General features: G+C 39.3%; 3 protein-coding genes and 1 long non-coding RNA gene across 6 annotated transcripts; 3 read left to right on the top strand and 1 right to left on the bottom strand.

The window, feature by feature from the left end:
- Window positions 1–460: 460 nt before the first annotated feature.
- Window positions 461–22508, top strand: LOC127631534 (transcription elongation factor SPT5-like). The gene is made up of 30 exons (XM_052109687.1): window positions 461–537; window positions 1418–1539; window positions 3156–3318; window positions 3451–3516; window positions 4424–4435; window positions 4909–4978; window positions 5072–5140; window positions 5305–5370; window positions 5456–5486; window positions 5580–5648; window positions 5855–6106; window positions 6712–6801; window positions 6893–6963; window positions 7049–7154; window positions 7265–7358; window positions 7467–7603; window positions 8400–8555; window positions 8668–8814; window positions 10588–10734; window positions 10852–10977; window positions 11064–11148; window positions 11449–11562; window positions 14353–14455; window positions 16474–16601; window positions 16691–16796; window positions 17474–17632; window positions 17723–17891; window positions 18570–18773; window positions 19124–19219; window positions 22326–22508. Exons 2-30 carry the CDS (start codon window positions 1459–1461, stop codon window positions 22464–22466), a joined length of 3258 nt encoding a protein of 1085 aa, XP_051965647.1. The 5' UTR covers window positions 461–537; window positions 1418–1458; the 3' UTR covers window positions 22467–22508.
- Window positions 22509–22651: 143 nt separating this feature from the next.
- On the bottom strand, window positions 22652–30395 carry rnaset2l (ribonuclease T2, like). The gene is made up of 11 exons (XM_052109684.1): window positions 30356–30395; window positions 28892–28951; window positions 28558–28651; window positions 28214–28271; window positions 27922–27989; window positions 27405–27462; window positions 27254–27321; window positions 24828–24941; window positions 24701–24749; window positions 24530–24604; window positions 22652–23297 (listed from the first exon to the last, which is right to left on the bottom strand). Exons 2-11 carry the CDS (start codon window positions 28899–28901, stop codon window positions 23106–23108), a joined length of 786 nt encoding a protein of 261 aa, XP_051965644.1. The 5' UTR covers window positions 28902–28951; window positions 30356–30395; the 3' UTR covers window positions 22652–23105.
- On the top strand, window positions 30383–32745 carry LOC127631532 (cytochrome c oxidase subunit 7A2, mitochondrial). Of its 2 annotated transcripts, none has more exons than XM_052109685.1 (4): window positions 30383–30504; window positions 31617–31703; window positions 32323–32407; window positions 32593–32745. In XM_052109685.1, the coding sequence occupies exons 1-4, from the start codon at window positions 30490–30492 to the stop codon at window positions 32649–32651; spliced, it is 246 nt and encodes an 81-aa protein (XP_051965645.1). In that variant the 5' UTR covers window positions 30383–30489; the 3' UTR covers window positions 32652–32745. The 2 variants fall into 2 exon arrangements, with proteins under 2 accessions (XP_051965645.1, XP_051965646.1); XM_052109686.1 differs by lacking the exon at window positions 30383–30504 and adding an exon at window positions 31485–31546.
- Window positions 32746–39415: 6670 nt separating this feature from the next.
- Window positions 39416–42452, top strand: LOC127631535 (uncharacterized). Of its 2 annotated transcripts, none has more exons than XR_007968994.1 (3): window positions 39416–39647; window positions 41372–41489; window positions 42265–42452. It is a non-coding gene; the product is annotated as an uncharacterized LOC127631535 (long non-coding RNA). The 2 variants fall into 2 exon arrangements; XR_007968993.1 differs by having other exon boundaries at window positions 39423–39634.
- Window positions 42453–72089: the final 29637 nt, after the last annotated feature.

Below are 72089 nucleotides of genomic sequence, written 5' to 3' on the forward strand. Positions count from 1 at the left end.
ACTGTCACTATTTTCACTTTTATTTTTTAAATGAAAGTGAAAATCAACAGAAATGTTTATACTTGAGTGAAGTAGCCTAGAAATATTCAAAAATGTACTTAAGAACAGTAATAAAGTATGTATACACAGCCAGCTCTGCTTGTTTGCTAGCAAAATAATGTTATTTACACATTCATTCACTTGAACATTCATTTCACAACTGGTGAAGTGATCCTGTCAAAAGCAGGTCTAATTTACTGGCATGAGTGTTTTACAGACAATATCACCAAAGCAAACAAAAGCTAGTGAATAGAAAAGCATAATAATAATATTATTAATATATTACTATATAATAAAGAATACTGTTATAGACTTAGATACACTGACAATCCTGGATTTATGTCGTGGTAGTAAAGGGCATTTATAACTTTTTGTGCAGCTCGGTGTTCCTCCAAAACACTAGATGGCGCTTTAGGTGTTTCGCTTTTCCTGTTGCTTACGGAAGTTTAAGAAAAACATTAGCCATCGCTCCAGGCACAACCAGACAGCTGCAAAAAAGTAAGAATGGGCCATTTACGCGTATTTTACGTATTTTAATTTACTTTTCTGTTGTGTTAAGGAATGACTGTATATGTGAGCAAGCTCGAGCTAATTCCTCATCGGGTGGATTTAGTCTTTCTAGTCTGTGATGTTGCAGCAGTAGCCAGAGGACATCACTATAAACATTTTGAAATACAGGACAACAGCACCGAGCTGAATGAAATAATGATCTTAATCTGTAACCTTTAACACACGAATAGTATAGGTAAAGACGAGTTAACACGATTTGTTTAATGGTGTAAATTGAAATCACTGATCTATATATATATATATATATATATATATATATATATATATATATATATATATATCTCAGAGGTTTAAATCAGCTGTCTATCAGAATACATACACAACAGCACCGAGCTGAATGAAATAATGATCTTAATCTGTAACCTTTAACACACGAATAGTATAGGTAAAGACGAGTTAACACGATTTGTTTAATGGTGTAAATTGAAATCACTGATCTATATATATATATATATATATATATATATATATATATATATATATATATATATATATATCTCAGAGGTTTAAATCAGCTGTCTATCAGAATACATAGCTTTGTTTCGAAACTAGTGAGTGCCTAGCAACACAGCGTTTGTGTGATTTAACGGATCCGCTGAATGATGATAGTGCGTCCATATGACATTCGCATATGACAGTCTCATATTCATCATAGTCTAAATGGTTCGTTTCAGGCTAATAACGTGTATAGTGTGATGTATATAATCCAAACTTGCATCTGTTTATTAAACATATACTATTGTGTCAGTATGAGAATAATTCATGGCAGTATAAGGTTTATAATTGTTTTTTGTGGTTGTGTATCTAGGAGTGTTCCTGTCTGGTTAACACAGAAAGAAGAACAGAGAGATGTCTGACAGTGAGGACAGTGATTTCTCTGATAATCTGAGTGAGAGGAGCAGTGAGGCTGAGGAGGCGGAGGAGAATGAGGTGAGGAACTGACCAGTTTCATCTGGAGTGCAGTGTCTGCCTTATGTTAGAAAAGCACAAGAAGTCAAAAAACATGCCAAACCACTAATATTATAATAGCAAACTTTGTATTTACTTTAAATATATATAGACCATTTCAAGGACTGTAAGCTGGTGATGTAATTGGTCCATGAACATTTCATGCTTGTCAAAACAGAGACCGTTTAGCAGAGAAGGGCCACTTCTATTAAAATGAATGGGAGAAATTGGAACGGTCAACGGATCTGAGTGTAATCGGAGTTCATTATATTATTATAAGTTTATTATACCTGTTGTGACGAAACGACACGCCCCTCCTGTGAATCATCATCACCCGCGGTGACTTCCCCAACGAGGATTGGAGTTCGCGGCCGACTGGCCAGGATGCCGGGCCGCTATTTCCCCTCAAGTGCCAAGACCCAGGGATGCCAGGCCGCTCATTTTAAATAAATGGCTGACACCACACCCACTGTGTCAGTCTCTTGCTTACCCCTCCTAACACTGTATTCTGTTAGATTTTATTACTTATTTAAAATATGTTCTTTTATCGTAATCTTGACCAACCATTTTAGAGATTTTGGTCTTCCCCCACATTCAAGTAGATGGGAGCTGCACTTTTATGATGCTTGTTTACATAGAAAAATATTTGCCCAACCTGCCCAAGACCATTCCAAATACGGCCACTGAGTGGACTGACTTAACTTGAAAAAGAGACTTTGATGAAAGGATCCGGAAATACCTTTGGACATGTCTAATTCCTTTGTTTTCGTTTACATTCTTGAAATGGTCTATACATAGCGTTTTTGCATCATGCTTTTTAAGTAAATTCAACTTATGGTCATTTTATGTCAGCACAATTACAAACCCTTTGTTAGAGATACAAAAATGTATCAGTTCATTCAACTTAAATGACTTTAGGTCAGGCATTACATTTGATTGCCAAAAGAAGTGCACATAAAGCTGCACTTTAGCTCTGCAAATTCACAAATTACATGACTTGCACGGGATACAAGTTGAGCACTTATGGTACAATAATCACCCTAATGGTGACTTTACAGAAAACAGATATTTATAGTCAAAGTTATTTTAATACTAACAATTGCTCAAATCAATGAATTTTTAATAAAAAAGAATGAAATTCCCCCATAAGTTCCTTTTGTTCAAGCACAGGGGGCTTATGGATATCCTCACAACCTCATTTTTGTACTTAAATCTTTGAGTTAGTAGTACTTAAAAGCTTAATTTTATGGATTTGTAAGGTAAAGAAACTCACGATAATATATTTACTTTATGTAACCTTAACCTTAAGTTAACCTTAAAATTTATATTTGCATACAGTAAATGAAAATTAAGCTTATGTCAAGCTAAAAAAATGATAAATATGTACATTACATAGTAGAAGCTGTTTATTTTTATATGTTATGGTTTGGGAGCCAACAAAACGTTTTTCTTCTTTTTTTTTTTTTTTTTTTTTTTTTTTCAATTGCAACCTAATATTTCATATATTTTACAAGACTGTTTGACTGTCTAACTCTCAGTTCTCTGAGACTGAGACTAAACGGTTTCATTATTATGACCGTTTTGGTTTTGTTTTTAAGGATGAGGATGAACAGAGGAGTTTAGCTGGCAGTGACAAGGCTGCTGAGGAGGAGGGAGAAGATTTGGGGGATGAGGAGGAATATGATGAAGAAGAAGAAGAAGAGGACGATGACAGGCCCAGGAAAAAACCCCGGCACGGTGGCTTCATTTTGGACGAAGCCGGTTAGAAAATTCCTTACAGTATCTTGTAAATTTATCCAATATATCTTTGATAGTGACACTTTTTGGTTTTTTTGTTGCATGCCTGACATAATCTAAAATTTATGCTGTGTCTTTTGTTCCCTCTTTGATTAGATGTTGATGACGAGTATGAAGATGAAGATCCATGGGAGGACGGAGCTGAAGACATCTTGGAAAAAGGTGAGCAATTACAAAAGGCGCTTTGTGAACATTAATTTGTGCATGTTTTCGTGTAATTGCTATGCTTAATCTGGATTACTTATTTATTAGATATTTACTGTTCAAATTTCTCATACTTTAGTAGAGGTTGTTATGTACTGTATATTAATATGCATTGTGGCTTAACAAATTTAATTAAAGGGAGGCATTTATTGCTAAAATAATAATGAACTGAATTTAATGGAGTGTAAATCATTGTTGAAATTGATGCAGTTTTTTGAATGTATGCTCTGCGCTCATTGGTTCTTTATTTCTTGTGCATGCCTCCTTCAGTTAACGGTAAACCAACTCCAGATTTCTCTGCTCTTTGTTTGCTGTCTAATTTAATTGGTTCATTCTCAGATCATTGTTTCACATTAAAATCCATGCCCATATTTTGTCTGTGATGTTTAAAGCTGTTTGGCTAATTTGCTTAAATTTCTAACAAGGAGCATGAATGGTTAATACATTTTTATTTTTATTTTTTCTGCATTTAGTTTTTTACATTTTCAGTAAGGGTAAAGTTAATAAAGGCTGCTAATATAAGCTTAAAATGTAAAATGCATGTGTCATTGATAGGTTAAAAGGGAACAAAATATGATCATTTGCATGAAAATGCTCTTTTAAACACAAAAGAAAACCTACATCTTTATTTTTTATTTTTTTATAGTATTTGCATCTACTTATTGTATTGCATCAGCTAACAGTGACATGACATCAGCATCACATATCTTCCATCTTAAAATATGTCAAATGTTGTGAAAGCCTGTCCATCAGTAGTAATATTCCTTTTTTTATTTCTGTGTACTCCTATCTGCATTTGCTCTGTGCACTTGACATTTATTTTGGCTCATGTTCCTCTGTGCACATCAACACTGGATTTGAGCAGAGGAGGCTGAAGGTATGTGTTTAAACTTTCTTGTGTGCATAGATATTTTTATGAACCAACCTTCTCTTTTCATAGACTTTAACAAGTTGTGATATTTTTAACCCGGTGTTGTGATTTTTCTATTGTTTATCTTTTAAACTTCATGATCTAACAAATTATAGTCTTAAGTGACAGTTTTGGAGTGTTTTTTTCTTCTTGCTAACCGCATGTCATTTCAAGGCTCAACAATGAGATATTTTCTTCAATAGTAGTTCAAATTTGCTTTGAAGTCTCTCAAATCATTCTTACAATTTCGACAAAACATTATCTATGTCAGCCTGCTAAAGATAATGTTCAATTGCAAGTGATGGTCCCATAATCTGGCCCGAAACTCGCACACATTGACCCTGGGCCATCCTTATTGTTGAGCCATTCATTATTCATTTTATTATCTATGCATTATGTAATTTTATGATTAAATTGTTTGTTAAATTTCCTTCTTTTAGTTTCCAACATTGACCATGTAGTTCTGGACGAGGATCACTCTGGTTCAAGGAGGTTGCAGAATCTCTGGAGGTGTGACAGTAGACATGGCTGAATCTGCACTGAGGAACTAAGCTATGTAGATCTTAAAAATACATATTTTTTTCCCCATCTTGATGCTTTCAGGGACTCACGAGAGGAAGCTCTGGGCGAATACTACATGAGGAAATATGCCAAGTCCTCAGGAGGCGAGCAGTAAGTCCAATCTAGTTCAAGTACTCTTTTTCTTGTCGGAATTCAAAGAATGTTCGTTTAGTGTAGATTTAGGCTCTATGCTTATTCTTTAAAAATAAATGGAACAAACCATTTTTCTTTCTGTTCGTTTAATATTTATTTTATTATTTTTTTATTTACCCCAGTTTCTATGGTGGGTCTGAAGATCTTTCTGATGACATCACCCAGCAACAGTTGCTTCCTGGGGTCAAGTATGTTAAACTTGTATTTATTGATTAGAAAAAGAAACATGGTGAATTGAATATGTATTATCTATTTTGATATGTTCTTTTACAGGGATCCTAATTTGTGGACCGTTAAATGTAAGGTTAGTACTGGAAATATGTAACGTGTTACCCTATGGTGGTGTGATGAGGAGACTATTTGAGCAGGATTTAATTCTTCTCCTGTTTCTCTGTAGATTGGAGAGGAGAGAGCAACCGCCATCGCCCTGATGCGGAAATTCATTGCTTATCAATGCACGGATACAGTAGGTTTTCCAATGTTCCTTATTTCCTTATCTGAGTTCTGCTTGTTTCAATACATTTTTCAAAATTCTGAAATGTAGCTTATTTCTAGGACTAAATGAGATTTACCTGGTCTCATACCTTTGGACCCCACTGTAAACATTTTCAAATGCAAATTTTCATTTACTTGAAGATCTGTGATCTATGTTGTCCATTTTTCTCGATACAGCCACTTCAAATAAAATCTGTGGTGGCCCCGGAGCATGTCAAAGGCTATATCTATGTGGAGGCATATAAACAGACCCATGTCAAGGCTGCGATTGAGGGTGTTGGCAACTTGCGCATGGGCTTCTGGAACCAGCAGATGGTGCCTATTAAAGAGATGACAGATGTCTTGAAAGTGGTTAAGGAAGTGACTAACCTAAAGCCCAAGTCTTGGGTTCGCCTTAAGAGAGGCCTTTATAAAGATGACATTGCCCAGGTGGGTACCCCAAAAGACGAGGTTAAAGGGATAGTTCACAAAAAGCTTTTCAAAAATAGCTTCAGCATAACACTAACAAAGATTTTTAGAAGAATATCTCTGCTCTTTAGGTCCATACAATGCAAGTGAATGATGATCAGACCTTTTGTAGCCTCAAAAATCACATAAAGGAAACATAGAAGAAAGCTATAAGACTCCAGTGGTTAAATCCATATTTTCAGAAGCAATATAATAGATGTGGGTGAGAAACAGATCAAGATTTAAGTCCTTTTTAAAAAATATCTTAAATCTTGATTTGACAACTGGAGTCTTATGGCTTTCTTCTATGTTTCCTTTATGTTAGTGTTCTACTGAAGAAAGAAAGTCATACCCATCTGAGATGACATGAGGATAAGTAAATAATCAGAGAATTTTCATTTTTGGGAGAACTAACCCTTTAAATGCCCCAATGTCATTAAGGAAATGTATTCTGAAAGGGTTGATTTAATATTGCTCGTGTCTTGGGGTTCACTTGAATTACATTGATATTAGGATTTCATTGTGGGTGTAAAAGCAGCGTTATGTGTCTTGCTAATTTTTGTGTTTTGATTATTTGCCTTTGAAAGGTGGACTATGTTGAACCGAGCCAAAACACTATCTCGCTGAAAATGATTCCTCGTATTGATTTGGACCGTATCAAAGCAAGGATGAGCATGGTGGGGTCCAGCACAACAATGATAATCATGATAGAGTTATCAATTGTGATCTTTTAGTGACCTGACCCTGTCTTTATTGTTTGTTTTGCAGAAAGACTGGTTTGCAAAAAGAAAGAAGTTTAAGAGACCTGCTCAGAGGCTTTTTGATGCTGAAAAGATCAGGTAAGAATACATTTGTTTATGATGCTAAAAATCGAAAACCATTGACGCATGTCAGCCTTATTGACATTTGCCCTTTGCTCAACAGATCTATTGGTGGTGAGGTCAGCCATGATGGTGATTTCATGATATTTGAAGGCAACCGCTACAGCCGCAAAGGTTTCCTGTTCAAAAGTTTTGCCATGTCTGCTGTGGTAAGAGCCTTCACACTAATCGATTTAATTATATTAGTTCTAGGACTGTTTATTTTGTCAAACCATTCCTTATTTGTTCACGACCTACACTGTTTCGTCTTCTGCTGTAGATCACAGAAGGGGTCAAACCCACACTGTCAGAGCTGGAGAAGTTTGAGGACCAGCCCGAGGGTATTGACCTGGAAGTGGTCACAGAGACCACAGGTACAACAAGCTTGTCTTTGTCCGTTTTGGCTGATTGCTCAGTCCATAGATCTAAGAATACATTTTTGGAAAACAAATTTGATAAGTATTGGGTTTTTTTTTTCACAGGTAAAGAGCGAGAACATAATCTTCAGTCAGGAGACAATGTGGAGGTGTGTGAGGGAGAATTGATCAACCTTCAGGGAAAAATCCTGAGTGTTGATGGCAACAAGATTACCATCATGCCCAAGCATGAGGACCTCAAGGTGAGCAAATTGGCACAAGTTTCCAGTATTAATACCTTGTCAGTCAGTGTCAGGGGGCAAATAAGTGTATTATGGCACCTCTTATTCTGTTTCTCTGAGTTTAAGCTTCATGTTCATGACTTTACAAAGCCTTAATTTAAAAAAACAGATACATGTTAGTTTGACATGACCATTTCCCATCCTCTCTTGCACCCTTTTGCTACTGTACCTTTAAGACTTCTATATGTAAATGACCTCGGTTATGATTGGCTAACCTCTTCAAAAGTGAAACTAGTTGCCAAAATGCTTAATATTAAACAGGCATTTATATTTATATTGAGAGTTCACCCAAACATAACAAAATCTTTCATAATTGAATTATTCTCTTATTGTTTCCAACCTGTATGACTTTCTTCTGTGAAACACAAAAAGAAATGTTAGGCAGAATGTTGGCCTCATTCACTTTCATAATTTTTATAACATACTGTGACACTGACAGGTGACAAAGGTTGTCATTCTGCCTAACTTATTTTGTATTCCACGAATAAGAAAAAAGTAATGGGATTTGAAACAAGGGGTGAGTAAATAACCAAAATTAAAAAAGATTTGGGTAAACTTTCACTTTTACATCTCTGCCTAATATTTCCTGTGATGACATAACAATGATGAATTTTGACAGTTTTTTAAGCTTTGCTTCCTTGTAAGGAAGTTTGTGTTAGAGAATGTCTACATAGTACAAGTCTTTTGTATTTCACATGAGCAAAGAAAATTAAAGCTCTGCTTGATATCTCATTGTCTTTGCTTTGACTTTGATTAGGACCCTCTTGAGTTTCCAGCTCATGAGTTGAGGAAGTACTTTCGTATGGGCGACCACGTGAAGGTTATCGCAGGGCGTTTTGAAGGTGACACAGGCCTCATAGTCCGAGTGGAGGAGAACTTTGTAATTCTTTTCTCTGATCTCACCATGCATGAGGTAAGTTTCACCAAACAGCTCCATCCATGTAAACCCTGTATAGAAAAACACAATAAACTGCAGTTAGTGTGTGGGTTCTCAACATGTCTGATTGTGTTTCTTTTTGTTCCAGTTGAAGGTCTTGCCACGTGACCTGCAGCTGTGCTCGGAAACTGCCTCAGGTGTAGATGCTGGAGGTCAGCATGAGTGGGGAGAGCTGGTACAGTTAGACCCCCAAACTGTGGGTGTTATTGTCAGGCTGGAGAGAGAAACCTTTCAGGTAAAATCCCAGTGAAACCAGGAAGTTACAGTGTGATCCCATCAGCAGAATCTTATAGTACACAGTCCCTTTAAAGCAAGTAATTTTGTTCTGTGGACATATTGGGAATGCTGAGACTGATTATTATGTTTATGCTTCAGTACCACATGTCAGTAAGATATGACAACAGTGGTTTAATAAATCATGCTGCTTTTTCTCCCATCGGGCTAAAAAAAAACCATTCTGTTCACACTGTGCGCATTCAGGAGCAAAAAGACCCGGTGATGTCTTTACTTTAAGCAGTGTTAAGGCCTCTGCACTCTTCCTATGAAATCAAAGAACGAAGTGGTGTGCTCTCCAGGAGAATCTTTTAGGAAAACTTGGTCCACGTTATCGATAGTTGTGACCTTGAGCTCCACCTTCTTTGAGGCCAACAACTAATTCCCATTCAGTCAGTTAAAATCAGTCAATATGAACACTCCTGCGTGCAGTTATAAGCAAGCTGGTGCAAATTCACTGTGCGATCTTTTGCATTGACACATTTTCCAAGACCATGTAATGAGATTTTTATTTTTAGTTTAATTATTCTGCACAAACACTCTTATGTGCCCATTCACTCTTTTGTTTGAAATGCTGCTTTAATCATGTACCATCTGCAGCCAAAAGCCCAGTAAGTAAGATATGCCTATCATCATACTTTTGTCAGTTTTGTACTGTTAACACTCTTATATACACCCATTTTTGCAGTAGTATCTGTGTCATCATAAAATACAATAACAGTGTAATTGGTGCATATTATGGCCAAGTGTAGCATGTTAGCGCATGAATGCTACAGTTAAACATTACAAATGACATATTATATACTGCATATATATTACTTTAAATCATCAAACTGATTTCGTGAATTCTACTCATAGAATGAAGCATGCAGTCATTAATAACACAATTTAATGCCATATTAGTTGATGTTTTACATGTAGTCTTGAGCGTTCTCATATTGAAATGCTAATCTATATGCCTCCAGCATTGTGGCTGGTGCCTGAATGTTTGCAAACAGTATGTCGTTGCTCAGCTGTTTCAGCAAAATAACTGCTGAAAATGGGTTTTTATATATTTTGTCAGTGATAACAAAGACTAGATGACATAATAAGCATTATGACAATAATTAAAGGATTTTAATTAAAACATACTGTTCAAATGATTTTGTCATTTTGCACATTATTGGCAACTACATTACAAAAGGCTCAGTATACTTTGTTTTTTCACGTACCGGATCGACTCGCACATGGTCAAGCCCTAAGATTTTCAAAGTATACTTTTTTTGACCATAAGCAAATCACACATGTTAGTCACATGCGCACTATGACTGCTTTGTTTTACTTTTTTAGTGCATTCAATACCAGAAGTATGCAGCGAGGACTGTCTGCGTATCGTGCTAATGATATTTATGTCACGCAAACTGTACGCAATCCGATTTTGGAACACGGAATACTAAAATATTATTTGGCTTTAAAATTGTATGCCATTTTATGCAGTCAAATTGACTAGACACAAATGTCCTTTAAATTTTGTCAATATTTTGTGATGTCATACTCATTAATTTTAAAGACCATAATTATGACACATAAAAATCTGTGTTAAGATTAACACTGACAATAAGGCGATTGGCTCTTAACTCTTTTTCCTATAGCTGCCATATTGAGCATTGTGATTTCTCAGATACATTTTTCTATGAGTGGTCCATCTCAATCTTATTGTACCTCTTTGTTCTTTATCAAAATTGCAATTTTTTAGGTTCTGAACATGCACGGGAAAGTTTTAACAGTGCGGCATCAGGCAGTGAACCGACGGAAGGACAACCGCTTTGCTGTTGCTCTTGACTCTGAGCAAAACAACATCCACGTGAAGGATATTGTGAAAGTCATCGATGGACCTCACTCTGTAAATATTAGATAAGCGTGGGAATGTCTGACAACTACAGTTGAAAGTTAATATTTTACTTTGGATTTATGGCATGCACTTCAATCCTCAAATCCATCAGTGTGTTCTGTTTGTCAGGGCCGTGAAGGTGAAATCCGCCATCTCTTCAGAGGCTTTGCATTTCTTCACTGTAAGAAGCTAGTTGAGAATGGAGGCATGTTTGTCTGTAAGACACGCCACCTCGTTCTAGCAGGGGGCTCAAAGGTAGGCCCCGTCTAACTCAATCTGGGGACAAAGCATATTTTTTCCTAACTTCCCTGTCATAAAATGGTCCCCTCTTGTTCCTAAAGCCCAGAGATGTGACCAATTTCACAGTGGGAGGCTTTGCTCCAATGAGTCCACGGATCAGCAGTCCAATACACCCAGGAGGTGGTGGTGAGTTATAACCCGTAATTAATGTGAAATCAAAATTTACCCAATTTACTTTCCTAATAAAGTTCCCTGGTCATCATAATTCCCCATGTTGATCCAGGGTACTGTCGCAAGTAATGGAAGCAATTTGGCAATGATACAAAATGTATTCTATCAGAAATTTTCCAATAATGTGTCTCATTGCCATCTAACATGCAACTTTATATTCTGTCTAGTAGTCAATGTGCACCTCATATGTGACTTCATATCAGGTGAGGTTTTGAGTGTTATCAATTTTGAAGTTGGAACTTGGGTCCTCTCCAGGTCAGCAGCATAGAGGAGGAGGAGGTGGAGGTGGGGGCATGGGTCGGGGCCGTGGACGACGAGACAATGATCTGATTGGCCAGACTGTCCGTATTTCCCAGGGACCATACAAAGGTAGGTGATATTTGGTTGCATTTTGTGTTTGCCCATAATGCAATGAACGTGTACCTCCCAGAAGCTTTTATACCTCGGGTCTGTTGAATGCTTGATTCTGATTGGGTGACGGACGTTCTAAGGCGTGCAATTATTTTTCAAGTACACGCATAGCTATGAAGTAGTTCCAGGTTTTGACCTATAAGGGTTCCATTTCACTTCGCAAATTATTTCAGTTATTTCAAAGTTTGCTGCTGAAAGAGGTATTGGGAGGCCAGCAGTGTGGGTCTGTGCGAGTCCTGATGCCCCAGTAAAGTGACTGGACACTGTACTATAAAAAGGCACCGTCCTTCTGATGAGAGGTACACTGAGGTCCTGACTCTCTGTGTTCATTAAAAATTTCAGGACACTTTTCGAAAAGAGTAGGGGTGTAAAACTGGTGTCCTGGCCATATCCCCCCCATTGGCCCTAATCCATCATGGCTCCTAATAATCCCCATCCAGGCTGTATCACTCTCCTCTGTCCTCTCCACCAATAGCTGGTGTGTGGTGAGCTTACTGGTGCACTATGGCTGCCGTCACATCATCCAGGTGGATGCTGTACACTGGTGGGTGTTGTGGAGAGTCCCCTGTTCACTGTGTAAAGCGCTTTGAGTGTAATGTCAGAAAAAGCATTATATAAATGTAGCATTCATTCATTCAACCAATTAAAAAAAGACATTGGTTAAAGAGGCATTCAGTAGTTCTCTAGCAAGCGTTAGCACACCCAAGGTGTACTTTAGTACTTAAGTACCGATGTTATAGGTGTGTTAGACGCTATACTGCCATCTTTTGATGTGGATCAGCATGATTGTCTCTGCTGCCCCCGCGAGCTTTGTAATATCATTACAGTTATTACCTTTATTAGAGAACTGCTTAGCATAAAATAAATCACAATTATCTAGCAATACAGAATGTTATGGTAAAGGAATGATTAGAATTGTTTTTGATTATTTAATTTAGCATGTCCATAAATACTGTATTTGAAGAAGTGGTTTTACTTCCAAGCAACCAACATCGTGGCTTAAACAAAATCCACAACAATCGCTGTACCAAGTTACTTTGCACTAAACTAATGAAGACATAGATGCTTTTTTGCTTCTTTGGCAGTACAGCTACTGGATCTCCCATGGTCTCTGCTGCTAAAGCACGATAAATAAGTGCAGTTCTGTGCATAAGTAATATTTCAATATTTTGTAATCTTCGCGTGAAGACTTTCCACTCCCCTGCAGCGCTCCGGCAAACATCACAACACCTCGCTGCTTGACACTTCGCTAGTGAACAGACCTCAGCATCCCGTGCTTCTGCAGGGTTTGTGTATCCTTTCAATTGTATATTTTGTATTATAAATATATATGCATTTATATATCTAAAAGAGTCATTTATGTGTTCGCGTCTTTTTAAAGATGTCGTTCCGTAACGTTCCGTTTACGCTACACGATTTTAAGCCCAATTTTTGCTCACCGACAGTTTTGTGGAGATCGCCAGCAAAAGCCAGAAATCGTAGAGCTCGCTACCGTGAACAATGATCATAATGTTGGAATTATTAAAGATGCGATTTGAGGGAAGCGGCAACGCGTCGCAGATGCCAGCGAGATATCTGGTATGTTAAATATCTGGACCCGTCTCCGATTCCAAATCGTGCAATGTGAAATATGTTTTGACTGAATACAACAGCAGCGTTGACCTACAGTCAATGTGAGAGCAAGAAACGGGGCACGGGAAGTTTCAGTGGGAGGAGTCCTGATGTACCTGCAAAAGAACATCAACTAGCAAGGCTGCGGTATCAAGAAAGTCTAATTGGAGAGAAATGGAAAATTCTCTCCAAGTAGGCCCTGTTCAAGCTGGCAACCTGCTGGCATAAGTAGTGGGGAAACTTTCTGTCTCAGTATAAGGACCATCAATCAATGTGTATATGCGGTGTGCACAGCTATTAAAGAAAAAACTAATGATGCATGTAATATCAGGGTTTATATATGATACATTCCTGATATTCAATATTTTGTAGAATCATCTAATCAAAAGCATTGCATCACAACTTCATTATGTCCTGCATATTTTTCCAGCAACTTTTAATGACCAACTTAACTTGATTATCATCTAAAATTTATTTTAGCTTCATAATATAAATTTACATTTTCTGAAAAAGCAGTAAATGTGATCCAATTTCAAATATTTAAACATTTTAAAATGTTCAAAAGCTCATTTTCTGGAAGTGAATGCCGCATTGGACAAATAGTTCTGATAATTTATAGTCTTGAAAAAAGTCTAGAAGCGATCTCTCTCAGTTTTGGAGTTTCTCTTTTTCGATCACTCAAAAACAAACACACACACACACACACACAAATGCACTACCTTATTACTCCAGTAAGTGCTCCAGTATAGTAGTGCAAGCCTCGCAATCCTCTATTGCTAGTTCTAAAGTGATGTTTTCGAACTAGCAACGAAGGCTCAGACTGTATCAAATCAAGATGCTGAATACTTTGCCGAACAAAGTAGTTCCTCTCATAAGAGCGTTTTAGGGACAAAAAACATAAAATGTCCTTGAACGATGGCTTGAGGTGTGGTAACCATGGTATAAGCAGAATAATTGATTCTGGCCCTTTGAATAATTTTGAAATAATGCACACCCAAGGTGTAACGTCACTCCACTGCGCGTCTTGAACGCATTATCACCTCGGGTGTGCATTATTTTCAGTAATTCAATGGTCCGTAGTCATTTACTCTATGTAAACAACTAATCCAATTGTCAAACCTTTGCTCATGTCTACAGGCTATATTGGAGTGGTAAAGGATGCCACAGAATCAACAGCAAGGGTAGAGCTCCACTCAACCTGCCAGACCATCTCCGTGGACCGCCAGCGTCTTACAACTGTGTATGTTATCAGTTGGCCTGCACATAATTTGTGCCTGCAGATTTCTACAAAATGTTATCACTTTGGACATTTCCCCTCCATCCTCCATTTCTGTTTATTAAATGTTTTGGGAATAGTGGCCCGGCTTTTAGCTACCAATAAAGCCCAAAGTATACTGCGGTTTTGACATGAATGCTTATCGGATACGTACTGTCGAAGCCATACAGTGTTAACTCCTTTTACTGTGTGTGCGCGCATTCACAGGTGGTCGGTGTATGCGCGATGTGACTACTATGGTCCTTCAGACTCAAGTTATACAAATGCAGGTCTCTCCTGACCTCTTTACACATGCATTCTAGACGTGCACATGCACAGTTTTGTTTCCACCCTCGTCTCCTGTTGTTTAGCGATGATTCTATCTTCTAGTGCAAAGGCTCAACTGTGAGTGTTGCCACGTTGTGAACTCACTAATTAGTGCAAATAAATCCCTGTGCTTGCACATTCTGTGCGTTCAAAGTATTTGTGTTTCGAAAAATCTTGCTGCATGCATTCAGTGCTCCAGCTCTCTGCTGATGACTAAATTTGCGTCACGCATCCTTCTCGTTTGTGTCTGACTGAAGTATACTTGGGCTTAAACAAGGAGATGAAGCTGGGAACAAAAACAGTGGATGTGCATGTCAAGAGTGCATGTGTGAGGAGGTCAGGAGATACCTGCATTTGTATAACTCTGGTCTGAAGGAATATAAACACATCTTTATGGGTCTAAACTCCAGAGTAGAAATTGTGCAGGATCTCATAGCAGTCATAGCGCGCATGTGCCAACCACCTGTGTATGCACACACAGACAAATGAAGTACACTTTGAAAGACTGAGTGAACCATAACCAGATGCTAAGCATTTGCATCAAAATATAATTTAGGTTTAAAGGAATAGTCTGTGTTCAATACAAGTTGAGCTCAAACTACAGCATATGTGGCATAATGTTTCCACAAAAATTGATTTCAACTTGTTCCTCTTCAAAGCAAAATCGAGGTTATAGTGAAGCACATACAAAGTGAATGGGGGCCCATTTGTGAATGCTAAAATAATCTGTTTTAAAAGTATAGCCACAAGATGTAAACAATATGAGTTTAAACATGATTTTTAGTTTGATAAAATCACTCAAAACCTTTTCTGTGGAAAATTATAGCCAATTTGACCACTTTGTTACCATGATGTAATGTCTGAAAACCCTAAAATGATTGTAAAAATTAAGCTTTACAACTCAAATAACACACAGGTTTTAACAAAGTATAAAGCTAGTGCTTTTATACAATTTTAAGCATCATATTTCTGTTTCAACCCTCTAAAAATTGGCCACATTCACTTAAGTTGTAGGTGCCTCACTGTAACCTCAATCTTTGCTTTTTTTAAAAGAAAAGGAGGAATGAAAATTTTTTGTGGTAATCAATATTACGCCACAAATGCTGTCGATTGAGCTTAACTTGTATTGAACCCAGAACATTCCTGTAAGTGTGTAGTATGCTCAGCTGCATTTTAAATCTATTTGGCAGATTTTCCCCCACAATTAGCTAAGAAAATGTAAATAAATGGGTGCAAATTCCATGTGGGCTTATCACTCTCAAGTTTTGTTTATCAGTTCCATCTCATTTCACTGTAGTGAGCCCATGCTGGTTTGTGCTTGCTTGACATATTTTTCATGATTTTACATGAGGCAAAACGCTAACGGCATGAACTATGACAAATTAAATGTCAACCGTAGGAGTAATATATATGAGCTCTCTGACTTCACAGAGTAATTTAACGCTACAAGATTCATGGAACATTTTTGCATGTTAGTGCAGCACACCTCATCAACATAGATTATATGTATGTATTGGATTTAGGATGTAGGCTCTGTAAGATCTCTGTCCTTTTGAAAAGGTTTTGGGCATATCTGTTGATCTAGGTTTCATGCCTTGACTGCCTTGTAAATAGTTTTCTCTTGAATATGCTGAAGACCAAATTTTTTATACATGTCTTTTTGCTTTATGAATCAGAGGCGCCAAGCGACATGGAGGAATGACTTCCACCCATGGACGAACCCCGATGTATGGCTCTCAGACACCCATGTATGGAACTGGTTCACGTACCCCTATGTATGGTAGCCAAACACCTCTCCATGAAGGTAAGAAAAATTATCTAAGACCTTAGTGTATCTGAAATGTTATTTGCCTGCTGTTATTTCTTTTTTAACCTGTCTTTCATCCTTTACAGGAAACCGCACTCCTCATTATGGCTCACAGACTCCATTACATGATGGGAGTAGGACGCCAGGTCAAAGCGGTGCATGGGACCCCAGCAATCCAAACACACCATCGCGGTAAGAAGCTGTGAGATATAGGCTCAGTTCAAAAACCTAGTGAGCTGCATTGCTGTCTAATGCTTACATAAGCAGCTGCCTTCTAAGATGGCATGCTGCATGAAATAAAGATTTAGAGGTGTCCGATCTGGAATGCCTAACAAAGGTAGCATACAAACGTGCATCATACAAATAGGTCTTCTTACATGAAGCAGACAAAATGCTAAACTCAGAATTGACTCTCAATAGATAGACATTAGCCTGTTGCTAAGCTAAACATGTGTTACTCTAATAAGCATAAATATACATAGTACACAACAAAATTGGGTAAAATAGTCAATATTTAGTCTTTTTTTTTTTTTAGCACAATTTTTTTTTTATCAAGACTTTGCATTGAATAAATTATATGTATATTTATTAAAAAAGAAAAAGAAACATTTCTCACTTCTGTCATGTTGTATTTTTAATGGATGATATATGCAGTGCTGCAATAGAGTTTGACCAAAACATGATAACTTAGAATGCAGAATAAATATGATGCCATCTTTGCATCAGGGCTGCCTTTAAAATGCTGTTTTAGTAGGCAGCCCACTAGGTTTTGGAACAGTGTGATACACACACTCTCACACACACACACACACACTTGAATTACCATGTACCTTTTTTTGACAAATTAACCAATTTTTGCTAATTTCTAGGGCTGATGATGATTTTGAGTTTGGCTATGATGAAGAGCCCTCTCCATCTCCTCAAGGCTACGGTGGCACGCCCAACCCTCAGACTCCTGGCTACCCAGAAGTGCCCTCCCCACAGGTCAACCCACAGTACAACCCTCAGACTCCTGGGACCCCTGCCATGTGAGATCATTCATATGCTCATGCCTGTCTCATTCTATTACCCTGCTTGAGAGTACCTTTAACTCATCTGAGTCTATGTTTGCACCTCAGGTACAACACCGATCAGTATTCCCCATACGCAGCACCCTCTCCGCAGGGATCCTACCAGCCCAGTCCCAGCCCACAGAGTTATCAACAAGTGGCCCCAAGCCCAGTCGGATACCAAAACACACACTCTCCCGCCAGTTACCACCCAACCCCCTCACCCATGGCCTACCAGGTATACATCCAGTTACTGAATTGAATTGTAATGAATGAGCCCCCCCCATACAAAGACTGAAATAAATGCAGGATTCCCCACGGTCATGAAAACCTGAATATATCAGGAAGTTCAGAAAGTAAGACTTCTAGGCTTGGAAAAGTCTAAAAGACATGGACATTTCTATGGTTAATTTTTTGTTTTTTTTTGGAGATGCTCCGATCAAAAATATTTAATCAGTTAGAAATTGCTGTTTGTGAGCTCATCTTCAAAAAAAAAAAAATCCTTATACTGTAATCACAAATATAAAGTCATGGATATTCATTGGTAACAACTAGGGATGCACCGATCCGATATCTGGATTGGTATCAGCTCCGATACTGAAGCTTTTAGATGGATCGTGTATCTGTCCGACGAGCCTGATCCAAATTCGATGCTATGTGTTTGTCATGTTTGTTAGAGTCAAGCTCAAAAAACTCGTGGCTATTTTTAGTCTTCACGCATTGCGCAATATTTGAGCGCTACTCACGAACAACATCTCCGATGTAGATGCTCAATAGTTCGGTTCACTTATGATATGCATTTAGAATGGCAGAAACAGACACACTTACAGGACTTCCTGGAGAGTTCAGAATGTCAAAATAAAAGCGTGAGGGTTTAAAAGGTGCAATTAAATTACATTATACTTGTGTTTTCCAGGCCAGTCCGAGCCCCAGCCCGGTAGGATACAGTCCAATGACTCCTGGAGCTCCATCTCCAGGAGGCTACAACCCTCACACCCCTGGATCTAACATCGATCAGGCCTCTAATGACTGGGTCACCACAGACATCATGGTGCGTGTCAAAGACACATTCCTGGATGGAGGCGTCATAAACCAGACCGGTGTCATCCGCAGCGTCACTGTAAGTCAAGTTTCGATAACTTCATTTGTTTTTTATGTGGAAATTTGTATCTGAAATTTGCTAGACTATTTTGCATGTCAAGATGTTGGGCAGTAGATGTACTATGACTAGCTGCTTGTTTATTTTGCAAGAATCTGCATATTCTTTAATGTTGCACAGAAATGCTTTGGGGATGGGTTTCAATTAAAAAAAACATATTGTAGGTCTTGGGACATGCTAAAGTTTGCCCATCCATGTCTTTATGATTCAGACGCTCTTAGACTTGATTGTTAGGTTACGGTGGAACATTGTACTTTGACCTTAAACGTTCTTCTGCATCGTAGAATAAATATTTGGCTTTTTTCACACAGGGGGGAATGTGCTCTGTTTTTCTTCAAGACACAGAGAAGGTGGTTAGCATTTCAAGTGAACACCTGGAGCCTGTAACGCCAACCAAAAACAACAAGGTACAGCTAGACTTGTGTGACCAGATGGGCTTTATTCAGTTGTATATATTAATGATTAACATTAACATGGAAAACCTGAAAATATCAGTAATAGGCTGGAAGTTGCTCTTTGCAGTCTTTTTGTTTTTTCCTCATGGAAAGTCATACATTGGTTAAAAGGTCTGGCAAGCCTATATATATATATGTAAGGAATAATTGACGATGGGCCGTTGAATTATTAGAAAAATAATGCACACCCGGGGTGGTAATGCGGTCACGACGCGAAGCGGAGTAACTGTAGTATCCGCTTATACTACAGTTACCACACCTCGAAACATTGTTCAGATGATGTGATTCTAGACATTTGTCAAGTTTTTGTCATTAAAACGCTCTTGTATGTAGGACTAATTTCTTACGCATCTAATCCCATGCCTCCGTTGCTAATTCCAAAACGTCATTTTAGAGTTAGTAACGGAGGTTTGAGCCACTGACAGCAGACTAATGCAGTTATTAGTGTAGTTATTAGAGAGACAGAGGTTGCAATAATGAGACAGAAAATCATGATGCGTCATATTATTTAATTTATTTATTAATTCATACGTTATAATTCATTACGTTAATTCGAACAAATTTATTTATTAAAATTAAACTGCACGTTAAACACATTGACAGTCCAAGCTGTTGTTTTTTGGTGTTTTCTTCATGTTTTTCAGCCCTCGAGTCGGTCTAGCTGTTCTTAGCTGATTGTTTTATGTCTTTTGTTGTTGCCGGCTGCCTTTGATGTCCTCTTCCGTTTATTTGTTTTTTCATCTGAGCTATCCAATACTGCGGTCACCCAGTTGTTAAAATGTTTATGTTCACCATAAATATTAAAATTTACTTCGGAAAATCAAAATAGTCTGTCATTTTTTTCCTCTTGAAGTTGAAGTGGATTTGTCGCTGTCACTTCTTGTTATGAATTGTATCCTATTTTCCGTTATTACAGTTGACTACGGCAGTGATATGGAACTGTAATGCGGTCAAGACCTGCCTGGAACTACTTTAGCCGTGCGTTTCCCTGAAAATAATTGCACACCTTAGAACGTTCTCAACCAATCAGAATCAAGCATTCAACAGCCCTGTAGTATAAATATATATGAAAGAGAGAGATACAGATAGGGAGGGAGCACCAAAATGCACGGTCATTGCCAGAAATTGATAAATCAAGCAGGCACTTGATTACAATGTACGGTCTAACATTTAAAACAAATATATATATTATAATTATATATATATATATATATATATATATATATATATATAATTATATTTTTCATAATCAGGTAGGTGTTTCTCAGCCAATTACAGAATTGTGTAATTGTGTAGTGTTGCTCAGTGTCATGTAGGGCTGAAACAAATTGTCTACAAAAATGTTTGATATCATTTAACGCAACATGGATCACATTAAACTCTAATGATGACATGCGAGAGGAGCATCGCAATTTGCACCTTATTGAGGAAAAAAAACGCTCAAAGTCCAGATGCACTCTAACCTTTCCAAACAGCTTCAGGTGATGTAGATCACAAGGTAAGAGGGAAATATAATACAGAAATGCTAAATATGTAAATACAGTGTCGTCGTGAAATAAATTCTTTAAAACCAAAAGAAACTTGAACTGCAGTTTCTTTTAGCTTAATGTCACTCATTATGAGTGTTTTATCAAGTGTGTATATAGAAAACAATAAAATATATTTAAAAAAAATAATAAAGACTGCATGCAACATATTTTGCTGAATAATGATGGTACACTCTTCATTGAAGAAAAATACATTTTACTTCCTGCATACTTTTTTTTTTATAAATATGGAAAAATCACTGTAGTTATGTGGTTTTTTTTTAATATCTAAAAATATAATAAGTCACTCAAGATGTTTCAAAAACTAGAATGACTTCCATCACTGGAACACAAGGATGAGGGAGTTTGAGAGGATCCTGATGGACATTTAACTCCAAAAACACATATAAAAGCACCATAAAAGTCGTCCATATTTGCTGTGCTCCAAATATTAAGTCTTCTGAAGCTGGATCAGTCTTCTTAATTCAGTGAAAATCTTCCCCTTGACCAGTTTGTATGTGGCACGTGACTACGGCATTATTTTTGAATGCATTTGAAACCATATAGAGAAGACGAATAAGAAATCGCACACATACTGCATTGGTTCTTAGATTTATTGCAACCACAGCACATTTGAACCGGGCCATAGCAAGGAATTCTGGGCCCGACTGTATATTCCTGGGGACCCCTTACCTATTAAATAAATAGAGTTTCAGGGGCTGGGTAGCTGACAACCACCCCTGGAGTCGTGTGTTTGAATCCAGGGCGTGCTGAGTGACTCCAGCCAGGTCTCCTAAGCAACCAAATTGAATCGGTTGCTAGGGAGGGTAAAGTCACATGGGGTAACCTCCACATGGTCGCGATTAGTGGTTCTTGCTCTCAATGAACTTGCTCTCTAGTGGTTCTTTTCTCCCCAATTTCTTCCAAATTGGGGAGAAAAGGGGATAAAAATAATAATAATAAAAATAAATATTTTCAAATTTGTTGTGGTCCATCTGTACCTTTGGGCCCCTAGAATCATTACAACCTTTCACCACACTACCTACAGCGCTTAATTTGAATGAGTGAAAGTGAACAAGATTTGAGAATTAGGTCAATTTTCTGTACCCCCTTGCAATACCTTTAGGGGGCATGCCCCACACTTTAAAAATCACTGCCATAGGCTAAACAGCACATTCTAATCAGACGCAATGAGAACGAGACTCGTGATAAAAATTTTTTATAATTTTTGTCATAAACAACCACAACGTAGATTGCTTGGTTCTTTCTCTGCCGCAGCGTGCCATGTAGCTCTGCAAATTGTGGGCTGTCATTGGTCTATAATGCTGCTCCTTATTAAACCATATCCGTATCTGTACATTAAACATGTTCTTATTGGCTGTGATTGTTCCGCATCATGCAGCAGTTTCGCATTCAGAATTAACAAATTGCTCATCACAGTAATCTTATCGTACTGCATCTGGTTAGGACACATGCATATCACTAAGGATAAAAGCTTCTGCATAATGAAAGAATGTGAATGTGCTCCTCAGGTGAAGGTGATTCTGGGAGAGGACAGAGAGGCCACAGGTGTCCTGCTCAGTATTGATGGTGAAGACGGCATTGTTAGAATGGAGTTGGACGAGCAACTGAAGATTCTCAATCTTCGCTTCCTTGGGAAATTGGAAGTGTAAAGAACCACACATCAGTTTCAAACAGTTTTTTTTTTTTTTTTTGACCATCATCTAAATCATGAAGAATAGCTGTCCTTTACAACATACTACTATTTTTTTTTTTAAGTGGAAGCAGTTTTTAGTGCGGTCTATTTTCTGTTCATTTTGTGCTGTAGAAACGTATTTTTTGGCAAATTGATTCCATGTCAAATAAAATGTGAACTGTGAGTTCCAAAAATACATCCATCCAGAGATATTAGCTGTTCATTTTAAACCTTTACTGCCTGCCAACATTTCATGATTCAGCTCAAGCTGAGACAACTTTATCTCCCCAGTGCTTCTAAAATGTTTTCAACATCACTGCCCATGACATTGTGCACCTTGAATTAATAAATTGGTGTATATTCTGAGTTCATTAAAAGTCTTAAAATCCATTTAGCCCACCTGATTTGCATAATTATTTATATATATTTTTTCTTTACATGTTTACTGGGCGGAGGGGGGGGCTGAATTATTTAGGAATTACACAGTTTCTTTATTAAAATATGTCCAGGCCTAAAAAAGTTCAAAGAGGTTATTCAGACATTATAAGTGAAAACAGTAAAAGTCTGGCTTTAGCTTGTCTGGCTTTAGCTTGTCTAGAATGGTTTAAGGCTCCTCTTAGTTACAGGGCTCTTTGGGATGCTCATAGTTTATGGGGAAGTAAAAGATGGTTGTGTTCTTTGGACAGGGGTGTCCTGAACTGCTGATCCATGTCATGGTATTGAACTTTTGCCCCTCTTCTTGTTTATGGCATCCAAGTGTTTGGTTCCTATAGAGACTGAACTTCAGCTGGATCCATGCTTCACGACCCTAAAAATGCAAAAATAATAAAATGTCATTTTTAGTAATGCTTTTGGGTTTACAATGGATTGGAATTTACTGATGCATAAGAAAGAATTTATTGATACTGACAGGGTTCCCAATGTCATGGAAATACCAGGGAATTTTTAAATTGTGATTTCCATACCTGGAAATGTAATGGAAATTAATAAACTCTTCAAAGCTGTGGAAAAAAAATCATGGAAGTTTTTATAGTTAATATATTTGTATATGTCATGCTCTGGATTAAAAACACATGGTGAAGAGTTTAATATATATCATGTTATTAAGAATACCTGACCAATTCAACACAACGATGTGCCACTAGTCCACGGCCATTTTAGAATGCACACAGTGTGTTCATATGGATTAAATAAAAAAATTAATGTTTTCAGTTGAACTGTTTATCAAACAGTGTGTTTTTTTTTTGTTTTTGTTTTTTTTTACAAATGTGGGATTGTGATTTTGGTGCCATTTTCTGAATGTAAGGCTAAATGTTTGGACATAGAAATTAGCTTTCAAGTCATGGAAAAGTAATGGAAGATCATTGGTTGAAAAGAGTTTGAACCTTGTACTGAAAAATCTATAGAACTGCTACTAATATCTTGTAAAAGGTGTAATTTAAAATCGATTCAGTTTGGCTGTTCTCTGACAACATGATCATACGGGGAAAATCGCAGTTCGTTTCGAATGTTTTTCCACTTTAAGTCGGACCCAATGTGGCGAACTCCAGGCACCATTCAGCGAATGTTTGTGCCTCGAATAATCACCCACACTGTGCATTCTTATGTTGCATTTTGATATCTGGGTAGTGAAAAGTGAAGTAGCGTGGTAAGGGTTAGGTTTTGGTGGAGTACATTATTGTAACTACTCGCATGTTTCTGAAAATCGGACCTTTAACGTCCAATCAATTGAAAGAAGTGAAAGAACACACTCAATACGGTTAGGAGTAATGTAATTACTACTCAAATATTTCTGACAATTAGATGCACTTTTCATGTCATATCCATTTAAAGACAGAAGTTGTGCTTGTGCAGTGCACTGAACGAAGGTGCATATACACACAACTGTAGTTCAAGCCTTGGTCACTGGGGGCAGTTTGTAAATTCGAAAAGCACATACCTATTTTAGCAAACAAAACATTTCACTTCCTGATGCCGATTTTCCATGAGATCAGTTTCTCTGAATTGTACCATCTATCATATCAGCAATGCTTCTCTCACCTTCGTATCTGTCACACACTGCAAATCAAAGTTGTGTCCAAAGAATGGGGTCAGGACGCCACTTATTTCATCATACTAGAGATCACATAAGGGAACAATTGATGAAGTGTTGCATCATAAATGTTATTAAACGTGAGCCATCATGATTCATGGCTAATGCAGTAAACTTGCCTTATACGACACATCGCAGGAGGTTTTGATTCCAGCGTTTTCCAAGATGCTTCAAAAATGAGAAATGAGAGAAATGAATGTGCTCATAATAATTTGATATCATGGTAAACGCACTGATAACACCCACCTATCAATGTCAAAGAGTTTCCGAAGCTTGATTGCTGCCTGGAAATAATAGACTGGCGAGCCCATGGTCTCCTCGCAGCCTGCACAGGTCCCATGTTTAATCCATTCTTCTGTCCTGCCAAACCAAATAATTCGACAGAGAGTTGTGCCAGGGCCAGTCTCTCAAACACACTAGAGGTCAATGCAATTATTTTTCTATCCTTTGATAATTGCCACTTGCAATATATGTAGACTTCCCCATGAGTCGCCTATAAAAACATCATCTAAGTGCGTTAAAATGTTAGTTCAACACAGGTTTTTACCCATTACACCGATTTCACGTTGCATGTAAACACCTTTACTGCCGTTCTTAATGGCGTCTCTTCACAGTTTGTTGTCAAAAGTATAACTTGATTATTTCAAATCGCACATAAGAGGTGGGTTTCTTGCTTTGTCTGATTTTTTAAATAAGCTGATTTTTGGGAGTTATCAGCGTATTGGTGTGCATGTAAACTGGCTCAATAAAGGAGATGTTCGGTGGAATTCCATGAACTAACAACCTCGGTCACAATTCGCTTTCATTGCTTCTTTTTTCCATACAATGAAGGTGAATGGTCACTGAGGCTGACATTCTGCCTAACAACTTTGTGTTAAATGCAAGAATGCAATACAGGTGTAGAACAACATGAGAGTGAGTAAATTATTACAGACGTTTCATTTTGGGGTGAACTATCTTTTAATGTAAATGCCTTTTCTTTAGGTTGCAAGAAAACTGCAATTACGAGCAGGGATTAAAAACTAAAAAATTTTCAGGTCAGTTCATTCTGAGCAAAAACTGTATTATTTGTTTGTTCAGGTTCAAGGGATTTGCAGTCTTTTTCCAAATGATAACCGGTTAGAACAAAAATAAAAGAACGGTTAATAACATTCTTTTTCAAATGACAGTCCTCTGTGCTAAGGAGTGGGTGAAATACCAGTTGTAGTGTTGCCAGATCTCACAAGATAAATTAAGCAACCAAAATAAAAAATAAACAGGAAAAATAGCAATTAAATATTTCTTGTGTGGTGGCTTTATCAGCATTGAAATCATAAGAAATGTAGTTAATTAACAGTTAAGTATCATTTTAACTGTTCTCAGTCAAAACCTGGCAGCATCAGTATTCAGTGTTGGGAGTAACAGAATACATGTAACGGGATTACGTATTTAAAATACAAAATATAAGTAACTGTATTCCACTACAGTTACAATTTAAATACTTGGTAATTAGAATACAGTTACAATCAAAAATGTTTGCATTTTATTGTCATTTGTTTAATTTAATATTTAGTCCTTTCAGATGGAAAACATTTAAACATATAAATGATGTGATCCAAAGGGCATTTGAACAGCAGTGAAACACTTTCTTATGTTGTGTCTACATTCATACAAGCAGAGAGAGAAATAAGTTTGAAGTAAGTTTGGAGCAGAAATAGAATTAACCTTGTGTAAATTGTCGGCTTTACGCTAAGTCAAAACGTTATTTCTAGCCATTTTACATGCACATGTTACCTGACACGATCATATTTAGTTTTTTTTATTAAGATAATTCACATTAGATCATAATTTCTTTTTTTCTAGTAAGACCTTTGATTTTAGTGAAAAAATCTTATTTTTGATAGTAATTTTTGTATTGTTTTCCTGTAAAAATATAAAAAAATCAGTTTGATTTATCTTGTTTTAGAAGCAACACTGTATAAGATATTTAGGTTTTTCAGAGAATGTATTTTTAATGTGTATTGTGTCTCACTGTACTGGCAGAGGTTTTATAGACAAGTGAAGAAAATCTACCAGGGCTGAAGAAGTAATTCAAAGTATTTATAATCCGTTACTGACCTTGAGTAATCTAACGGAATAAATTACAAATTACATTTTACAGCATGTAATCTGTAGTGGATTACATTTCAAAAGTAACCCTCACAACCCTGTGATTATTAATGCATCAAATCTAACAGATAAGTTAAGACTTAGAAACAAATGAGAACTTTACTTTTCTTTTATGTTTTCCTTGTATCTGGACTTACCGTGCATATATATAGTAATTATACAGTTGTTAAAAAGTTCTTCATTCACAGAATATGACATACGGGCAATTAGGCAAATAAACGTGTCGTGCAGCGGTATCCATCAGGATCAAAGCGCATGTTTAATTTTTTCAGGCAATATGAAGTGGTGTAGTTCCAAAAATTTACATTGATAAACCCTTTGACCTTTGATTTCATTAAAAAAAAAAATCCAAACTAAATTAAACGGTTATAACTGGTTACCAGCATTTAAAAATGCCATGGAACAATTGAATATCACTTTGTTCCTGTTTTCGGTTACTTTCTGCAAAAAAAAATAGTTAGTTTTCGTTTTCCATTTTCTTTGACTGAGAGTGAGACTGCTGGTTACTGAAAGTTCATGTTTACCAGAAGAGGAAGTATTTCTGTCCTTTCAGTAGTGATGGCCACAGCTGAGAGAGCTCAGGCTCAATTTCCTGCACATAAACGTAAACATTTTAAATGATATTCCACTTTCTTAATGGGTTCCAAAAAAAGCAGCGGACTGAGACATCCTTACCTGAAGATGAGAATGAAATATCGGCCAGCAGTCGCAGCAGTGACCAGTATGCATAGGCCTAAGAGTCATTAGAATTTAGACATAAAATAATGGTAACACTTTACAATAAGGATGTATTTGTTAATAGTTACTGCAGTAGTTAACATGAATTAACAATGAATGATACTTTAACAGCATTTATTGATGATATAAATTATATACAAACTTTTAATGCTAATAATATATATATATATATATATATATATATATACACACACACATACCTGTATATATGCATGTATGTGTCATTTACCAAGAAACAAGAAATTAAAAATGATTGTTAGTTCATTAATGAATAGAACATTATTGTAAAGTGCAATGTTAGAAATAGAAAAAAAAATTTAGAAATAGAGAAAAATATTTTCCATCGCATGTTCATCGTAGACATAATGTTCCTGTGGACTGTTTTTATTTTTTCTCCCACTTAGAATTTTACTGCACATCAACAGCGAGTGGGAAGAGTCAATGTTTATCTCACCATAGGCCATGAATGGTCCAGTTTTGAATATTCTGTGGTATTTTGCAAATGCTTTTATTGCTAAGGCTCTATAGGAGGATGGGAAAAGATGAATCAATATGTTAAGTAAAAATGATGGTATGTGCATTATTTCATGTATTAGATTTCACTTAAAACATCACCACAGAGAGTGCTAATATTTGTACAGATTGCAATGGTAGAAATAATCCTTCACAGACTTTAACTACAATATTGCTATCATAGGAGTCTTATATAAACATTAACGGCACTTTGTAATATATTAAAGACGTACTATGCAGAAACTCCCAGGCCACTGAAGTGTGAGAAGCATACAAGTCCAGTTGCACGAGCTGAAAATGAAAATGTGGAATGAAGATGATGCACTTTTGTTTCTCCCTTTGCTCTTTTTTCCTGTTAAGTGTTAATATGTAGCACATGATGCACAGCAATAATTATGAGTGTATCAGAATCACAGAAGAGCATTGCACTTTGAGGTAAAAGTAATGAATTCCTGTGCATTTACAGTATTGAACTATTTGATAGCTAAATTACTGCTATCCCGTTACAGTGATGTTTACTAAATGTCTGTAAATATATTAAGATATTATACAATTTTAATAATTCAGTAAATCTTACTGTCTTGTCACCGTCTCAGAACAGAGGCCTTGATCATCCGTGAGGACCCAACCAGTGAACAGAGCAGTGGTGCATGCCCAAAGCACGTGTTTATCTAAAAACATGCAGGTCAGTCCATGTTTGTCAATAGTATCAATGAGGTACATTTAGCTTAAACATTTGTGCACATCAGAATTTAATTGCAAGCACAACACAACAGCATTTTCATATCAGGCTAAAATGAGGACTTTGTTTATATGTGTTTTCTATTCATATTAAAGAACAAGTGGTCAAATCAAAGCTTCAGAATTTCATAAGTCATATGTTATAGTGGTTACACAGCTTTTGTACTTACAATATATCATGATGATCCTGCAGTTCTGAGAGCCTGTTTCAAAGTGTCAGTCTCAGTTGCCTTTACCCACGTCCAATGGCCAAATAATGCAGAAATGAAACAAACCACAAAAACGTGGAACTTCTATGTTTGGATGCCAGTCAAAGAGAGAAGTGATACTGCACTGCATTATGATTGTTTATGTACCAGTGCTTGTAGATATCACTCCATAATATACAAACTGTTAGATATGAGCTAAAATGAATCTGTTGAATAAAGAGTTGTATTATTTGTAGGCTGATGGATTATATACTATAGTGCAAACTTTTATAAAAGAAAGAGACATATAGAGAAAGATTTTGAGCAAGACTAAATGCATTTTTATGTTATCTCACGTTTAATTTTTATTCAGATAAATGCTGATGCAGTGCTACTTGAAGCCAATATCTAGCAAATGAAAACAAATAGCCAATCTGTATATGGTCAAACAGGAATTAATTATTTTCTGTAGAGATCAACATTGATATAAATGGTTCTGATTAAATAGTATTGAATCTGGAACTTTCCTTTAAGGGGAGGCATTAAAGGTAAACAGGTTTAAATAGTTATTTTCCTTTGATAAAAATTTTTTTTTTTAATGCACACAATTAGTGGTGAGTGGTGCGTGTCTCGCGGAGGGTAGCATGAGCCTCCACATGCTGTGAGTCTCCGTGGTGTCATGCACAGTGAGCCACGTGATAAGATGTGTGGATTGACTGTCTCAGAAATGGAGGCAACTGGAACTTGTCCTCCGCCACCCAGATTGAGGTGAGTAACCGCGCCACCACAATGACCTACAAGGTAGTGGGAATTGGGCATTCCAAATTGGGGAGAAAAGGGAATAAAAAAATGTAAATAAAAAAAAACTAGGAAAGTGCGCAGAGCACACCATCCAATCCTTGCATGGTGTCAAGTGACTCCCCCAATTTTCTAATGTTAAAATACTCACTGTTTCAAAAGTAAAGCCACAAGACATAAAGGATATGCATGTAAACATGATTTAAGTGATAAAATCACTTACTTTTTAAGTTTTTAAAGTTGTCAATTTTACAACTTCATTACCATGACAATGCAATGTCAACAAACCCTAAAATGACGGTAAAAATTACGATTTAAACAGCTTTACAGCTTAAATAATACACAAGTTTTAACAGAAGAATTATTGCAAGTGCTTTTATAAAATTATAAGCTAAATTATTACGTTTCTGTTTTTAATCCCTCCAAACATTGGCCCCGTTCACTTCCATAGTAAGTGCCTCAATGTAACCTTGATTTTTGGTTTTATAGAAAGGAGGGACGAGCCAAAATACATGTTTATGGTTATCAACATTATGACACAAATGCTGCCAATTGAGCTTAACTTGTACAGAACATTCCTTTAAATACATGAAAAGTATATGACAAGTATTACAGCTACTATTCTTGTTCAGTGTTGTATTGAATCACCTTCAATTCTCGAGTTGTCTTTCCCCACCTGACCATACTTGGCTCTAATTCAAAAGCTCTGCAATATGTGTGTGTCCTTGTAAAGGCCCTGGATAGACAAGTATCAACAGGCTAAGCAGAAAGCAGCGTTGGACATGAGACATTTACTGGTAAATACTGCTGTTCTTGTATATACTTACATAACACAACAGCTGTAGACCTCTGAGCATGAAGAATCAACTTTTATAACAATTGTGAAACAGGAACTTTTCTGCAAAATGATAGTCTGACCATTGTACTGCATGCATTGCTTGGATAAACCTGGTCATTTTATGTTAGTCTCTTTTATGATATAGACAGATTTGACATTTTATTACTTTAAAGTTCAAAAACATTGTCAGTATCAGTGGTCGCAAGGCTGATAACCTTAAAGGACCTTTAAAGAAAAGAGGTCATCTGATACTGTAAACAGATTGTGTGTTTGCCCTTTTAGAAAAACTAAAAGATATCACTTCTAGTACTCCACATGGGATCAGGAAGAGATATGTTTGCTTTTAAGTTTAGTTTGAAATGTCCTCATATGAAACAGACACATGTTTTTTCACTTGAAAGACTAAGGAGTTCAGTCACCGTCACAATCTACATTTAGAATAAATGCACGCACACACGCACACGCGCGCGCGCACGCACGCACACACACACACACACACACACACACACACACACACACACACACACACACACACACACACACACACACAGTGGTGAAGTAGAAATGGGGTGGGATCTTCTCTGCCCAACCCACCATCTGTATTACACTGATTGGTCCGTTGTAGGTGATGGGAAGCAGCAATTGGCTAACATAACAACCCACATGTTCCAGTTTAGTTGACCTTGGGAACCATTGCATGTTTAATTCTGTTCACATTACTGAATTGTTTAACAATAGAGAACAGAATATCTGTAGGTAACTTTTAGAACTATAATAAATTAGTTTAAGTACATGTCCTGTGTGAAGGATCGGCTCTTCACAATCATAAACAAAAAGCCTTGTAGAAGTGATTAAATAAAGGGGGAAAAGGGATTACGGGGGGGGGGGGGGTCTAAGCTTTGTGGTGTGGAGTTGCTTAATTCTACAGTGAAGGCAAATGTTTCATTACGTTTTAATATCTGGCCAAGGAGTGAATGGGGGCACCTCTAATAATTTAAATGGTAAATGTCTTATGAAAGTGTGTTTGGGTACAAATTTTGGGCCTTTATATTTCTCTTTAATTGTATCCAGAGTCTTCCCCGGCTAGCCTCAAGGGCTTTCAACACAACAGCCCGGCAAATGAAAAACAAGGTGCCGGAGAGACAGAAGGTTTTCCAGGTAAGATGAATTTCACACTGAGATAAAATACACTCTCATACATGGATGAAGTGTCAAATAACTGACATTTATACTCAGATGTTATAATATTATTTCATTTGTATGCATCTTGGGATAAGTGCATGAACATTTTATGATTTTTAAGCAAACAATATGTTAGAATTTAGCAGTCTACTCCTAGTGATATCAAACAGTGACACATTCCATAAATATGGCACATTTTGGTGTCCCATTACATTTTTAAAGCATTAGAGGAATAGACATATAATGTGATTTAAACTAGCAATTTGCTTGCTAGATTAATTTAATGTTAGAAAAAAGCTTAGCTAACATTTAAGTTTTCATAGCCAATTTGTGCCTCAAAATTTAATAAAAAAAATAAAAAAAAGGGAAAAGGAATGGGACACCAACATGTACCATATTCATTGAATGAGGCAGAAAGGCCATTATAACTGTAAATAAATAAAGATTTTTAATAAAGGGGAAAAAACAACTAATTATGGTCTTTATAGCTGGTGTAGGACTAAAAGGGTTGTTGCAAGTGTTTATATTAGGTCAGGGTGTGCATTAAGGCAAAAATGTTCTTATGCAATTTGAACACATTTATCTACACTTGCAGGAGGACAATGGTCTACCTGTCCACATTAAAGGGGGGACCACAGATGTACTTCTCTACCGTTTAACCATGACCATCACAGTTACAGGTACTCCTGGTGATACTGATGTGTAATAAATGGACCACAGTGCTTCAAATGTATTATTATTATTATTTATGAATAGTTCAGGCCATATAATTAAATTGCACTGAAGTGTTTAGCAGTTTAGGCAAACTGGGAGTTTGTATTTGCCTTTTCTTGTTTTCAGTCTTTTTCTTTCTGGTTCTGTATAGGGACTGCCTTTTCCTGTTACTGGTTGCTGATGGCCTGTCTGCCCAAGGGTAAAGCATAATAAGGACACGTGAAGAACCTTTATGCTGTGTGATTCTGTACAAATACATTTATGTCAAATACCTTGATGTATTAAACGAATATAATACTTCCAACCACTGACTCTTTCCATAAAAATAAAAAAAATCAATTCTAGTGTCAGCCAGGCCAAGTGTTAATACGCCACCTAGTGGCCACAGCCTAATGCTGCTTAACTTTTCACTTTCCTGAATGGGCTATATGCACGCATAACTTCCGCGTTTGACGCAAGGATGCTCTTGCGTTTCCGGTTGGGGAGATTTAAAGCGGAGGTAAACGGGATTATGGCAGAGTCTTCAAAATTTTCTCGTTGTTTGCTTGAGTTGCCAAAATTTAGTATTAATCATGTGCGAACAATTGTACGAATGTGCAGTACAACGCCACAGAGCAAGCTTGATAAAGGTTTCAAGTTTTATGTTTCGTCTTATCTCTGCAATTATGAAGGTAAGTTCAGATAGCCTGAACTAGTACGTTATGGCTAACATTGTGCTATTATTTTTACATTCCGGCCAGCAGCAGACTAATCACGCTAATATAAATGTTTGGCATGTAATGTGTTTGTAATTTTGTTTGTAAAAGTGTCAGGTAAAATCAGGGCCACAAATGAGATCTCAGTGAAAGCTCAGTGTTACCGCTCTATGAGGAAAGCAGAGACTCCACACCAACTAAGAGTAGGACTGGTTTTGAAAGTGACGTTCAAAGTTCTTTTGAACATGTTCTAAGTTTTTACTTTTCTAACGTTACCACTGTTCATTTTGGATAACCACAGATGTTATCTTAGCTAGTATGGATGTTTATGGTACAAAATGAATAATAATAAAAAATGTAATGCAGTTCTATCAACGACAGATGAATAGCACTGCGTTATTGCAAATTCTAGCTGAAACAGTGGTAATGGAGATACACTGCTGCAAAGTTTGTTTCCTATTCGCACATACAGACTTTTTGTCAGTAGCTTTCCAACAGTGGATGCAAACGAGTTAATATCATTGACAATGAGCTACAAAAAAAATATTTTTTGTATGTAAAAAAAAAAAAGAAAGAAAAAAAAGACTACAAGAGGAAAGAGTTGTAGGTGATAGTCATACTTGTTTATAAAAATAATTTACTCATTAATCATTATGCATACACCATTTTTATTTAAAATATAGCAAAAAAAGCATAAACAAAATGAGAGGTTGCTGTTTTGTGACTAATGTTCCTTTATTGTATAGTCAAAGAGTATAGAATCCCACATCAGTTCTCGGCATAGCAGCGCTCTACGATCGGCGGAAGTAATCAAGCATCCTTAAATTTCACCGGAAATACGTCATGCACCGCCGTGCATAGAGCCCATTTAAAGGTGCATTCACTCATATTTCCATCGTTAAAACTTTACAAAGAAACAGAAGCTTTGACACGCTTCTGTCGAAGATAGTACAAAACAGTACTTTTAATATTTTGTCAATTTATTTTTTTTTTTTTACATCATTTTTAAATATCCGTGGCATTTAAAGGTGATAAGCAAGCATAAGTGCAGAAAGTGAGGTAGCCTTTCATTAAAGGAATAGTTCACACAAAAATTGAAATTCTGTCATAATTTACTCACACATGCAATCACAGATGTGAATTACTTTCTTTCTTCTGCTGAACACAAATTAAGATTTGTAGAAGAATATTTCAGCTCTGTTGGTCCATACAATGCAAGTGAATGGTGACCAAAACTTTAAAGCTGCAAAAAGCACATAAAGACAGCATAAAAGTTATCCATATGACTTTGGTGGTTTAATCCATGTCTTCTGAAGTGATCCAATCAGTTTTGGGTGAGAACAAACCAAAATATAACTCCTTTTCCTCTGTACATCTTACCTTTAAAGTCTCTACACACGATCATGATTTCAAGTTGGTTCAGTTTCCTAGTACATGTTATTTAGCTTGAAATAATAATCGTCAAGGAGACTGCTGTCAAGATTTATAGTGAAAAAAGAAGTTATATTTAGGTCTGTTCTCATCCAAAACTGAAATTAGATTGCTTCAGAGAACATGGATTAAACCACTGGAAGTATGGATTACTTTCATGCTGCCTTTATGTGCTTTTTGGAGCTTCATAGTTTTGGTTCACTTGCATTGAATGGACCTTCTGAGCTGAGATAATCTTTTAAAAATCGATGTTTGTATTCAGTAGAAGAAATGTCATATCTAGAGATGGCATGATGGGGAGTATATGAGAGAATTAAAATTTTTGGTGAACCATCCTTTTAACAGCAAATAAAAAATTACACACCTTAAAGCAGTTTACTCAAAATGCTTGCTTGAAACACTGTGGACACTGAATATTGGGAGATACCTTACGAAACTTCTCAAAAGATATGGCTTCATCTCGGTCTAGATCCGCTTCCTGTATTGTGTGGTCTACTATGCTCTGCAGCTGCTTTTCTGTCACCTGGCTCAGAGAACTTGTAAATCAGTCTTAGTTGTCAGTCAATTTTCACATTAGTACAAATGATGTAGTGAGATCCAGCCATGCTGCACTCATTATTAAACTATCTTTGGATATTTTTTTCTTTTGGATGCAGTGAAGCCAAACTAATAAGACAATGCACTAATGAAATAATAACACAATGCACTAAATCAGGGGTTCCCAAACTTTGTAGGCTAAACCCCTATGATCTACAGTATATTTATATTGTGCACATGTTTACTTGTGAATTATTGGTAAAAGTAATTTTTCTTATTGCATTTTAGTTAACCTTTTAAGAGTATTTTTTTTTTATTTCTATATTCATATTTAATATTCAGAATTAGCCTTTCTTTCAAAATCTCACAAATCCCCTGCAGTTCCCTCACTTACCCCTACCTGAACCCAGTTTTGGAAAAAATGCACAAAATATAAACAATATAAACTTAACATGTAAACAAGAAAAACATTCTACAGACTACTGACCTTTAGAAGCTCATCTTTGGAAATCTTGCCATCCTGGTCATACAGCTGGAATGCAACTACAGGAAGGAATCAGAGAAGGATGACTCTCCTGACATATACAAGATAATACAAAAAATATTTGGTTTCATGCATCACTCTGTCTGCAGTCTCTTCTCAATATTTCACAACCATTTATTCATTTGGTAAGTAGCAGTGTATTAAGCAGGATAGTGTATTGTGAGTCAGTCATTATTGCAAAACAAACCCCATCTGGATCAAAGCTGACAGTATATTATACCTAATGTAGCATCATCCATTCTTTTACTTAGTGTATGGTGTTATATCCCTCTTCTGGTTTAAATAGCAATTCTATAAACATACATTTGAGTTTGCTGCTCCTGCTATTGACGGGTTCTGGAGAATTTGGCTCTTTGAGTCTGTTCTTGTCAACAGGACAGAAATGGGCAAGGATCCTCACAAAAAGTGTGGAAATCCACTGTGGCCTTTGTGAGAGTGAAACAGAAAATGAAATAGAACTTTATTAAAATGGTCTGATCTTCTTTGATATTCAGTCTTCCTCTGCAGCAACGCGCCAAAACTCACATAACATGGGGACAAGAATGCACCTATTATTCTGTCTCATATGGGATTCATTCCCAACTCCTTTATGGCTCAGAAATCTTGGGGATTTTGTGGTAAAGAGACAGATCAAGGGAAAAAAATGACAAAGACATAAATAAACTCAGCATAAAAGAAACAACCCTTTTTCAGGACACTGTATTTTAAAGATAATTTTGTAAAGATTCAAATAACTTTACAGATCTTTATTGTAAAGGGTTTAAACAATGTTTTCCATGCTTGTTCAATGAACCATAAACAATTAATGAACATGCACCTGTGGAACAGTCATTAAGACACTAACAGCTTACAGACGGTAGGCAATTAAGGTCACAGTTATAAAAACTTAGGACACTAAAGAGACCTTTCTACTGACTCTGAAAAACACCAAAAGAAAGATGCCCAGTGTCCCTGCTCATCTGCGTGTATGCGTCTTTGGCATGCTGCATGGAGGCATGAGGACTGCAGATGTGGCCAGGGCAATAATTTGCAATGTCCATATTGTGAGATGCCTAAGACAGCACTACAGGGAGACAGAAAGGACATTTGATCATCCTCGCAGTGGCAGACCACGTGTAACAGCACATGCATAGGATCGGTACATCCTGATATAACACCTGCGGGACAGGTGCAGGATGGCAACAACAACTGCCCGAGTTATATCAGGAATGCACAATTCCTCCATCAGTCCTCAGACTGTCTGCAATAGGCTGAGAGAGGCTGGACTGAGGGCTTGTAGGCCTGTTGTAAGACAGGTCCTTATCAGACATCACCGGCTACATCATCACCCATGGGCACAAACACACCTTCGCTGGACCGGCAAAAAGTGCTCTTCACTGATGAGTCATGGTTTTGTCTCACCAGGGGTGATGGTCGGATTAGCGTTTATCATTGAAGGAATGAGCGTTACACCAAGGACTGTACTCTGGAGTGGGATCGATTTGGTGGTGGAGGGTCCATCATGGTCTGGGGCGGAGTGTCACAGCATCATCGGACTGAGCTTGTTGTCATTGCAGGCGATCTCAATGCTGTATGTTACAGGGAAGACATCCTCCTCCCTCATGTGGTACCCTTCCTGCAGGCTCATCTTGACATAAACCTCCAGCATGACAATGCCACCAGCCATACTGCTTGTTCTGTGCGTGATTTCCTGCAAGAAAGGACCTGTTGGATCTGAGGGTGAGGGCTCATTCCCCCAGAAATGTCCAGGAACTTGCAAGTGCCTTGGTGGAAGAGTGGGGTAACATCTCACAGCAAGAACTGGCAAATCTGGTGCAGTTCATGAGGAGTGTCATTGCTAACCCAATATTCAATCCCGTTATGTGGCATTCAACCCAGTTATTTCATTGTTTTATCACAAAATGGAAATTTGATGAAATTGCACTTGTGGGCTCCATTAAAAGGAACAACTGACTTTGTTATTGAAGTAATTGAACTTGATATAATGTAGCTAATACAATTACATTATTATGGATATTATTTTTGAACAAATGTAATTATTTTGATATTTTAACCAGTAATTTCATTGGGGGAAAATATGTACTTTTTATATACGTTAAAAAATATATTCAAACAATTAAACACATTTCAGAAACGTGCAGCAATTGTCCACAAAAACCACTAATAAATTATGGTCTGAGATAGGCAAAAACACGTTTTGAACGGCTAACAGCATGCTTTCTCTTATTAAATGCTGAGAATTAACAGTTTAAGTTAAGATATGAAAGGCCTGGCACCGCAATCGCAGAATCACTGGACAAACAAACATGAAAACAAACAAGGCCGTAAGAAGACTAATGTTTAAATGTTACAGGCCGTTTGTAGTATCAACTCCTCGACGTACGGGATTTTTAATAGGGCGGTGTTCGTCGAACCCATTTCAAATACTTTTAAGAATCACGTCTGTCTATCCCATGTATACAGAACTGAAAACACAAAAGCATGAAAAATGAACCTTCAGGAACCACACCATTGAATCCAGTTTTTAAAATTGATGTGCGTTCTCTGTGTTTGATCAGCGCAAACTGCTCTTGAATCTGCACGCTCACTCACAATAAACACGCTTTGTCCGTGATTTCAACTCCCACTGCACATGGCGCTTGTTATGTATAGCCCTAGGCGAGAGAGAGAGAGAGATTTGTTCATTATAATCGTTCTTGACTAATGATATCATTTGGGCTATCATGTTAACGTTGGATAGGCTAAATGCGGCGTTAAATACATTTTACAATAGGCTACTATAATAATCATAATGTATTAATTTTTTCCAAATAATTGTCGCACAATCACACATACAAGTTTAACAGAGTTTTTTATTTATTAGTACTGTAGGAAAAACATGCAGTATAAATTATGTCAACGTCTTTTTTCGCAATGAGTGTTTCAAACACTGGATGGCGCCAAAGTCTTTCCGACATCAGCCATTCACTGACCCACTATCTCTGCGATTTTTACAGTAACAATTAAGACAACAGCAATGTTGGAGAAAGATATTGTTGTCATTGTTGCTAAGAGTTAATGTGACTAGTTTCATTCGCAGTAATCCACATCACACCTATAAATCCATAAGACTTCAGTTTACTGACATAAATAAACAAAGACATGTTTGTTATGTGTGACTGCTGGTCTCTGTGCTTGGCTGTTCAATCTTCTGAGCTGTTCAGGTTGTTTTTCAAAAACCTGAAAGACTATTACGTTTCAAGCCATGCGTTCCCTCATAAATGTCCTATGAGTTTTCATAATGGCAGTTTTAGATTTATGAGTGAAATAAGGCCTGTGGTTAAAATTAATTGAAGAAAATGTGACCTTTTGTTCTCAAACACAAATTGCACACAGTTATAGCACAAACTGTTTTTTTAAATGCATGTTGCTAACACAATTCTAATTAGGGACTACAACAACCATCAGCATTTGAGCTACTTTCTTGACGAAATGAACAACTTTTGTAGTCCTTTTTTAGCGACAGGTTAACAACATGCATTTTCTAAGGACACCCGGATATAAAATCCACGATTGAGGAACTAGGTGTTCTAAAACATCTTGGAAGTCTATAGGCAACGGTAATACAGTATTGTGTATATGACTTACTAAATTGGACACAAAAAAGACAAAATTGCTTAAACCCACAGCATACTTTCAGTAGATGCTCTTTGCAGCCATCTTGCTTTCTGAACTCCGGGTCCTCTGCGTTCGTCCGAGTTTCCGAGTAGGAATTCCGACATCGGGGGCCGTTCCATTTGTCAGTTCCGGTCTCAGAACTCGGAAAATAACTCTTGCGCTCCGACTTCTCGGACAAATGGAACGTACGACAACTTCCTACAATGAAAAGTGCAATGGAACAACATTTGAAGTCAGAATTCCAACTTGGAAACTCGTGTGGAAATGTTTAAATTCCGATTTTGCCGAGATGCAGGTGCATGAGTTCACACAAACATGTCAGCACCCAGGTAGATATACTAAGTAAGGGATAAACATTCACTTTTATATGTAATATCGATGATAAATAATTAAAAGTTCCTACATTACATGATATTAAAGCTTGTTTAACAAACACCCGTAGTTTATCTGTTGGGTTGCTAGTAGACATCTCTGGATAAAAATCAAAACACCTGCTAAGCTAACAGGAGCATTGCAGTTTTGTTTCCTTACTTGTATCAGAGATGTAAAGTAGGAATATCCCACATCTGACTTGAATGGAATGCAGTATTAATATAATAATGAATATTTATTTATAAAAAAAATTGGAATGCAGCATTAGCCTTCCAGGTTTGCCAACAAACTGATGCCACTGAATTTGTGAGCTCACAGTGAGAAATGTTGCTATAAAACTAGATATATGGATTTGATTTTAATACCCCTATGAATATAGTTTTTTACTTCTCAATCTCTTAATCTAACTTCATATATTTTTTTATTTTATTTATTTGTATTGTTAATTTTACTGATTTTCTTGCAATTATTTTTATTGTTATTTTGTATTTGATTATTGTGTGATTTGATACTAAATACAGCATAAAAAAAACATTGTTGCTATAAAACTGATCCAAAACATGTCAGGCATGTACAAGATAAGGTCAACTTTTAACGGTAATATAACCATTCTGTCGCCCTTAGCAGAAAAGTGCACACTATCATGTTTCTAAAAAAAACCTATATCCACATACTAATATATACACAAGAAATGGCATGTGTGGACAAGCAGTTTGTGTGGAGACAATGCTACCTTGTTGTTTCAGTATAAAGACACTCATCTCAAACTGACGAAAAGACTGTATGTAGAATTTAGCAAGTTAAATAACATTTAAATAAAACAAAAATACAGCTTCGGACATTTGAAATCTTTTTATACCAGTGATCACAATTAGAGAATAAAATTAAAATCAGGTGAGTCAGGGTGCCCTGTGTGGTGAAAAGATCATATTCACTATCTAACAAGACGTCTAGGGGGAAAAAAGGCATAGAATTTTTCAAGACACAAAAAGAATAAACAAACAACAATCAGAAATTATGGCAATCATGTACAAAATCATGGCATCAAAAGCAAATAATTTTTGAAATACAAATCAAATTTCAAAAGGGAAGCTTTTCCCAGTGGAAAGTTGCACTAACAGTTTTGAAGCCCAGTATTTACACTACTTGGCAGCAAAGGATATGAGAGACCACACGTTCCAATTTTCACTAGGAATTTGTCTAATAATGAGTTTTGACATGTGCTGTTGTTTTTAACAAAACAAGGCTTGTGAGTTTGTGAAGGAATGAATTTAACTCTGTAGATGATATGACTGCATTGTTCACTTGCTATAGTCTTTTGCCCATTTAATAAAACTTAATCCAGAAGAGAATTTGTGACAATGCAAATATGTGAACCTGATAAGTTTTATATAAATTTATACAGATCTTTTCACACATTAGAGAAACACTTTGTGATCTGGAATTTTATGTTGTGGGTAATTATAAACAAATCCACATGTGCGACTGACAGACCGACTATTACTTTTACTCATTTTGCATCTAGTTGCATCAAGAGTAGATAAAATTACTACTGGGGGAATTTTATGTTAATAAGTCATTGCAAGGACACATGTTTGGGATAAAATGCAAACTGACCAGTTTGTGCTTGGGATATTACACTACATGGAGATGTGGGGACTTTCATGTTGTATTTTGCATACTTTCATGGCAAGGATACATGAACACGAGCAGGACGTCAAGAGCTGTGAAGTAAACAAAACTAAACCAAGACCTACAGCTATGAAACAATCTTCTGGCTAAACCTGTTTTAACCTACAGTGGCCCCAAAAGGTATTTGGACACTTTTGTCACATTTTCATTGCACTAGAAACAAAATATCAAACCAAATGGCATCTGCAAACAAATTATGCTTCAGCTCAGCCATTTTTGTAATAACTTTTAATGAACTAGTATTCCAATGGTCATTTTTAATGGATGCATATAGTCAGTTCCCCTCATATATACACTTTTTGTGAATTGTTTGCTTGAAATGTGTGTTTGTGCAATATGTCTTTAGAAATGACTCTTGAGGTGCTTATTTGGTATTGTTATATAATCAAAGACATGTATAACTGTGGCTTAAAAGTGTGGCCTCCAAATAATGTCTGAAGCCAATGCATGTATACTTATTGTCACTTGTGCATCATATTTTGAAAAGTTAACTAGAGTTAAGATTACAAAAGAATCTTGAAGTATTTTGAAAAGGTGACGGTTGCTAATTTACCAAAAAAAATCCTCTGCTTATACATACAAATGTGGAAAATAAAAGTTTGATTGACAGCCAATTGGAATGTTTGAACATACAGCTGCACAACTAACCTTCTATTCTAATTAATAGAATATACAGTATAGTATATTGCTATTCTTCTGTAATGTACTCAAGTCTTGTGCAATTCTGAATCTTTTTGCCTGTCTGCCTCTACCAAAGAAATGTAAGCACAGCGTGGTTCTAGCGGGGAGACAAGCAGCTGTACATTATCGCACCATTAGCTGGGTAATTCCCAGCCAATCACATGTAAGCCATGCTTTATAAGTCTGCTCACAATCTATCACATTGCTGTTTCAGTGTGTTAACACGGTAACCTCCACCACTCCACCACCACCAGTTGAGTCCCGTCCTGCATGGGGGTAGGCTCCTCGCCCCTGCCTCTTATCTCCGGCAGGATAAGACAGTTCCGAGTACAAGTCCTTTGGACCGCCAGACTAGAGACATTTCATTTCTGTTTTATATTCATCAAATAAATGTCATCTTAAATCTCACTCCAGTCTGTGAGTCTTCCTGATAGAAGTTTCATTCTTATGTGGATGTAAACAAATGAAAACATGGGAACACTTAAATAGGCCAGTGCATTCCGAAGGTCTGCTTATCACCACGACTGTTTATTACAGATAGGAATCTGAAAGCAACATAACCTTTTAAAGTCTCAGCCTTGGTTTAGATTAATACTGATTTTCTGAGGGCGTACTGATCTATTTCAAACAAAATCACTGTCTGTAATATTCATTGTGTGTGAAACATTTTGTTTTCCTTTTCAGTTTGTCACACAGCAGTGAGTCATTATAGCAACAATCAGGAATGTCCCAGGAAGATTGTTTATTCAATGGGTACCTTAGTGGAAACAGGTGAGCTGACTAAGTGCTAAAGATTCTTGTGTAGTTCAACTACTAAAACAATATTTGAGCAATAAGCAAATACTTTGGCTCACGTAATTAATCATGGCTGACTTGCGAATACGCATATTTGCAATGGCATCATTACTATGCTAAGCTAAGGAGCCCATGACTGTAAAGGTAAACACAGTGCAAGTCAGTATACACACTTCCTTAACTGTTATCCCTGGCACTGGTTTAGCCAGATAGGTGTGAGTCATAATAGTTAAAAAGGCATAATAAAAAAATCACTTCTTTGTATGACTCTGAATTTTAGTTATTTGTCCTATGCAAACACAGAGCAGTCCTTGCAATGGCTCAAAGAAATGACTACAATGGTCTTGCTGACCTTCATCCTGCTATGTTGACACATGCAAACTATGAAATTAAACCCTAATTCTACTTTTACAAAGAATCTGGCCATGTTTGGAATTAGGAGAAAGCCGCTGACAGTTTACCTGATCAAAAACTTACTTTTCTTCCATTGAGTTTATTTCCTGTAATCCACACCTCTTACGGTTTTTACCACTAGCTTGGAAATGAAACTAGTTAGGATGATTGATAGATGGTAAACATGACATCTTGTGTTCACACCACAAAGGACATTATCGTAATATAATACATATTATGCCAATAAATACAGAAACAGGCGAGTAAGAAAATACCTGTTTCTCATCAAACTCCTACATCCCATTATTCCTATTTTATTCAAGTCAATTATCAACACTGTCACACAGGTGGGAAGAATGCAACTATGAAATGGTTAAGATGGTGAAAGTGAAAGCATGCTAGATGTAGGCACTGGGCCAACAGGGAAAGGACATATTTCCTGTTTGTTTAGACTGTTTGGACCATTTTCACTCAGTTTTATATGCTGAAAAATGCATAAACCTTGTCCTTGGTGTGTTGGAATGCTGAAATTATGTTGAATTATGTCATAGCAACTGTTTTAGTTTTCTTTGGATATTCCAGGCTCTGCCAAAAACAAGGGTAACATTGTCATAACCTTTGTATATGTTGGAAATTTTAGATCTCATTCAGTGAATGCCACATTTGAGGGGAATTTGCGGTGTAGAATGTAACCTGCCGAGTCATAATGACAAATAACATAGATATCAGGGTATCACCTGGGTATTTTTATAATGTCTTGTGAGTCAGTCACTTTTAGTCTATAGTCATGGAAAGTATTGCAGACTCAAATGGAGGCAAAAGACGCAATGCTATTAGAAATAGCAATGAAAATATGAGATTATTGTAAATGACTAAATTCAAGTATGACATTCTGAATGGTGGAAGCATAGTTTCCTTGAACTTGTTAGCTGTCAGCTTGCTCACATATGAAATATCAAGCCTGTCGGCTCATATGGTGTTAAATGATCGGCCCTTTGACGTTTTGAAGTCCAGGTACACATTATGAGTCAGGTCACTAGCCATTTAAGCCATTTGGCCAAGCAGGCCAAGTCACACCTGTCTATCATACACTCGGGGCGCATGGCTCTTCAGAGCAGCAGCAGTACACAAGTCTCAGCAGAAGTTCTGCTTGGTTGGGTGGTTGTGTAATGCTGTGTTGGGGCAAATGTACATTACTTATGTCTAATTGTGCAGCAGCATGTCAGTGACCCCGTTTACACCTAGCATTAAGATGTGTCTCATGTGATCTGATCACATATGATCAGGGAAGACACATCGATGTGATTTCATGACGACATACATCAGTCACTATGTCTGTGTGTTACTGCATGATATTAAAGCCCAACAAAGTCAGAAAAGATAAAGTGCAAAAATAAAAAGCAGCCCGCTATTTCTCCCAGATGCAGCTGAAATTTAATCAAAGCACAAACTCAACATTTCGAGCAAATGTTTTAGTGGAGTACCTGAGCTTCAGATGTCTGCTTGTCATCTGTGTCCCTACATGTTGATATCAGACACACTGAAGAACATCTGTGTAGTTCTCGTGCTTGTGCATATCTCCGCTTTTTCAAAATTTCAGCACATCGGTTGATTGACAGGTGAGGGGTGGTGCTTTACTGATTAGAGTTTACATCTCAAATGTGATGTTACATGTTTTTTTTTTACCACATTTGTCTGTGTTTTTTGTTTTCTGATCTCAAAACTTTCAGACTCTGTTTAGACGTGTATTTAGACTTGTGATCGGATCACAGACTAGGTATGTCTGTGTATGTTCTAGCAGTAGCAGTAGCAAGTCTCTATACTTGTTCTGCAGCAGTAGCGTAGCAGATTTAGTCTTCTAAGACCAATATCCTATTAATATGTCATACCTACATTAACATGCTAATTCTTTCAGAGAGACTTCAGGACTGAGCTGTAAATAATTTACCTATGTGCATCATTAACTGTTTGTACCTTTTGTGCATTTGCCATTTTACACACATATTTCTACAGCAGTTCATGTTAATACCAACCTGCAGACAGGACAGACATTTCAACCTGTTACATAAATATATTTTTGCAATGTTAACAGGGTCATTTGGCCTTGATAGAACTAGGATGCTTTGTTTTGTAAGCTCTACTATTCTTTACAATGATAGTGATGAAGGCAGTGAGAGGACAGTCCACTGAGATTGTGCAGAGAGGTAATAAAGAGCATTCTGGGCCACTGGAGGCTGATGGAGGCAAGATTAGAAATGGCAGACCCAACAAGCAGAAAGGGCACAAAGACTGGCCCAAAACCCTTCCATTTTTCCTTTGGACTTTTGCCAGGATCTCTTTCAATTCACTGTACTGCCTGACTCTTTGGAACTTCTAATTCAGTTTCTTTGTAAAAATAAATAAATGATTCACTTCTACATGTCACATGGTGCATAGGCAGTGAAATTATTTTCCTGCAAGTCAGCTCCAGTAAAAGCAAATTGTGCATTTGAAAAACAGTACTAACATAGTAGAAACAACAAAAAAAAAGAGTAAAGCTTAAAGAAATGATAAAATGTATAAAATTTATAAATGGGAAGAATACAAATATTTATGTCTATATACTTAAAGGAAATATACAGTAAAGGTGAATAGTTGCAATGGGCAAATATTTCATAGTTGTGTAGAGTTGGTTCTAACACTTTGTTTGGAAAATAGTTTGAATTATGTGTTTGTATGTCAAGTGTTAAGTTCTCTATAAGGTACCCAGTCCTTCCAACGCTCCATGGTATTGGTATATGGTTTAAAATGGCAATTACAATAGTCAAGGTTTGTATGGTGGCAAGAAGCAGCAATAGGCAGATGCTTAGCTTAGGCACAGACTGACTGCTGAGATTGCATCCTCTGAGAAATCCTGAACTTTCTGTTGTTACGAGTGACATTATTTGGAAAATGGCAACATATGAAATCTGACACCATAAGATATTCCAACGAGCCAAAGAAATATATGCATAATAACTTTTACATGCATTTTAGTGAATTCAGCCCCAGATCTTTATAGTTGAGTTACCACTCAAATAGTAGCCCAACCCAAAAATCAAATATCCAGTGTAGGTTTGCTGACCTACACTGTAAAAATGAAAATATTCTTCAGACACCACTTATAGTTCAGCCACACTGGCCGAACCCTTTGGAGAAGTTGAACCTTGTCATAAAAGGCAGTTCTTTGAGTTACTTACAAGATTCCTGCAAGAACTCTAAGGACTGTCAATGGTTCCTCCATACCTGATGTTTTGTGACACTTTAAATATATATTGAAGTTCCTTGTCTACACAACTAGGGGTTCAACAAATGTGGTTTTGCAGAGGTAGCAATCTGAAGAACCTCAAGCTTGAGGAGCCTCAAGTATCCTATTTTTTCAATTTCACAGTGAATGACCTAAGTACAGGCTACAGATAATAAACTATAGACTAAAGCAACAGCAAGTGAAAATGTGAAACTTGTAAGACAGAATTGATTTTTTGTAGTGTGGAGTTGTTAAAAGCACAACAGTAAAATTTGTTCTACAATGCAATTAGAAAAAGACTAAAATGAAGCACAGTTCAAAAAAGGCCAAAAAATATTCTTGATACATGGTGGTGTGAAGAGTGCCTTGGAACAATGGAAAACAACCAGCATTTAATTACCACATGCCTAAAAGAAAGACTTACAACTCATTAGTGTAGAACAGGTCGACAGGAGTCTCCTAAGCTGGCAGCTGACAGCACTTACCAGAGGTTCAAATTGCTGAAATTACTGAAGGACTGTCTTGTGCACCCTGACTCCTGCCTCCCGCCTCCCTTTTCATGTGACTGTATGACTATGAACAAAGTCAAAACTGAGCAAGGACTGTTTGCCTTTAAAAGGAAACAAAGATGTTTATGTATTCATTCTGATATTGGATATTTTTTTAGACATCACACGACAATACCATTGTTAAAGATTGAAAAAGTGGAATAAGCAGAGCCCTGGCATATCCTTCTGAAAGATTTGGGAAATATGATGTATGTGTGTATATATATATATATATATATATATATGGGCTGCCAATCGATTACAATTTTTAATCAAATTAATTGCATGGTGTCCCAATTAATTAATCGCAATTTATCACATTTACAAATATATGCTGAGAAAGCCCCACATATAAAAATAATGAAATATATAATAATGAAATAATGATACATAGTTATCTTTAAACATTTAAAAAATTATATATATGCATTACATTCTTGTGGCAGAAGAGTTCATCATTGATAAGACGATACAAAAATTGGCTTTAGAATACAATGTATTGTTTACTACCATATTATTGATCATAAGTCAATCATTGGCATACAGTTCACAGCAATCCATTTCACAAGTGAATCTGTCAATCAGTTCGAGATTTATTATGAGGGCTTGTTTAAGGTCCCGTCAATTTACACCTACGTCAGACATGCTTGTGTAGTGTCTCGTGTGCGTTGCATCATAAACAACATTTTTAGGTCACTGTGTCAAGTTAAATACACATCTTGAGATCCCTTAGTTCAGATTTGCGCTCCATCAAGTGTTTTGAACGCAAGAATGTTACGCATGTTTGTGTTGTTCTGTCTGCTGATGGGTTGATTTCTTCACTGTATAAACTGTGTGTTGCTCACAGAGCTGAAGTTTCACTTACTGCTCTCTGGAGTTATCAGGTGGTACAACAAGCTTGCATTTCTTAGGAAGGAATCTTCCTCATTACGGTCCGGGGGCGATTAATTGCGTACATTTTTTTAACGCATTATTTTTGATCATACACTCACCTAAAGGATTATTAGGAACACCATACTGATACTGTGTTTGACCCCCTTTCGCCTTCAGAACTGCCTTAATTCTATGTGGCATTGATTCAACAAGGTGCTGAAAGCATTCTTTAGAAATGTTGGCCCATATTGATAGGATAGCATCTTGGAGATTTGTGGGATGCACATCCAGGGCACGAAGCTCCCGTTCCACCACATCCCAAAGATGCTCTATTGGGTTGAGATCTGGTGACTGTGGGGGCCATTTTAGTACAGTGAACTCATTGTCATGTTCAAGAAACCAATTTGAAATGATTCAAGCTTTGTGACATGGTGCATTATCCTGCTGGAAGTAGCCATCAGAGGATGGGTACATGGTGGCCATAAAGGGATGGACATGGTCAGAAACAATGCATTTAAACGATGCTCATTTGGCACTAAGGGGACTAAAGTGTGCCAAGAAAACATCCCCCACACATTACACCACCATCACCAGCCTGCACAGTGGTAGCAAGGCATGATGGATCCATGTTCTCATTCTGTTTACGCCAAATTCTGACTCTACCATCTGAATGTCTCAACAGAAATCGAGACTCATCAGACCAGGCAACATTTTTCCAGTCTTCAACTGTCCAATTTTGGTGAGCTCTTGCAAATTGTAGCCTCTTCTTCCTATTTGTAGTGGAGATGAGTGGTACCCGGTGGGGTCTTCTGCTGTTGTAGCCCATCCGCCTCAAGGTTGTGCGTGTTGTGGCTTCACAAATGCTTTGCTGCATACCTCGGTTGTAACGAGTGTTTATTTCAGGCAAAGTTGCTCTTCTATCAGCTTGAATCAGTCGGCCCATTCTCCTCTGACCTCTAGCATCAACAAGGCATTTTCGCCCACAGGACTGCGCATACTGGATGTTTTTCCCTTTTCACACCATTCTTTGTAAACCCTAGAAATGGTTGTGCGTGAAAATCCCAGTAACTGAGCAGATTGTGAAATACTCAGACCGGCCCGTCTGGCACCAACAACCATGCCACGCTCAAAATTGCTTAAATCACCTTTCTTTCCCATTCTGACATTCAGTTTGGAGTTCAGGAGATTGTCTTGACCAGGACCACACCCCTAAATGCATTGAAGCAACTGCCATGTGATTGGTTGATTAGATAATTGCATTAATGAGAAATTGAACAGGTGTTCCTAATAATCCTTTAGGTGAGTGTGAGTATATTATATATATATATATATATATATATATATATTTAGATGATTCACATTTAGACAGGTGTCAGAACTATATACATTTTTTTAAATAAATGAATTCATTAAAACTTTAATCAAATTAAAATATAACAATTAATTCTCAACATAATATTTTTTTTATCAAATTAAGTGCTTATATACAGAACCTCACAGCACAATTAAAAATACAACACTGGAGTTATATTTAGTCAAATAAAGTGCTGCATAACAGAGCATCACAGATGTTAGATACTGCATAAGTATAATACAATTACCACTGATTTATTAGTAGTAGCAGTTGTATTTCAGTGAACATAAAGTTACATATCTTTACAGTAGTGAGATATTGTGGCTGCGGGGGCATGGTCTAGCATCCGTCGAGGGAGAGGGAGAGCTGTAAGGGTGCATACACCTGAGCCAAATTATGACTGACACCTGTCTCTAATTGTAGTGAGATTGGGGAGAGCGGCATAAAAGCGGTTTGCTCAAATAAGTCAAGGAAGGCTTCAGGGTCATCTTCTGCCCCATCTTCAACAGCGTGGGTGGGGGGCTGCTGTTGTCCGGGGTCGCTGCCGGGGCTTTCTCTTAGGAGAGGCCGGTCCTCTGCCTGAACTCTAAGGTCCTCATGGAAGCGGTGTTCCTGATCTTGGCGGAGTTCAAACAGATCCTGTTGGTGGGTGTGATGCAGATGAAGGACTCCATGGGACATACAGTCTTTAAGTCAGATACCGGGTTTTGGCACCAATGTAAAGGGGTTCACAGGGAAAGCAGGAGGCGAGAACCAGCTTGAAGGTGCAACTCATAATTTAATAGTGAATTAAAGCAAAAGCCAAATAACAGCCAAACATGCAGGACAGCTGCCTGAAGCGCTCTCTCTCTCTCTCTCTCGATCTGGCACTGGCATGGTCCTTTTATGCCGCTCTCCCCAATCTCACTACAATTAGAGACAGGTGTTAGTCATAATTTGGCTCAGGTGTATGCACCCTTACAGCTCTCCCTAGATGGACGCTCAACCACGCCCCTGCTGCCACAGCTACAAATATAATTGTATTATTTAAGCTTATTATAAATATCATAATCATTCATTATTATTCATTATTTTTAATATCTGAGCAGTTCAATGGGTTTTCTGTAGATTGATATCCAGACGGGAAAACGTGTGAACATTTGGATTACATACAAACTACTGTACATATTTAGCCCATTAAATCACAAATTTTGCAGTTAAATAATCGTATTATTTGAGCTTATTATAAATATCATAAACATTCATTCTTATCCATTATTTTGTTAAGTATTATCATGAAATCATTTGGTAAGTATACATGTATCTAAATGTAATACAGTATAACTGGACATCTTAAATATTCCCATAATGTCTTAAGCCTTTTTATTTGCCGTTGCGGATGGAAAGGGGACCTGTAGGGTAATGGGAATATGTTAGCATGAAAATCCCTTCTCCTCTGACCTGTGTATTCACCAAAATCATTGTGAGAATCAGGCAGGGATCAAAAATGTTTCCAATGATCAAACATTTGGGAAAATTGCTTATCAGGTTTCCTGTAGATTGATATCCAGACAGGAAACGTCTATGATTTTTGAACAGAGATATATCTCAGTTTCGCTTTCAATTTAACACGATAAACATCACATGCTAGTCTTATAAGTGTGCATATGTTAGGCTTGTTTTTGGTTTGGTTAAAGCAGCTTGTCTCTTATCTCTTACTAACTGTCACGTACAATAGAGACCTTTATCTGAAACAGATTTCAATCGATCTCCATGGCTATTTTCTGTGTATCTTTCAAAAAGGTACCAGTTTCACAATTGGTGGTGTTGGCAAGGAATGTGTCAAAATGTTATCACGTAGGCCATGGAACACCAAATTATTTAGTCCACATTAACCAACAAATGAGCCTGCTGATGTCTGTAAGCAATGATGTGTTCTTTCATGTGTAATTGGCAGTTTTAGACTAAACAGTTTATGAAGAGACTGTTAGTCAGTGTAGAAACAACACATTTCCAAACTAATAACATTAGTAACTGGCAGAGCAAGGGGGTTACAGTAAACAAGTAGTCTATCTCCACAGCATTTTTTTTCTCTCTGTTATTTTGTTTTTAATGAATGGTTTTGATTAATGAGAATTCATTGTTTGATCAAATGAAAGAGGTCACTTTTTTCATAACAGAAAAGTTGTTCAGATCCTGGCATGCCTTTTTTATTAAATGTTTGTGGAATGCGGAGGTCGGGCGGGTCGTGATGCTACACACCCGGCCCCTAATCAAGCTAATCAAGCCTCTGAGAGGGATAAAGGCCGACTGGTGACGGCAGTGCGACAGAGAGAGAGATTTATGGGCAAATTTTTGCAAAGCACTGATATGGCCTGTCATAGTGCATAGTTCACTGAAAGTCTAGATATTTTGGATTATGCAATCAAGCAATAATATGCCTACAGTGACATAAAACTGCTTTTACTGGTTTCCATCAAGCCTTGGTTTCAGAAAGCCCTAAAATGATATCTAAACACTGCTTATTTAGTCATGCTTTATAGTAAACATCTAGTTTGTGTGTCATGTCTGTGTTGTCAATACTTTTGTATTTTCACTTTCATTACTTCTTTCACAACATTACTGCAGTTAACCTAAATCAATTTTATTTTTGTTTGTACATATTAGGAGGACAAAGCCAAGTGGTGTCTCTTGGGTAGAGAAATATTAGCCGAAATCTCTTGAAATAATATGCTCATAAAATGCAATACAGCAGGTTTAATATCTAAGAGTGAAATCACATAGATATTGAAAACTGAGTTCTAGAATTTTAGAAATTGTACATTTAAAAGTATAAAATTATAGTATAAAATATACAAGGAACGTCTACAAGTTGCAGGTGATATACAGATATCACACATTACCACAAAAATACATATACACATAAAAAATATTTCAACTGCACATTTAAATTTCTCAAAGCTGTTCAGATCTAATATTACACATATTTCTAGGAAAAGACAGTATTATCTAGATCAGGGGTGACCAACCCTGCTCCTGGAGAGCTACCTTCCTTCAGAGTTTAGATCCAACCCTAATCAAACACACCTGAACCAGCTTATCAAGGTCTTTAGGATTACTTGAAAATGACAGGCAGATGTGTTGGAGCTAAACTCTGCAGGAAGGTAGCTCTCCAGGAGCACAGTTGGTCACCCCTGATCTAGATACAGTTCCCATGGTACAAACACTCATTCGAATAGGGATAGAGTTAGGGATAGAGTTAGGGATAGAGTTAGGGATAGAGTTAGGGTTAGAGTTAGGGATAGAGTTAGGGTTAGAGTTAGGGTTAGAGTTAGGGTTAGAGTTAGGGTTAGGCTGACACTGTAAAAAATCTATCTACAGTAGTTTACAACATCCTGAATAATGACCGAAGGAACACTCTTTAATTTTTTGCCTGTCCAGACCTAGAGATCAAAATACAAAAATCAATTAATTTCATGTAACTTCAGTTTTGTTTTTATATCAACATAACATTTAAGCTACTAGTGAGAGAAAACACTTTAAAAAACAAATCGGTTACCTAACGTAACCTCGGTTCTCTCTAGATGAGGGAACGAGTATTGCGTAAGCTAGCTTACGCTACGGGAAAGATTCATCTTTTCTGAGATATTGAAGCCAAAAAATTATCCTTAATTTTGTATCATTTGTCAACGCAGTGCAGCAACTGCAGACCTTGAGCGGGCTAGCTAGCGAGCTCATTGGTTGCTCTGCGGCAACTGCTGCAGCCTATAGACGAACTTGGGCGAACTCGCGTCCAATGAGAGGCATCCGCGCTACTGCATCAAAGCCCGCCAAAATGGGCGTGGCTAGAGTGCATATAAGCATAGTTCAGTGAGGCTGGAACCCTGGTTTTCATCGATTGAAGCGAAAGTCAGCTGCGTGGCGCGAGCACGGCCAGCTACGCAATACTCGTTCCCTCATCTAGAGGGAACCGAGGTTACGTTAGGTAACCGATTAGTTCTCTTCACGAGAGGTTCTCTCGTATTGCGTAAGCTAGCTTACGCTACTGAGAACCCATTGTCAGCGTCGTGCGCTCAAGCATCCACTGCATGAGCCCGGGGTGGGGGGACCGGGGAGCCCTTGTGAGTGGGGAAATAATATTTGGCGGCAAGAGTGCGGGCCAGTGTGTGTGTAATACATAAGCACATAGTGGGAAGGAGCGACAGTGCGGCGGTGCCGGTCTGTGTGGAATGAGTCCCATCAGTGCAGCTCACCAGGGGAGCTGTAGCGTATTAAACCGCTAGTAGTTTTGCCTGCAGGGCGGGCACTTCCAGATTGTAAAATCTGTCAAAGGTGGAGGGGGAATCCCAGCCCGCTGCCACACATATGTCGTGAATTGAAATCCCGCTGGACCATGCCCACGATGAGGCCATGCCTCTAGTGGAGAGAGCCCTAATGCCCAACGGGCATGGCAGGTCTTTGGCGCATATCGCGGCAGCAATAGCGTCCACTATCCATCTAGACAGTGTCTGTTTGGCGGCGAGACCTTTGAGTGCGCCCTCGAACAAAGCGAAAAGCTGCTCAGAGCGTCTGAAAGAGGCGGGCGCGCAGTATACAATCTCAGTGCTCTGACTGGGCAAAGGAGATTGGCGTCGCGTTCGCTATCGGATGCTGGCAGCGCGATAGGGAAATGACCTGTGCTCTGAAAGGAGTACCGATCACCTTGGGAACATAGCCGTGTCTAGGCTTTAAAATGACCTTGGAGTCACTTGGTCCGAACTCAAGACGCATGGCGTGACAGACAGCGCGTGAAGGTCTCCCACACATTTGACTGATGACAGGGCAGTCAGAAAAGCGGTTTTGAGTGAAAGGTATTTCAAATCCACGGATTGAAGCGGTTCGAAAGGGGGCTTTCATAGTTTAGAGAACTATAGAAAGATCCCAGATAGGAACTGATGGAGCGCGGGGGTTCATCCTTCTAGCTCCCTTGAGGAAGCGGATGATCAGCTCGTTTTTCCCAGTGACTGGCCATGCAGGGATTTGGCGAGCGCCGCGGCGGCCGCCACATACACTTTGGCGTGGATGGGGATCTGCCCTTATCCAGCAGCTCTTGTAAAAACACGAGCAGCGACGACACCCCACATGTCCGTGGGTCCAGGTCTCTGTCGGTGCACCATTTTGAAAACACAGACCATTTTGGCGCATAGAGTCTTCTCGTGGAAGGGGCTCTAGCGTGTATGATGGTGTTTATTACCCCTTCTGGCAGAGCGGCGGGTAGTCGTTGATCACCCAGCGTGCAGCCCAGCGCTCTGGATGGGGATGCCAGATCGTGCCGCGAGCTTGAGAGAGGAGATCTGCTCTCACTGGGATGGGCCGCGGCTGTCAGTGACAGCTGTGTAAGCTCCGGGAACCATGTCTGATTCTCCCAGCGGGGCTATGAGGAGCACCGGTGGCCGTTTCCTGATCCTCTGCATTACCTGTGGCAATAGCGAGGCGGGAGGGAAGGCGTAAAGCGGGCGGTTGGGCCAGTCCTGGGCCAGGCGTCCTCGCTTCGAGAAAAATATTGGGCAGTGAGAGTTCTCTTCTGGCGCAAAGAGGTCTATCTCTGCTCTGCGAATATGCGCCATAACTTCTGGACTGTTTGGCGTGCAGGGACCATTCCTCTGGAGGAATATTGTCTCTGGACAGTCTGTCTGGGCCGTCGTTCAGGTGGCCTGGCACGTGTGTCAGCCCTCAGCGGCGCAGGTGGCACTGGGACCAACTTCGGTATGCGTTTAGTCAGATGGAAGAGGTTCCTGGATCTGACACCGCCCTGGCGGTTTAGGTAGGATACCACAGATCTGTTGTCGAGCGGACCAGGGCGTGGTGACCCTGAATGACCGGGAGAAAGCGCTGGCGGCGTACTCGACGGCTATCATTTCCAGACAGTTTATGTGAAGGAGCTTTTCCTGAAATGACCATAGGCCAAAAACCGGAGAGCCCTCGCGAGACGCGCCCCAACCCGTGTTGGGCGCGTCTGTCGAGATGACTTTCGGCGAGATACAGCTCCCATCGTCACTCCCGCTGATACCATTCGGCCACTGTCCAGGGCTGCAGAGCTGAAATAAAGGTCTGAGTCACCTTGATCAGCTGGCGGCCTGTGGCCTAAGCCCGGCGAGGCGCGGTGTTTAGCCAATGCTGAAGCGGGCACATGAGCAGTAAACCCAGCTGAAGTACTGCTGCAGCTGAGGCCATGTAACCTAGCACTCTCTGAAATTTTTTCAGAGGCGTGAGGCTGTTCATCTGAAAGGACGCGGCTAGTCACTGAACACGGCGGCTGTGTAGATAAGCGAGCCGTCATTGCCACGGAGTCTAGTTCTATTCAAGGAAGGAAATTGCCTGACTGGGCTGTAGTGAGCTCTTGGTCCAATTGACTGCAAGACCCAAACTGTTCAGTTGGCTGAGGAGAACTGTTCTGTGAGACAGCAGCTCCGTATGTGACTGTGCCATAATCAGCCAGTCGTCCAAATAGTTCAGAATTCGCAAGCCCTGACTCCGCGGGAGTGCGGCGCCGCATCCATGCGCTCGTGAAAGTACGAGGTGCTAAAGACAGGCGAGCGGAAGGGCGGTGTATTGATAAACCTGGCCGTCGAAGTCGAATCTCAAGAATGGCCTGTGATGGGGATTTATCTGAATCTGAAAGTAGGCATCTTTCAGATTGAGAGAGATAAACCAGTCCCCTGGCGCGTATCGTGAGGAGTTTCCTGATTGTAAGCATTTTGAGCGGTCTTTTTGCAAGCACCTTGTTCAAACCCTTGAGATCTAATATTGGTCTGAGGCCGCCGTCTTTCTTGGGAACAAGAAAATAACGGCTGTAAAACCTCAACTTCAGCTCAAGGCGGCACTTTCTCTATGGCCCTTTTGCACAGAAGGTTTGCTATTTCTGAGCGAAGCATGCAGGCTGCTTCCGTGTTCACAATAGTTTCGAGCTGCGCTCTGAAGCGGGGAGGCGGCGATCGAACTGTAGCAAATAGCCCTGTTTTATTGTGCTTAACACCCATTTGGATATCCCTGGGATAGCTTCCCACGCTTTGAAGCGTAGCAGCTAGAGGGTGAATGGCCAAATCGCCCTGATTGCTGCACACAGCAGCTGAACAGAATGTGTGGCCGCTTACTGTGCTTATGCATGACTGCTCGCAGACAGCAGGGACAGGCTGTTCTGTGAGTGACTTCCGATTGAGGTGAATGAGTCACATCTGTTAAGTGATGCTTGCGAGCATAGTCACGAGCACGGGACTTACATACAGAGAAGTGTTTGCTGGCCGTGTGACAGAGCGGGCAGAGAATGGGCGCCAGCGCACGGATTAGGTGGTGCGTTTATTGACTCTAACACTCGAGCGGGCTGTGTCTGCTTTATGTGAGTGGGCTCTGATAGGAACACGGGAAGTGTAATGCTTGTGTGTAGGGGTGAACACTGGATTGTGGACACATTTTCTACACATAAGGCATGTTTGCTTTTACAAGATTTCTTTGGGTCGCCGTGAAAGCGGCGTTTGAGTCTGAGCAAGCGGGCAGTATCACCGGCTTGTTGACTGCTGAATCCACCACTGTAGTAGCCTGAGAGAGGGGACTGACAGGGGTGAAGCTTTGGCGGTGTTCGGCCGCGCGGGACTGAGCCGTCGTTTTTTCAACAAGGCTAGGAGGACTCGGTTGCTCAGGTTTCAGCGCAACCTTAGACCGAGGCCAGCGAGGCGGCGCGGTCTGCGGCGGCTGTCTGAGCCTGATCGAGGCGGCTGCCCTGTCGGCGCTGAAAGTCTGACTTTGTTGAGCTGGGTGCTGTGAAGAGGCTGCGTGCAGGAGGCTGGTCACGTGGGCGGCCTGCAGAGGAGCTAGAGCGACGCGGCAGGAAGAGGTTCATGGCTTGGGTGGCTTTCTGGACTTCTGAAAAGCAGTCAACAATGCCACTCACCGCGGAGCCGAAGAGACCGGTCGCGCCGTTGGTGCGTTGAGGAACGTGGAGCGCTCTGCTTCTCCCATGTCGGCTAGCGTTAGCCACAGGTGCCTCTCGGTTACAGTCAGTGAGGCCATGCACTTCCCTAGAGCTTGGGCTGCAGCTTTGGTGGCGCGAAGGGCGAGGTCCGTCGCGCTTCTTAGATCTGTAACAGCCTCTGGGTGCCTGCCTTTCTCATCCCACTCCCGAAGAAGGTCCGCTTGGAGGATCTGTAAGGCGGCCATGGAGTGCAGAGCAGATCGCGGCTTGGCGTGGCAGAATAGGCACGGCCAACATAGGCAGAAGTCGCTCTGCAGGCCTTAGGCGGGAGCACTGTCTTAGACCGCCATCTCGCGGAGGCGGGCAAGGTGTGCTGCTACCGAATCCTCGACTGGGGGATGGAGGAGTAGCCCTTCTTGGTGGTGCCATCCACGAGCGAGAGGGGTGGAGATGTGGGAGCGGATCCTGGCGAGAAAGGCGTTCCACGACTTTGAAAGCTCAGTGTGGCGTTCCGGCAGGAAGGGAGCGGCCGGGCGCGGGTGTTGCGTGGCGGCGGCTCTGAAGAAAGCAGCCGTTGAGTCTGTTGGGAGCCTGCTCAGGGGCGGTGACCACTCGAGCCCGAGGCGGTCGGCGGCCTGTGTGAGGGCGTGTTAGTTCCCCGCCGACTCGGCGGGTCCTGCTGGATTCCTGGGCGAGGAGGAGCGTGGGAGCCTGACCACTCCTCGCTGTCGAAGCCATGATGGAACAGCCCTTATCCTCCGCCTCGTCCTCGAGATGGCGCAGTGCAGCGGCTGGGTGGCAACTGCGCATCCCGAGGCGGGGAGGGTGAGAGCGATGCTTTCGAGGAGAGGCTCGGCGAGGCAGTCGCTTCTATCACCGGTTCTGGCAGCCTTTGAGGCGGCACTTTTTCCTGCGTGTGGAGCGGAAGGCGGCGGCGGCCGGTTCTGGCGCCGAGTCGAGCCGCGGGGTCGACATCGAAGCTCCTCGCAGAGGTCGCATCCGCCTTCAGCGGCGAGCTCTGCATGCCCCAGTCCCAGGCAGAGGCGCCAGATGATGTGGTGGTCTCCGGCTGAGAGGCGCGGCATGAAGCGCCAAGTGGTGCGAGGCATCTTAAAAAGACACTCGTTACTCTTTTGTGAAGTTCGTTAAGAACTAGCTTGCTCTAAAAAGGATACGTCGCCGGATGGCGTAGCTCATAGGATGGCTGAAGGTGGCGGAGGCGGCCGGCTTCTTCAAGCACTGTCCAAGCTTGCTAGATGCCCCTCGAGCGGCGGCGTGGCTTCCAGTTCAGAGATGCGAAGAGCTTCGCTGAAGAGATGAAAATCAGGGTTCCAGCCTACGAACTACGCTTATATGCACTCTAGCCACGCCCATTTTGGCGGGCTTTGATGCAATAGCGCAGGACGCCTCTCATTGGGCCGCGAGTTACGCCAAGTTAGATCTATAGGCTGCAGCAGTTGCCGCAGAGCAACCAATGAGCTCGCTAGCTAGCCCGCTCAAGGTCTGCAGTTGCTGCACTGCGTTGACAAATGATACAAAATTAAGGATAATTTTTTGGCTTCAATATCTCAGAAAAGATGAATCTTTCCCGTAGCGCATCATTCAGAAAGGATGAGATACATATTGAATAAAACTTTGAGCAAAACATTTACACGTTTTATTTGTACATAATTCATTAAAAAATAAATCAACGGGGCATCCAACGAGTTGCACGCATTCGACCAGTGTAAAAACAACATTTGTTCACTGACATGGTAAATTGGTTACATAAAGTCCTTCAAAACTATGCTTACTCCAATACTAAAAAGGCTGTTATAACTAATGCTAGTATCTTTTTGAGAACGTAAACTTTATCGTTATAAAGATACTTGTCAAAAATTACATGTAGATCTACATTGTCAAATGATGAATGTTTGAAAAAATAATTATTTACTGCTAAAAAATTTTCCCATTACAAAAAGCTTCACTAGGATGCTGCACTTTAGGAACAATCCTACATGTTTGTGACCAGCTGAAATATGTGTGTAACACGTCAATGAACATTGACCAGAATTTATAGCCTCGGTTGGTGTAATCATTGGATGCACCTGTGACCGGGCTATAAATGGACGAGCCACCAGCGTGTCGTCAGATCCTTTTCTTCAGAGCATTCTCTCTGTGTGTCTCACAAGTCTGTCAGAAACTTTCTTTCCTCTGCTAGGATTTAGAATTTGTTAGGCAGTGCGCAGTGAACCTTTTCTATAACGTCATTATATTCGACTATCGTGGGTGCTGAGGCACGAGGTTATTCAATGATGCCGCTGGATGAAGAGACACTCGCGGGTTATCTCTCGCCAGGTTCGGCATCATCACTCAAGAAACCCGCTCTCCCCACTACGCCATGCAGGTTCCCACTACCTCCATGCTAGTGGAGAGGGCTTATCAAGTGGCTGGTGCTGCGCTGCACACCATGGCCGTGTTACAGGCTTACCAGGCTAATCTATTGAAAAACCTGAGTGCGGGTGCAACACTCGATGAAGAAGCCTTTTCTGAACTTCGTCTCCGTGTGACCAAGCAGACAGACTGTGCTATTGGTCGGTCTATGTCCGCTTTAGTCAGCACGGAGAGGCATTTATGGCTTAACCTTTCGGGCATCAAGGATAAGGACAGAGTTTTCCTACTCAATGCCCCGGTTTCACCTTCTGATCTCTTCGGAGACGCCATGAATATGGTTATATCCAGATTCCAGGAGTCGAAAAGCCACAAGGAAGCCTTCGGGCAGTTTTTTCCTCGCCGCACTCAGGGGGCAGGGCCATCAGCCACCCAGTCCCGCCCCGACTCTGCTAGGAGGGAGGCTCAGAAACAGAGTGTGGCAAGTCGTGCTCCACCTCGTAAAGACTGGGGACAGGCTCGTCGCCCTCAGCAGCCTCCCAAGCAGGACCTCAGTGTCGTGATTTCTAAAAGAAAGAAACCCTGACGGTCTTGTACCCAGCCTTATGGGGGTAGTTCCCCTCGGGATGGGGCGCGTGTACCATCCACTTTGGCCCTCCTGATACCCTCCCGAAACCTCTTCACTCCTTTGGTGTTTCAGGTGACAGAGGCTTCCAACAAAATTTGGGTGTACCGTTGCTTCCTGCCTTAATCCAGGATGCGGAACACTCAACACCCCCTCAACAGGAAGTCTTAAATTAATACCATCTCAGAGTACCTGGCAGCGTGGAAACTTCTGCCAGATACTTCTATGTGGGTCCTAAGAACAGTAGAAAATGGCTACAGAATTAAATTTGCTCGCCTCCCTCTGTGTTTCAATGGCGTGGTCCCCACTACCATAAACCGGAGCAGACATTTCTACTGTGGAAAGAACTGTGAAATCTCTTGGTCTAGGGGCCATAGAACATGTTTCCCTTCCAGAGAAAGAGTCAGTCTATTACAGCGAATACTTCCTGGTTCCAAAGAAGGGTGGGGGGTTGCGTCCGACCTTAGATCTTCAGAGCTTGAACTGCCCAGTCAGGGTGTTCAAGTCCAAGATGCTAACTATCAAGACGATAGTGTCACAAGCCCAACATCACGTTTGGCTATTCACCATCGATCTCATGGACTCATATCTTCATATAGAAATTCCGCCACAGCACAGGAAGTTCCTGAGGTTCGCTTTCGGGGGCGATGCCTTCCAGTATCGGGTTCTTCCATTCGGCCTAGCCCTATTAACCTGCACATTCATGAAATGCATGGATGCAGTACTGGCTCCTTTGTGACTCCGGGGCATCCGCATTCTGAATTACATAGACTGGCTGATCTTAGCGCAGTTCCAAGAACTGGCAGTTCAGCACAGGGATATTGTCTTAGCTCATCTGGTTTGTCCGGGTCTGAGACTCAACGTCAAAGAGCGTTCTCTCTCCCACCCGGGGAATCACCTATCTTGGGGTTATATGGAATTCGATCATGATGCGGGCACAGTTGTCTCCCGCTCGTATCACGTCCAGTCAGAACACCCTGAGCAAACTCAGGCTAGGTCAAGGTTGCACTGTTAATCAGTATCAACAAATACTAGGTCTCATGGCGTCTGCGGTGATCCCTTTGGGCCTTTCTCCATATGAGACCATTTCAGCTGTGGCTAAAAGCCAGGGCCAGTCCCTTGGGCTAATAAGGGTTACACACTGCACACTTCGTTCCCTTTCTATGTGGTTAAGACCCCGGTTTCTTATCTTGGTTCCCACTCTAGGTGCGTCTCGTCATCGCAGACTGCTAATGACAGACGCCTCCCTGACGGGCTGGGTAGCGGTCTTAAGTGGTCATTCAGCTCAAGGGGATTGGAGGGTCATCAGCTCGGTTCTCACAGTAACTGTCTCGAGTTGATGGCTGTATTTCTGGCCCTGAAATACTTCCTCCAGAGGCTGCCATGTCTTGGTGCAGGTGGACAATACAGCGGCAGTCTCTTACATAAACCATCAAGGAGGTCCACGTTCACGTCAGCTGAATCTCTGGCACATCGGATTCTCCTTGGGGCCCAGGGCAAGCTCCTGTCACTCAGGTACAGTTTATATCCCTGGATGCCCGTATGTGGGAGCAGATTTACTGTCCAGACAGAAAATACAGACGGGGGAGTGTAATCTCCACCCCGAGGTAGTGGAACAAATCTGGGTGAGATTTACAGGGCAGAAGAGGATCTGTTCACCTCTATGAACAGCGCAATGTCTCCTCTACTTCTCCCTGAGTCACCCAGCCCCCTGGGTCTGGATGAGATGGCTCATACATGGCCAGGAATGCGTCTGTATGCATTTTCTCCCAGTTTCTCTGCTCCCAGGAGTCTTGGTCAGAGTTCGCCAGCAAGGGTCTTGCCTCTTACTGATAGCGCTGCGCTGGCCGAACAGGGTATGGTTCTCGGATTTAATATCTCTCCTCGATGGCTTGCCTTGGGCGATTCCGAACAGGAAGGACCTTCTTTCTCAAACACAGGGGATAATATTGTGGAACCTTTCATGCTTGGCCCCTGTTGGGTACCAACTGAGGTACACAGGGCTTTGTCCTGAGGTTATCGAGACCATTTTTAGTACTAGGGCTCTCTCCACTTGGAACAAATCTGGTGAGATTTTACAGGGCAGAAGAGGACCTCTTCGCCTCTATGAACAGCGCAATGTCTCCTCTACTTCTCCCGGAGTCACCCACCCTTTTTGTAAAGGGAACGTCTCGGGTTACGTATTGTAACCCTTGTTCTTTGCCGCACTGGGATGCCCCAGGACTGCTCTTCAGAAAAAATATCTGACGACACGCTGGTGGCACGTCCATTTATAGTCCGGTCACAGGTGCATCCAATGATTACACCAACCGAGGCTATAAATTCCGGTCAATGTTCATTGACGTGTTACACACATATTTCAGCTGGTCACAAAATTTCCTTTTTTCATGGAACAAGTGTTACAATACGTAATCCGAGATGTTTTGTGTAATTTCTGATGCTCTCCTGATTCAGTCGAAAAGAGATCACTTTGCTTCTGCTCCTCTCAAGGCTGAAGTGACTCATTTGGAAGGCTGCGTGCTATAGGATGCGTCATTTGAAGGCTGCAGTATACCGTCTGCCTTTAAACAAGCCTCGTTTAAATGAGACGGCCTTCGTAGGACAAACGGAAACAGAACGTAACATGGTTGCTATGACATCATGCCACTCTTTAACAAGCACGAGCGCAAAGTCCCTCTGGAAGGGAATGCATGAGGTACATTTTAGGAGAGTTTTAATGATGTAAAGAGAAAAGAAAATAGATTTTACAGTTGTACTTTTAGTCTAATACTTTATCTTATTAAATATTAATATAATTATACATATTATATACTCTGCAACCATATACTGAGATACTTAAACTTGGGAATTAACATTCCTTGCATTTGAACATCATATTTACGGGCAAATTGGTGATTTTTTTTAGACATTTCCGTTGAAGCAAAGAGTTGTGGGTTGTGAGTACCCACAAAGGATACACCTCATGCCGAATTCCCGTGAAAGAAGGTCATATTCGAAGGCTGCATTCAAAGTGTCCTACTCGCTTTTATGAAACAAGACAGCCTCGATGACGTATGTGGCCGACAAATGCGACCTCCAGAGGATGCAGCCTTCCAAACGAGACACAGCCTTGGAGTCAAGTTCAGGCTCAACGTTCATAGATTGCCAGGTGCATTACCTTACTGTTCTACTTTTTACGTGATTGTATATGTCCAATGGAGAGAAGACATTTACAGGGTTTTGACTTTTTTGATAATAGATCTCTGAATAATACCACAATTTTCCCTTTTAAAAGGATGCATGGTGCATGGTGGAAAATGCAAAAATAATACTGTAAAAACAAAACAAAACATTTTTACAGTTTAGGCTTAAGGCCCCAGTATACTTCTTGTAAAATCAAGGAAAGAACGGGTCATGATGTCATTTAAAATAAAATCTGGACAAAGGGAAGGTGTTTTCGAGTTTGTTGCAGTGGCTTGAAACAGCTTGCCACTGCAAACTTCTGGAAAATCTTTGTGCTGACTGTTAAACACCTTCTTACTGCCGTTGATCCAAGCTAATGGTGGGTGTGACCCAGTGCAAACATTAGATCTGTATGATTGTTCGTGTAAAGTAATTTTTTTCAAAATAAAATTTAAAATAATATTTATTTTTCTTAGATTATGTCTACAGAAGTCTATAAATAAGTCTTTGAGTATATAAACTACAATTAGAGACAGTAATTGATGCATATTATGGGCACACATTAGCACCATTGATGCAGAATGTAAACATGTAAAATGTTACATTACTGCATGTATTATTTTAAATCACTGAGTGGTTAAAACAGCTTATTTTACTGATTTCATGTGGCTTCTTTTCATAGACTGAGGCAGGTAGTCATTAATATCACATTTAAAATGTCACATTAGTTAATGTTACATACAGTCTGTTAAAGGACAGTTTGCATCTTATATTTAAATACTCCCCACCGACATGACAGGTGTCCAAATATTTGTAAATAGTATATTTTAGCTCCGAGCTAAGAATGAAGAACTTCGCCATCAGTGTATTGAGCCTTTAGGCAAACAAACTACACAGATTTAAATCCTTTTCAAAGGCTTCATATGTTGACACTGAAGATACATGACGACATGTCTATATATTCTATATATCATCCTATCCCTAAAAACAACATAAAATATTACTGAGTGCACCTTAAAGTTTAGTCCAGCATCCTTAAGACATCAGGATATTCAGAAATTAAATACGATCAAAGCACACATTTCAAAACATCCTCATCATTAACACATTCTACCCTCTGCTGCTGTTTTTCAGTATGTATCCTGTTTTCGCTCTGTGTACGAGCTAAACAAGAGTGCAGGAAGCTGGTAGATTGTGTGTTTTACTGGTCCACTGTAGTGGGCTTGAATAAGAGGAGTGGGGTAATGGAGAACAGACTACAGGCCTCCCTCTCATTTGGAGATGGCACAAGTCCAACCCAACAGCAGCAGACGCCTGGATCTTTTCTCCAAAAGTACATTCCCTAAATTCTTCCCATTATTTGTGCAAAAATGGGTAACTGCATGGGAGGCTGAGGAACAGGTTCCAGGTGACGGTAATTTGGAGTAATGATCACATTGTATTACAGTGCAAACAATAGAGAGGAGGTGGGTGAGGAATTTGAAAACGAGACTTGACAAAGTATATGAACCCTTGGATTTCAGCATAAAGTGATCATAAAATTTGATCTGATATTAAAATAAGTCACAACAGTAGACAAACACAGTCCAATTAAACAGTTAACATACAAATAATGAAATGTTTATATCTATTGAAACACACCATGTATATGTTCACAGGGCTGCCTCACTGAAAGAAATGTGCTTCATGTGGTAACATCTAAATAAACTGGTTTTATTGAAGTCAAAAATATTATGTAACATCATTGAATCAACCTGGATCAATTAGGTTACACCAAGAAAACTCATTTTAAGGGTTAGATCAGGTAGATTTAAGGCCTTAAGCATCTGTATATCACACTAAAGTTTTTGTATAAACATAAAATGCAACATTCTTGTGGTCATATCTTTCCTAGATGCTGTCCACGAACATCAGCAGGAGTGATTTGTCCTTTTTATCATCTAAGCTAAGTTATCACATACCAGTCTCAATCTAACAGCTGGGAAAAATGCAAAACTGGGGGCTGTCTTAGTAAAGTAGGCTAAAAGCATTAAGAACATTCAAACTGATTCTGATAAATCTTGTCCGGGAAATATGAAAATGATATATGTACAGGTGAAACTCGAAAAATTAGAATATCGTGCAAAAGTTCATTAATTTCAGTAATTCAACTTAAAAGGTGAAACTTATATATTATATAGACTCATTACAAGCAAAGTAAGATATTTCAAGCCTTTATTTGATATAATTTTGATGATTATGGCTTACAGCTTATGAAAACCCCAAATTCAGAATCTCAGAAAATTAGAATATTACATGAAATCAATAAAAAAAAGGATTTTAAATACAGAAATGTCGGCCCTCTGAAAAGTATAATCATGCATATGTACTCAGTACTTGGTTTGGGCCCCTTTTGCATTAATTACTGCCTCAATGCGGCGTGGCATGGATGCTATCAGCCTGTGGCACTGCTGAGGTGTTATGGAAGACCAAGATGCTTCAAGCTCTTCAGCGGCCTTCAGCTCTTCTGCATTGTTTGGTCTCATGTCTTTCATCTTTCTCTTGGCAATGCCCCATAGATTCTCTATGGGGCTCAGGTCAGGCGAGTTTGCTGGCCAATCAAGCACAGTAATACCGTAGTCATTGAACCAGGTTTTGGTACTTTTGGCAGTGTGGGCAGGTGCCAAGTCCTGCTGGAAAATGAAGTCAGCATCTCCATAAAGCTTGTCTGCTGAAGGAAGCATGAAGTGCTCTAAAATGTCCCGGTAGACGGCTGCGTTGACTCTGGACTTAATAAAGCACAGTGGACCAACACCAGCTGATGACATGGCTCCCCAAACCAACACAGACTGTGGAAACTTCACACTGGACTTCAAGCATCTTGGATTGTGTGCCACTCCATTCTTCCTCCAGACTCTGGGACCTTGGTTTCCAAATGAGATGCAAAATTTGCTCTCATCAGAAAAGAGGACTTTGGACCACTGAGCAACAGACCAGTTCTTTTTCTTTAGCCCAGGTAAGACGTTTGACATTTGAAGCCCATGTCCAGGACCCGTCTGTGTGTGGTGGCTCTTGATGCAGTAACTCCAGCCTCAGTCCACTCCTTGTGAAGCTCCCCCACACATTTGAATGGCCTTTTCCTGACAATCCTCTCCAGGCTACGGTCGTCCCTGCTGCTTGTGCACCTTTTTCTTCCACACTTTTCCCTTCCACTTAACTTTCTATTAATGTGCTTTGATACAGCACTTTGAGAACATCCAACTTCTTTTGCAATTACCTTTTGAGGCTTTCCCTCCCTGTGGAGGGTGTCAATGATGGTTTTCTGCACAACTGTCAGGTCAGCAGTCTTCCCCATGATTGTGAATTCAACTCAACCAGACTGAGAGACCATTTAAAGGTTCAGCTGATTAGAGTGTGACACTTTGAGCCTACAATACTGAACCTTTTCACAATATTCTAATTTTCTGAGATCCTGAATTTGGGGTTTTCATAAGCTGTAAGCCATAATCATCAAAATTATATCAAATAAAGGCTTGAAATATCTTACTTTGCTTGTAATGAGTCTATATAATATATTAGTTTCACCTTTTAAGTTGAATTACTGAAATTAATGAACTTTTGCACAATATTCTAATTTTTCGAGTTTCACCTGTATATGATAGGTTAAATTCCCTAACATTATTTCAGTATTACAGCCAGGAATTGTCTTAAGTGTAAAAATTGGTTTGGAAATTCTCATAACCTACTGTGTGTGTATTTATATATATATTTATACACACACTGTATATACACATATTTTCAGGTTATCTGACAAAACAATTTTTCAAGTGTGTTATGCACTGCATGCTACTGAACAGGAAGTGCCTGACACTATTATGGTTTTATGTGCACCACCAGGCACACAGGACTAACCTCAGCATATATTCCAGTATCCTCTTCCTGTTTATGCCTTCAGGGACCTTTCACTCTTACAGCCTTAAGTTTCATTCTCAATTTTTTATTAATTAATTAATCTTATAACGGAAGCAATATATGTATGTATCTTTGCTCTGTCTCTTCTGCTGTGTTTGCAAGGTCTTTGACCCTGACGGATAAATCGTATTCCTTGACTACTGATGACAGTTGGCAGTTTAGCGCCCCGTTGAAATGTCAGAGGTCACGGAGCTCTCAGTCAGTTCCCGGTCTAGCAAATCCAAGAGCTGGACAGGGCGAAACAGCTGCCCTGAATTAATAGAGAATGTTACAAAGATTTCCGAAATCGAGGGGCATCATTGAATCATGGCCAACAGCAGTGATGTTTATCTTAGTTTTCTGGCATCAAACACAACATTTCAAATGACATCAATGGTGCCGCCTCATATGTCATATGTCATAAGTCCTGGCCTCAATATCACAACTGGCACACGTTTGAGTGAACGATGTGAGAGTTTGTGTACTGGTCTGTTTATAAAAAGAAAAATTATTCTAACGCAGCCTATTAGAACAATTTTCATGGGTAATTTTCATGTATTATTGTGTTAATAAGTGAACATGTACAGTCATTATTGCAAATGACCAATTACAATCAGTTATTCCAGAGAACAGTTTAATGAACTATAGCAATAAGGAACTTGTTATGACTATGCCAAACATTTGTACCATTTTGTGACACTTCATTGTTTATCATAATGATCATTAAATATGAGTGAACATTTAGCATGCTGACAATATATTTATTAGTTTCTAAATGTTCTTTGGAGTTTGTGACTTACAGATCTTTGTTGTTACTCTCCTGGCTGAAAACACAAACCTTTCCTGTTGGGTGATGTGTTGGCTGTGCTCTTTCACCCGAAGGCTACTTATGCAACTGAGGCCACTGCCTTTGGGGCATTGTACTGTTGTTTATGATGTGACATTTTACTACAACTGTAAGTTGTAAGTCTAATGGATTGCAGTAAAAATGGACAGTGGTAACTTTTTACTGTAACCGAAATCTGGACCAGACTGATCTCACTGTGAATTCGGGACAGTAGTTTTAGCTGTAAGTTATGTAGTACAGTGAATAGGAATGCATATTTTATTGACTATCCCCAAACCCCAACTCTAAACCTAACCATCAGTTGTGTAAAAACTAATCTGAGAGGGAAAATGTATCCTTCAAATTGCACTAATCACTGATTATGCAAATGCAATTTCTTCCTGGTTTCAGTGCAGGAAAAAAAGACACGCAACACGCTATCAGTCATACCACAGGAGAGGGTAAATTTGCTTGAACTGATGCAGAAAGGTTTGATGAGAAATGCTGCTTCTCAGTAACTCTGCATAATTGGTTTGATGTCAGGTTACTGGAGCATTAGGAAGCAAACATTCAGACTTCCCGTGTAATCATGTTGCCTTGACACAATCCAATTAATGCGTGAAGGTAATGAAAATAGCAATAAAATCCCAACAATTATAACAATGTGAATCATTATTATTATAATATTGCAATGGATCTCTTTCACATACATATTGCATAACACTCCACCACAGCTACCACCAGCATTCATCAAAGGAGATTCATTTTTATCAGTTTTGTACTATGAGCTGAAATATATTTGTCTTTAGACATCCATGGCCAGACTTTTTTTGTGGGTTGAGTTTAAAAAAATATTTTTTTTTAATTCAAGATAAGATAAGCTTCCCATTTGTACTGCTGGCCAAAGAACTTCCAAGTTCCGTAAAGGGAAGGAAATAAAATTATTTATTTGATGGTATATTGACTTCTAATGTTAACTCATTCATGGCTGGCATTTAACAAGTATTCACACGTGGTACATCAGCAGATTTTAATACAATGAAAGTATAATTCAGGACAATTATTTATTATTTTATACCTTTTTAAACATCCTACACCATGCATAAAGCCTCCCACCTCATGCATTTTACCACCTTTTCTTATATAAAAGAAACGTGTTGGCCTGGGAAACTGTTTGCCAAATAAAGCCTTTGATCTTTTGGGAAGAACAAGAGGCGCTCCACTCCCTTCTTCTTCATCATTGGGGAACAACCCCCAACCTTCACCCATCCCCTTTCATTGCTTTTTTTTTGGAGAGATTGTACTTGGGTATATTGCAACCAAGTGTTATCATGGAGTTCTATTTATGCAAGCACAAAATTATAGATGATATTATAAGCACACAAAAATATTCTACATGTGCAAGATGATTTTGCCATCCGTTACACCTCCCTGCACATCTTCATTTGGCTGCACAAACTCTCTGCTTTCAGCTGGCAAAGACTATTATTAAATTGCATATAGTTTCTTTGTTCATTTACAGTCGATGGTTCGACTGTGCTTCTTTATCTGCATGGAAAGAAATTTTTGAGGAAGTTTCCTCTGAAAAGGGTCAGTCCCTGGTTAAAAAAGTCAATGCCATAAATGTAAAGTACAGCTTGTGCGAAGTTCCTGCACAATCCTAGAGAGGAAATGGGGAAATAATGTGTGTATCTTAACAGAGATTCACTCACTAATACTGTAAGCAATAAATAATGCTGAGAGAAGCCAGTCAGGAACACAGTCCCTCTGAACTGTGACCACACTGAAGCCAGAATTCCAAAGTAATCTAGAGTTACAGGAAAAATTAGATAAAGTACCTAGAATTGTAAAACTGCTCTTTTTTTTTTTTTTTTTTTTTTTTTGCACAGTGTCGGGAAATATCCTGAACAAAAGTGTAGTGAATGATGGGACGCACTCTTTGATGTCTGGGTAAACTAACCGGCACATTTTCTTAACACCAAGGTGTGACTAAAAGGAGGGCCACCACTATTTGAAATGACTTTAGACTCCCTGGCCCCCCTCAATCTTACTCTGTTTGCACTTTCATGATCATGGGAACAGTCTTTTGTGGACAGACAAAAGTCTGTAAAGGATAGCTGCCCTTTCATCCAAATCTAGCAAATCTGAGATCTCTACCAACCCCTTGCATGCTTCTCCACATCTCTGTATTGAAACAAGGGAACTGGGATTTGGCCTTAACTTTGAGTTGAGGCTACTTAAAGACACGAGTCTGGTCTCTTCAGCATCACTTATAGAAACACTTTTTCTGTAATTTTATGTAATCTGTCTCCAGGCAAACATCTTGTCAATATTTGAGATTAGCTCAGAATATTCACAACAAGAACAAATTGTTAAATTATTTTCATCCCTATGAGTTATATTTGTAGTAAAACCATTGTTATTTTTATAATTTGGGCATTGCATGGAACAACTTAGAAGTGTCTTGCTAAAATGTGTTTATAACATTGGGGCAAAAGTATTAGGAAGTACAAGAAGTAAAGAGGAAGTAAAGCTCTTACTGTATGTGATGCAAGGGAAGAACAGCTAATTCCTAGATTTCCCATGTTTGTTTCTGACCCCCATAAAGGCAATCCAGAAAGTGTGAGCACATGTGATCATCATAACATATGAAATCTATGAAAACAAGATTGGTGTTACAGGGGAATAGTGTTTATTTTTAGAAATTTACTTTTCGTCACCTCTCTAATCACAAAGCAAAGACTCTGCTGATGTTTGTCTCAATGGAAGTGACCTCTCACCCTAGCATGTGTGGTGGTCTTTCCATGCTGGGACTCCATGACTAGAAAGGGAAGATAGGAGTAGCTTTTTTAAGCTTTTGGAACTGTAGATACAATTGGTTACCATTGTGTCATGTGACAAACTGGAGTGATGTAACTTTGTGGATACAATTCTTCTTGGAACTTGTCTTGGAAATAATTCTTGTGACTTGTCAACTTGAAGAAGAAATAACATCCAATATAGAATTTATGAATAGTAAAGGGATAGTTCACCCAAAAATGTAAACGTTGACATCATTTACTCAACTTTAAGCACCAATTTATGCCTTTTTTCCTTCAATTGACACAAAAAGTAATACTTAGGCGGAATGTCATGGACTGACATCAGTCACCATTCACTTTCATTGAATCTTTTTTCTATACAGTAAAAGTGAGTAGTGACTGAGGCTGTCATTCTGCCTAATTATGACTTTTTTGTGTTTCATGTAAGAAAAAAAAGCTGTGTGGGTTAGGAGTGTGAATAATATGAATGTGAATATTTTCTTATACATGCAAGCACGTCCCACTTCAGTGAGATCATTGAAGAGGTTGTCGTTGTTCAAACTTTTGGCCAGTCTGTTGGTCAGACTGGAATTCCCAGTTTCAGGATCCAGTGCAGGGTTCAGCCCAAACTGGCCTTCAATGTGTTTCCCCCTCAGAAAAGCTTCCTGCAACTCAGTAGATGCTTATCATTCTCTCTCTCTCTCTCTCTCTCTCTCTCTCTCTCTCGCTCTCTCTCTGTGAGTGAGTGAGACTAAAACCTGCTTCCTTCCTCCTCCTCCTTTCCCACATTGCACTTCATTGTGCAGTTGATGGAGCTGTCTGAGCAATACGAAGTTACACTATAACAATCTCACGACTAGATCCTCTTATCCAACATATACAGCTCGGTCAGCATTTCTCAAGTTTTGGAGACGATGTACAAGACGGCCGAAAGCATTTTGTTCGGGAATAGAATGAAAAACGAGTCTCCTCAATGGATGAACCTTAACAAATAAATTGTTAATTTTCGTTTTGTCCAGTAAACAGTTAACCTACCAGACTGATCACACTGTGAATTCGGTAACAGCAGATCAAATGTTCTGAGGGTGAAATCAGTCAATGGCACAGTGCTTTGTGAAATTCTTTCCAACCACTGCTCCCAGTGGTCGACCTGGAAGTGTTTTTAAACGA

Source organism: Xyrauchen texanus, chromosome 38, assembly GCF_025860055.1.
Source record: "Xyrauchen texanus isolate HMW12.3.18 chromosome 38, RBS_HiC_50CHRs, whole genome shotgun sequence".
In the NCBI taxonomy this organism is placed as follows: domain Eukaryota; kingdom Metazoa; phylum Chordata; class Actinopteri; order Cypriniformes; family Catostomidae; genus Xyrauchen; species Xyrauchen texanus.

Coding starts and splice junctions, on each gene's coding strand:
- LOC127631534 (XM_052109687.1), top strand. CDS start 1,459: ATGTCTGACAGTGAGGACAGTGATTTCTCTGATAATCTGAGTGAGAGG. Junction 5,141..5,304: donor AAGTCCTCAGGAGGCGAGCA/GTAAGTCCAATC, acceptor TATTTACCCCAG/TTTCTATGGTGGGTCTGAAG. Junction 6,107..6,711: donor ATAAAGATGACATTGCCCAG/GTGGGTACCCCA, acceptor TGCCTTTGAAAG/GTGGACTATGTTGAACCGAG.
- rnaset2l (XM_052109684.1), bottom strand. Junction 27,990..28,213: donor GGCCTGGGAGTTTCTGCATA/GTACGTCTTTAA, acceptor ATCCTCCTATAG/AGCCTTAGCAATAAAAGCAT. Junction 24,605..24,700: donor CCTGCGATGTGTCGTATAAG/GCAAGTTTACTG, acceptor TGTGATCTCTAG/TATGATGAAATAAGTGGCGT.
- LOC127631532 (XM_052109685.1), top strand. Junction 31,704..32,322: donor AGAGACAGAAGGTTTTCCAG/GTAAGATGAATT, acceptor CTACACTTGCAG/GAGGACAATGGTCTACCTGT. Junction 32,408..32,592: donor CATGACCATCACAGTTACAG/GTACTCCTGGTG, acceptor GGTTCTGTATAG/GGACTGCCTTTTCCTGTTAC.